Source organism: Rhinolophus ferrumequinum, chromosome 2 (assembly GCF_004115265.2).
Source record: "Rhinolophus ferrumequinum isolate MPI-CBG mRhiFer1 chromosome 2, mRhiFer1_v1.p, whole genome shotgun sequence".
NCBI classification, from domain to species: domain Eukaryota; kingdom Metazoa; phylum Chordata; class Mammalia; order Chiroptera; family Rhinolophidae; genus Rhinolophus; species Rhinolophus ferrumequinum.
Genome location: NC_046285.1, coordinates 7,932,768 through 8,004,856, shown reverse-complemented (window position 1 = coordinate 8,004,856; position 72,089 = coordinate 7,932,768). Strand labels below are relative to the sequence as shown.

General features: G+C 39.5%; 1 protein-coding gene and 1 pseudogene across 1 annotated transcript; both read right to left on the bottom strand.

The window, feature by feature from the left end:
* Window positions 1-21,476: 21,476 nt before the first annotated feature.
* LOC117037823 (methionine aminopeptidase 1D, mitochondrial-like) lies at window positions 21,477-22,504 on the bottom strand (annotated as a pseudogene).
* Window positions 22,505-43,078: 20,574 nt separating this feature from the next.
* CPA3 (carboxypeptidase A3) lies at window positions 43,079-70,143 on the bottom strand. The gene is made up of 11 exons (XM_033132281.1): window positions 70,042-70,143; window positions 69,875-69,950; window positions 67,133-67,257; window positions 58,412-58,514; window positions 58,179-58,280; window positions 57,073-57,174; window positions 55,635-55,745; window positions 54,633-54,723; window positions 53,412-53,614; window positions 51,476-51,560; window positions 43,079-43,634 (listed from the first exon to the last, which is right to left on the bottom strand). The coding sequence occupies exons 1-11, from the start codon at window positions 70,107-70,109 to the stop codon at window positions 43,447-43,449; spliced, it is 1,254 nt and encodes a 417-aa protein (XP_032988172.1). The 5' UTR covers window positions 70,110-70,143; the 3' UTR covers window positions 43,079-43,446.
* Between the last annotated feature and the right edge of the window lie 1,946 nt (window positions 70,144-72,089).

Below are 72,089 nucleotides of genomic sequence, written 5' to 3'. Positions count from 1 at the left end.
ATTCTGGGATCCTGAAAGTCTAAGTTTCCTATGGAGAAAGGTGACAGAAATGATTGTCTTCTTCCCAGCACCGGGGCAGAGCCAAGAGAAGAAGGAAAGGTGGGACACGGAAAGGTAAGGTTCTGCCTCTTGCACCTGCGCTCTCCAAGGGTGGCCCTTTCTGTCCTTTCCATGGGGTCCCTGGTCCATGACCTCTGAGGACATTTGTTGCTAGACACAGTCCCTGTCTGAAAACAGAACCATCAGAGGAGAGGCTCCTGGGAAGGCAGTGAGACCTAGTCACTTCTCTGATCTCCTGTTCTGCCCTCTCTGGGCATGAGCAGTGATGGACCTGAGAAGGGGACATTGTGCAATAGATGTGGAGACTCAGAACTTCAGTTTCTGGACTTTAAGTACTTTGACCTCTGGAGTGATGAGATTCCTCCCTGACGTAACTAACCACTGACCACTCTGCTTCACAGACTGGTTTTGAGCATCAAATGAGATAATGTTTTTGAATGTAATTTACAAATGAAGCAACAGTAACATGGGAACCTTGTTCGTATCGACATGGACCATTTCACTTCATGGGCTGATTCTTGGGGCATCACAGTCTAGTATCACAATGGTTTCCGATAGAGGGACTCCTGTATACTACCTGTGCTTCTACCTTCATCCCACATAACTCACTCTCCTGGCTTCCCAGGTTGGAGACATTACCAGAGGGCAGAAGAGGAGAAAACACGACTGATTTCTGTCCACAAAAGGTGAGTAGTCTTCCCTCCCCTTAGGTGATCCCTCTTTAGCATGTTCTGTGCAATTCCAGGGGCTCGGTGCAGCCTTCCATAGTCTTTGGATGGAGTAGCCATAGGAACAGGGGTGGGCATGAAGGCCGGGGTGAGCGCTATCGGGTGTATTGTGAAGTCAGGCATGTGGAGCAATGTGAAGGGCAGCGGGCTTCTTTCAGGTGGCCCCACCCCCACAGGGCCATTAGGGCCTCCTCTCTGCTCTTGTCCTGGCTGTAGCTCTCTACCTCCTGTCTCTTGCAGCCCCATGTACCAGCGTCATGATACCACCTGGTTTCGTCAGCGGTTATGTCCAGACCCCTTCTGTCAGGTGAGCAATAATGCAACCACTGAGGTCAATTGTCCACCGTTCCCTGAGGCCCTGGAAGATGCTACTGCCTCAGTGCCCACTTTGGCTTCCGCAGATTCTGTGATTGAGTCATCCTTCCCTTTGTCTGCCGCCTTCTCAGGAGTACCGCCAGGAAAATCAATACCGGCCCCTCTGTCTGAGCCTTTCCCCATTGTCACCTCCAGTTCTGTCTCCTAATCCAATGACCCCCTTGTCTGACTTTCCTTCACTCACAACAGCGGATCACTCTTTGCCACCAGAGCCTTTTCCTCCCTTGGAAGCTGCATTCCCAGTGGGCCATTCCCCACCCCAACCCTTTGTCGCCCCACCACATGGCACTTCAAGAGCTGATCCTCTTCTCCAACCAGAGGCCCTTCTGACTCTGAACACCATCTTTCTGAACGCCCCCCGCCCCACCAAGATATCAAACCCTTACGAGATTTGTCCAGACAAGGAATCCCACTGGTTCATTGGCTTGACATCAGGTACCACCAGTGCTGTGTACCTCACCACCAACAGGCTCCAATTTCACTGTGACTCACTCTAAATAAATTTCCATCCCATGGAAGCCTGATGCAGAGATGGCATCTCCAGATAGCCCTGATGCATTGTCCACTTCTGTCCCAATGGTCACAGGCATTGACCACTCCAGCCTGTCACATGCAAACCTTTCCTGGTGTAGACTAGTTCATGCCAGGGACCCATTCCCTTCCCGCTTGGCACAATGTGATTGCAAGCAGGAGTTTCTTGCCTCTGTTCTTTACAGGCCTCTTTTGCAGGAGATCCTGCAGCCAACCTTATAGGATGTGGTCAACTGATGTGTCTCAGCCCAGAAACCATGGTATTATCCGAGAGACATGTCCAAAAGAGGAGTCCTTCCCTGAGGTGGAAGGGAAAGGGGAAGAAAAATGGATCGTTCCTCAAACAACATAGGCCAGACTATCACCTAAATTCTTCACGCAAAATGTTACACTTAGTTTCCACTAAGCATGACTCATTAGTCGCCCTTCCTTTTTGGAGAAACAAAGGCACAGCTATGGAACGGCATGTCCATCAGCAGCCCTCACATCCTAGGACCTGGCGGGATTATTGGGTGGAAAACCACATCCATCTTTTCTGGGTTTTTCCATCTTTGCCCAGGGAGATCTTGCATTTTTCTGTCCATGTCTTGGGTGACCATTCATCAGTCTTTACTTTCTGTAGAATCACAAATGTCCCCACAGGCCAGCTATACCCAGTACTTCCCAATGCCTTACTTCCATCCTCGCCTGGGATGCAGCCTCATCCCTTCCCGCAATCCCTGCCCCAATCCCAGCTCCTACGTCTCAGTGAGATCCGACTTCTAGTCCATCTTCAATGCACAATGCCAAATGTACCATCTGGTCCTATAGCCCAGATTGGCATCTGTGGAGGGTACTTCCATCACCTCCACAACCAATCAGATGATCCCACGTCATCTATAATGCAACACCTGCGATGGCGTCTGTTGTGCCACCAACTTGAACATCTGTGGGGTTTACCCTCTGTGGCCCAAAGTTCTCAGGAGGACTTTTGTTCTTCCAGTCCCAACTCTGCTTACCACCGGCCCTCCCAGGCCCAGGTTTCAATCTCCATCCTTCCTGGAGCGTTTCCTCTGAGCAATGAGCTTTCCAACAATGTAGAACATCACCATGGAAAGGAGCTCATCCAACACCAGTGGGGCCTGGCCCGCAGAATCCATGAGTCTCGGGTGCTCATGAGGCCTCTGAGCGATTTGTCAGAGATATCTGAGCCGGAGAGCAATTATAGATTGTTATACATCTCTGTCTATAAAGGTCAGAGCAGGAAAACCCTACATGTAGGATCGAGCCCACCCAGAAGCTTTTGTGAGAGGGGCTCAGAAATACAACATCTAGAGGAAGATATGGAGAAGGATAAGGGAAACAGCCCAGAGAATGGCCCCGAAGGTCCTCTTCTGGGTGACTCAGACAGCTCTACAGATGAAGATCTCATGGATGGCTCTGAGGAAGAACTAGATGGTCCCGGGGTGAGTCCATCAGACAGCTTGACAGACGAAGCCCTCCTGACTCATACTGAGGGTGTCTCCAGTGTGGACGTGGGAGCTTCCCAGGGGCTGCCTGTCCATGTGAAGGACCGAGGAGTCAGGATGGAGCAGCGGCAGGAGCCTCGGGGCCCTAGGCGGGTCTTCAGGTGGTGTAGGAAGAAGATTCTACCAGCTCGGAAGAGACTGAGTCCTCAAGGCCCCACCTCAGAAGGGCTTGGTGGAGGCGACCCAGGGTGGGGAACGTCCCAAACTCGATGTTTGGGATGTCGTAAGAATCAGGACTTGGTATTAGAGGAGGCGGTGGGGGACAAATCTTCCCAGACCACGTCACAAAAGGGGCCGTCTGCTCCTGAAAGACCATTCAGGAAGCAAATGAGATGCTTGTTTCCTTGTCTACACCCTGACAGAGAAGGCACAAAGCAAGAGAATCCCCAGGAAGCGGGCAGCCCCGTATCACGTGCACAGAGCAGAGGCCCAGATCCAGGCAGAGATGCCTTGCCTGGGACGACCAGAGATAAGAGTCAGGAGAGGCCTTGGACGGTACCTCCGGGAGAAGCTGGGGCATTGGCCGGCAGCAGACATCCCCTGCCCCCAAGAGCCCCTGTCCTCCCCAGTGAAATTTGGGAAAGCTCAGCAGGAGGCAGAAGTAGGGGCCCAGGCAGAGTCCCCCCAGGGGCCTCCTTTCAACTCCAGGGCTCCCTGCTGTAAAGTGGCAAATAAGAATGCATGCCAGGAAGAAGCTCTCTATTCGGGCAAGACTTGTCCCATTATTCCACCAAAACGAGAGAAGAACAGTCAACCCCAGAAATTTGCAGCATTTATGCAGCGGCTGTTCCATCAGAAGCATCCCCAATCTAGGCCCCACACGGAGACTGCGGCCCATCCAAACCCCACCTGCAGGCATCAAGCTGGCCTGGAGCCTCCGGCTTCTCTCCTTCTCACCACAGCTGAAGGCACAGCTTCCGGAGATATGTCTATTATTTCTCACCAAAGCAGTTCCTGAATTTCCAGGGAAAGCATTTTCCCACCCCCAAGTAATTCCTCCCTTGGGATGAGTGTTGATTCTTCGTAATAAATGTCTCTCTAATAATAGTGATGTTTTTGTTGTGTGCTGTGTGGAGGACGTGGGTTTTGGGTCACTCAGGGCTTGTCCTTAGGGAAAGGAAGGACTTAGTTCAGCCCTTATCGTGTGCTTCCTTTGGCTTCTGAAAGGTGATCAGTCCCCTGCAGCTCTAGCCTAGAAATAGATAGCATGTCCCAAAGCCCCTTTCGTCCCTGGTGAAGTGTGAGGAGATGGGCTGTGTCTCCTGCCTCATAGCTTAGTCTCAGTGACCATGGATAACAGCCCACACCTTCCCCCTCCTGGAATGCTTTAAATCCTTTAGGGCGGTGGGGAAGACAGGTCTTCTATATCTGAAGAAGGTCAAGGACAGGTACATTTTCAGAAAGTATCAGTGAAGAAGAAACAATGGCTTCATCGTTGTGGAGAAGTCAGTGGTGAGGATCCCAAGGAGGGTGAAATCTCAGTGGGTGTGTTTGGGGTGGACGTTGTCCAGTGGTTCCTGGGCTGGTTGGGGTCGGGTCTAGGAACAGCAACGATGCTGCTTACACGTCTGTCCCGTGGCTCATGTTAATGTGTTGGTGAAGCTTCCTTTAAATTCAACACTGAAGTTTCCCTCCTGGAGAGTCACGTTGGCAATGTGGTTTCCGTCTTAAGTGTTTCTCTGGGCTGTCAGATTGATGACATTTTGTTGTCCTACCTTTATTTCTTTTTGCAAACAATAGCATCACTTAACTCTCAGTGGTAGGAATGTTGACCAGGGAGCCACCTACTTTCCAGGGTAAAATAAAGCAGAAAGTACGGAAAAGCTGCCCTCGAGTGAGTGGGAAAATAAGAGAGAGGGGAAGGAGTGACCTTGCGGTGGAACAAAGGTTTATGCCCCGTCATCCCCGCACCGTGACCCTGCCTTGCTCCCAGCTTCCTCAGTCTGCTTCAGGGAAATATACAAGATCTTGTCCTTAGCAAGTGCCATTGGGCTCTCAGGGTGGACGTGTCCCCTTTGATCCTCATGGCCCTGGAGGAGCCCTCATCCATCTCCCCCAGAACACCTGTAGCTCGTGAACCAGAGGTGAGATCCAGGGTTACAGATATTTGGGGGCTGGCCATGGACCTCCATGGAATGCTTTCATTAGCCAAGACTGCACAGTACACACCCTTACAACAGGGTCTGAAGGGAAGGCAGCTCCACTGTACAGACTATAACTCCAAATGGAGTGAATGTTTCAGAGCACACTTGAGGTCATTTTCCCAGCATTACGTATGAATCCTGTAAGGACAAAAGCAAACAAAACTGCTGTCCTCCAAAGCCCTCTCTCACTACCATTCTTAAAACTTCATGTCCCAAGTCATGCCATTGACCCTACAGTGTCTGAAGTTTGGGGAGACAGAAAAAAGTGCAGATTTTGTGGAGGCCCTGGGAAGGACCAAGGGTGGGTTGGGGCCCATGGCAGGAACTTGAAGGGGTGAAAAGGCAGTGGAGGCTCTAACATCCATGTGGGTGGAGCAGGCAATAACTCAGCCTCCCAGATCTTAGATCATCCCATCTTAGGGTCCTTTACTTCCATTCCAGTGCAGTTGCTCCCACACAATAGAGCTCGTTACCAGGAAGACCTCTGCCATCTGGAATCGTACAGAATACATTCCCAGCTTTGGGCTCATCCCCCTCTCCTTCCAGCTTATCTGGCCCTTGTTAATTTTTAAACTCCACTTCTTTCATTTTCCCTCTTATGCCCTGTGAATACCTGTCAATCCAAGCTCTTGTTTTCCTCCCTGTCTCAGGTAGATTTGATAGTCTCTTGGATAACCAACACTTAACAAACGACACTACAAATGGACCCCTTCCATTCCCACATAATTGTCCTGTTTGGCAATATTTCAGCTCTTTTTGTCCCGAAATGCCTTCCTAAAAGTAACTGATCAATACTGGATAAAATCCCACATTCGATTCTAATTGCAGCTAAATCAGTTCAGCTTAGAACTATCTGGAGATCATTCATTCCAGAAATAATCATCCCATGCTTACTAGAATGTGAAGAAAACAAATGGAGCTTACATCACATTTTCCTGAGTCCATTCTCTCTCCAAGCTACTCAAACTTATTTCAAATCTCATTCACTTTACTAAAACTTAGGCCATCTCCACTTGCTCAACAGATGTGCTGGACCACTGTTCACAAATGAGCTAGAAGCCATGAAATATGAAATTTTCATCAAAACACTTCAAAAAAAAAGCACCTTCACATTCTTTCTTCCATTTTTCCTTCTTTTTATGTGGAAAGAGATTTCCTTCCTAACCTTAAAAAAAAAAAAAAAAGGAGGAGGAGGAGGAGGAGGAGGAGGAGGGGAAGGGGAAGGGGAAGGGGAAGGGGAAGGGGAAGGGGAAGGGGAAGGAGAAGGAGAAGGAGAAGGAGAAGGAGAAGGAGAAGAAGAAGAAGAAGAAGAAGAAGAAGAAGAAGAAGAAGAAGAAGAAGAAGAAGAAGATTACCCTTCCTGAAATCACCTTCCTGAGAAATAGATAAACTCTAGTCTTGATAGATTTCATGTACCTGCACAGGAATCCTTTTGCACCCCAGTCCTTATGAGGCACCCAACATCATTTCTTTTTAATATCTTGTTATTACAGAAATGTTTAAACATGCACAAGAGCAGAGAGATCAATCTATCATCCCATGTACCGTCACCCAACTTTCCTAATTATCATCTGCATGTGTGATACCTCCCCTTTTTCACACTACAACAAAGGGAAAAAAGTCCATCGAAGCATCTTGCCATTCACTCAATCATATGCTCGGTGCCCATGTCAAAGTTCTTACATTTCTTTGATATTTGTCACCTGTGGAATACACTATACACCACAGATGTAAACATCACTGGTGACGAAAAAGCATGGAGCTCATAGATGCTTTGGCAGTCGGTCCTGTTCTGCCTTTTGTTGAACCCCAAGTGGTCATTTGAGTGAATTTTCCCTCAAGGTCCCCTAATAAGTAGTCTTATGGAGCCACCCCAGTGCACAATATTGTTGTTCGTTAATCGCACAGTAATTACACTAACATGGAAAAATATAGAAGACGAAATCTATACAAGTGGATAGGACTTGCTATTTCTATATGTGTTTCCAAATATTTAGAAGAAAAGTTTTTCATGTCACACATTAAAACGAACTATTGTATTAAACAAAGTAGATCAGACACACTTATCTCCTCTACTTCCAAAAATGCCACAAGGTAATAGATTAGATGAGAGATGCTCAACATCATTAGCCATCAGGGAAATGCAAGTCAAAATCACTATGAGATAAGATAGCACTAACACACACACATACACGCAAATGGCTAGAATCAAAAAGTCCAATAATAAGTGTCACTGAGAAAGTGGAACGCTCATACACTGCTGGTGGAATGACAAGTGGTGCAGCCAATTGGCAAAAACGTCTGGTGCTTCCTCACAATGTTCGACATGGACTTATTATATGACCCAGCAATTGCACTTCTAAGTGTATATTCAAGAGAAATGAAAAGATGTCCACATAAAGCTTACACACCGATATTCTGAGCAGTGCTATTCCTAGAGTCAAAAGGTGGAAATGGCCCAAATGTGCATGGACTCATGAATGGGTAAATAAACATGGTATATCCACACGATGTAACATGTTTTGGCAATAAAAAAGTACTAACACATGCTACACGATGGATGAAACTTGAAAACATTATACTAAGGGAATGAAGCCAGTCACACATGAGCACACATGATCCCATTCATACGAAATGTCCACATAAGGAAATCTACAGAGACAAAGTAGGTTAGTGATTGCTTAGGCCTGGGGAGAGGAGGGGAGAGGTGGATGGGAGCTAAAGGTCATGAGGTTTCTTTTTGAAGCCACGGATATTTTAACATGGACTGTGATGATTCTCATGTCTGTGAATGTAAAACAAACATGGAATTATACACTTTAGGTGGGTGAATTGTGTTGTATGTGTAGTATAATTTCAATCAAGCTGTTAAAACAAGTGAAGGATTTAAAAAGAGTAAGGGCCTGAGAATGATAAGAAAGGGTGAGGATAGGAGAAGAGACGTCAACACGTTTTGGGAAGATGGAAATCCCTGGAAGAGTGGTAAGTGACTGGCAGAGCAGAAGAAGTGCTGACAAAGCAATTCACACCGCAGAACCCCAGAAGATGGACAACCTGGTTGCACAGGTAAGAAAGAAATCAGGGGTTCCATGCTATAAACATCTTCAATTTAGTGTTTGTTTTATATTGCATATAATTAAAAACATTTTTTTTTGGAGGTGAGGACTGCTCTCCAGCATTTTGTAAACTCCTGTGGCAATGTCAGAATGCTTCAGTGTGCAGAGGTCCTAGGTTTCGTGCTGGGACAGAAGCCGAGACAACTGTTTTCAAGTTGCATTGCACACTTCTGGGGTCTGTGTGTGGTGGCGAGAGAAGCTGTGAATTTCAAAGGTAGATATCTTTAAGGTCAGGTAAAATTAAACAAAACAAAACAAAAAACAATGAATGGCATATTTAAAAATGTATTTATTTCACAATAAGTAAACTTGTGGAAAAGTTGTATGAGTGGTAAAACCATAAACCATTTATCTAGATTTATCTACTAATATTTTGACTCATCTCTCATCTCTCTCCTGTCTCTTTCTGTTTCTGCCTCCTGCCCTCCCTCTGATGACTCTTTGTATATAAACACACAAAAATATGTATGAAAACTATGCATACAATCCTGAATATTTGAGAATATATTTCACGCATCATGTACTTTCTCCTTGAATATTTCTTTGTATATTTCTAAGGACAAGGCCCAGTGTCCTGTACACAGTACACTTATTTCCTTTAGTGAATTTAACATTTGGCATAAGACTTTTAACTAATCTCCCATTCATATACTATTTTTGGCAATTTATTGAGTAATGTCCGCTGTAACCTTTTCATAAACCTCCATTATAAGAGCCCGTCTAGAATCACAGATTGCATTTAGTGGTCCTGGGTTTTTTAATCTCCTTCAAACAAGATCAGTTTCTCAGCCTTTCCTTTTCATAACAAGGCCATTTTTGGAGAATACATTCAATGTGCCATTTTTACACCCCATCTCACTAGAAATTTCTTTGTAGAGGTTATCATACTTAAATTTTAAATGATGTTTTCACCGTTGTGAGTCCTAGGGACCTTAGCGACAGTCAGGACCAGACTTGGCTGAAAAAAGACCAGAGATGCAGACCTATGTGGAGGGATTGTTCTGAACAGACACACCTCCGGCTGTCCCAGAAGGGTATGGGGAGGGGCTGGCCTTGAGGTGCACCTTCCTACTGAGGGGACAACGGTGAAGCTGGGGAGGCTGGAGGAGAAGGCAAAGGAGGAGCTGTCATTATGGAAAACCTTCCTCATAGGGGAGGGGAAAGAGTGGGTGTCTGGGGCCAAGACTGAGTCATCAGCCTCAGGGAGGGAATGCAGGCAACGAAAGGGAGAAAATGAGAAAGGGAGAAAATGACCCAGGGCTTCCCTTCGGCAGTTTCTAATCTAAACAATGAAGCTGCAGGGGTTATAAGTGTTAAGTGACCAGCTGGCACCGGGAGATGAAACAAATACATACACAATCCACAAATTACTTTATTCTTTCAAAAGGTATGCAGGTGACAATAGAAATTATGGTGAAATGTTACAAAGTAAATGGGAAAAATATAAAACTTTTCATGCAGAGTAAACAAAAGTATAACCAAAAAACCAAAAGGTATTGCTAAATATAATTACAATTGTGCTCATTAGAATTTATGCTAAAGAGAAGCCCCTGCATAAAACACCAGGATGAGTTTGGTCCTGTGGGGTGTGGGCCAGCACAGCTACAATGTAAGTATTTTCATGGAATGACAGGATTTGGGGGAGACAAGAAAGAATGAACAGCAGGGTGGGACACTAAATGTATGGAAGGGGATGAAGAGCATGAAATAATTGTTGGGAGAAAAGATAATGAAAGATTTTAGTTATTCGTCATGGGACCATGGGGTTGCCAGGTCCCCACCTCCCTCCTTGTCATGCTTTCTGTTCCTCACTACAGGCCACTCTGCTCTCTCCTGCTCTTTGGTGAATGTGGATTCTTTGGGGTGGTGGGGTGTGGGGTGGGGGCTGTTGCTGAGTATATTCCCGGGTTCATACAGGTAAACACACATCATGGAAAAGTGGAAGCTATAGGTGAGGACAGAGTAAAATTTGGGAGTACAAATCCATGGGCACAGCAAGCTTTCAGAGTATGTGTGGTCCACACAGAGATCAGCAGGCAGTAAGAGGATCTCAGGTATTATCTGGGTAACAGGCTGAATAAATAGAAAATTTCACTGAGGTAAATAAAATATGTGGCATGGTGAATGGGTGGAGATGGACTTTGGCTGGAGGGATCTAAAGAGACCTGGAGGGATGGACCCAGCTGCTGGCCTGGAGGATGGACGGAAGGGATTGGGGTTCATATCCGTTGAGGCGTCCCCTTCCCAACCCTCAAGAACCTTTGGTGTCTGAGCCTCAGGTCTGTGTTGTGGGCCTGGGACTCTAGCCTAGAATGTGCACTCACTGTACAGCTGCCTGAGGCAGCAATCTCTTCCCATGATGCACCCCGCGTCCTCTGTCTGAGGAGCCTCACTGCACCGTGGCCGAGCTCTAGCTCACTTCCCAGGTGTTCCCATCCTTGTCTTCCTGTGGGGGTGGGGCTCCTCCTTCTGTCACTGAGCTACCTCAACGGGAATCCATGTTTGCCAGGACTTTGGAAACACAGACATCAATCAGCTAAGTAAACCGGAGTCCCTCAGAGATCTTAAATCTTTCTTTCCAAATAAATGAATTCTGTGCTATCAATTTTTCTTTAACACTGCTTTAACTACATGTCAGAAGTTTTAAGTTGTATTTTTGTTGTCATTTAGTTTAAAATTCTTTCTTCTTTTGAGACTTCTTCCTTGACCCTTGTGTTCGTGGTATGTTGTTTCATCTTTATACATTTTGGGATTTTTCAGTTATCTATCTGAAATTGATTTCTTGTGTAATTCCATTGTAGTCTGAAAACATGCTTTGTATGACTTCTTTTATATTTGTTATGGTGTGTTTTGTGGCCTAGAGTAGTCTTTCTGAGTGTTCCATGTGAGCTAGAAAAGAATGTGAATTCTGTTGTTGGATTAAGTATTCTATCAAAGTGAATGAGATCAAGGTGAATGATGGTGCTGTTTGGGTCAACTATATCCTTACTGATTATCTGCCTGTGGAATCGGCCCCTTTCTGATAAAGGGATGTTGAAATCTCCAATCACAGTTGATTCGGCTATTTCTTCTTACAGTTTTAACAGAATTTACCTCACATATTTTGACATACTTTTGTTAGATGTGAAGGACTGCTGTGTCTTCTTGGAGAATTGAGCCCTTTGTTGCCTCTGTAATGCTGCTGTTTGTCGCTGATACTTTCCATTGTTCTGAAGTCTGCATTGTCTAAAATTATTATAGTTACTCATATATATATATATATATATATATATATATATATATATATATACACATATATATACACACATACATATATATATATATATATGGCATGGTACGTTTGTCTTTGTCCCTTTACTCTAATCAATCTGTATCTTTATATTTAGAGTGGGTGTTGTGTAGACAACATATAACTGATTCTTTTTTTTTTTAATCCACTCTGACAGTCTGTTATTGTTAATTGGTGAATTTAGCCCATTCACATTTACTAATTTTTTTCATCTATTTGGATTGACATCTACCATACTCATAACTGTTTATTTTTCATCATATTGATTTCTTTTCTTTCCCTCTTTTTCTGCGTTTTCTGGTTTTAAACAAGCATTTCGTATGATTCAATTTCCTTTCTTTTTAGCATAGCAATTATTCTTCTTTAACAACTATTTTCATAGTTATCCCACAGTTTTTAATATACATGTACAGCTAATGTGTATCTTTCAGATAACTATACCACTTGCCTGTTAATGCAGATACTGAATGAAAGAGGTCCTTACTCCTCCTTCCTTTGTCTGTAACATTGCTGTCATTTACTTCACTTATCCACATAGTATTATACCCCAATACATTGTCATTATTATTAGGTGAATTGGGAATGAGAAAAATGAAACTTTTATCTTCATTTCTTCCTTCTGTTTCTTTTCTATCTAGATCCAGGTTATCATTCTCCTCTGTGAAGAACTTCTTATGACATTTATTGCAGATGTGGTGTGTTGCTGGTTAATTACCTCAGTTTTTGTTTGTCTGAGAAAGTGTTCATTCCTCCTTCACTTTGGAAGTATAATCCCACTAGGTATAAAATTCTAGGTTGGGGTTGTTGTTCTCTTTCAACACTAAATACTTCACTCCACTCTCTTCTGGCTTGCATGGCTTATGATGAGAAGCCCATCACCCTTGTGTTTTCTTCCCTAGAGGGATGGCACTTATTTCCTTTGGATTCTTTCAAGATTTTCTGTTCCATTTTCCTAGAGTTCAAAAAAGATATGTCCAGGTATAGACTTTGGTAGTATTTACCATGCATGGTGTTCTGTGAGCCTCTACAGAGGCTCTGTCATCAATCTTGTAAAATTCCTGGCCATTATGACTTCAAATATTTCCTCCATTCTGTTTTCTCACTCTTTACCAAAATGCCTGATCCAGAAAAGGAGCCAGACTTTTCCCTTCTTTCTCCACCCAATAAGCCTCTTTTCAACACCAAGCTCCTTGAGGCAACGCCAGGTCTTCACCAGGGAGAAGAGACAAGATGAGATTTAAATTGTAAATGAAATAGGGATTTTCAACAAATAAAATGAAATTTAATTGGAAGTGGCAAGAAAGTTATAGGACCTGTCTATGAAATCATGTAGGAGGAAAAGGAGATTCTTCAGAACTCAGTTGAATTATGATGCTTGAACAAAAAGATATCTGGATTTAAACTCTACTGAGTTGATATTTCTCAGTAAACTGGATGTCTATCTCTCTACATAAAGAAAGGAGCTTATTTGGGAAAACACAGTAAGCTGTTTTCAGTAGTTGTCTCTGGGGAAGGAGAATTTGAGATGGGGATTTGTGTGGGGAGAAAATGTACTTTTCACTCAGTGCCCTTTTGAGCTTAAAAAAAAATAGCATGTGCATATATTATTTACTAAAACAACTAAAATAATTTAAAACCAAAGTAATTAAAATCATATGATACTAACAGAGTTAAGTAACAGCCCTGAAAGATACATGTCAATTCTATATATTAAAGGAGTTTCTTGCTAATGGGAAAAATAACTGTTGTAGGATAAACCAGGAAACTTGTAATGGAAAGAAGGGAAGTTTGCTGGGTGTGAGAGGAAAGCTATTCTATGCATTTGGAGGAAGACCTGTAGAAGACGGAGTAGGAGACACTCGGAATAGAGTGTGAATATTAGAAACCAATATGAACTGCTGATGCTGTTGCTTGAAGGGAGACAAAAGTTGTGACGGGTGCCTGCAAAGCTTTTGGCAAGAAATGGGGTTCCATTTGGTATGATGCATTTCAAGGTTAAGCTCTTTTGTGTCATGTAGATGTGGCATGTTTTTGGCTCAGTGCTGAGCCCTGGGGTTTGGGATTTACATAATTGTGGAAGGCATTAAGTCAAGAAGCAATGCACAATGATTTGGCCAGTGACATTAGATATAATTCCTTACACTTATGTTCAAGCAATAGAAATCACCCCCAAAATACCAGGAATGGATTCTGCCAAAAAGGAAGAAAAGAGAGAAGGGCCATTGAAGTTAACATGTGTTAAGTTTATGCATATATCATTCATTTCCCCATACATGATTAATTCTATTCTCGGTGTATGGAGTAAACAAAAATTGTGGAATCATACACATTCTGTGTGTATAGAGAGTGGGATGATAACCCTATCATGTTTCTGGAACTGAGTTAGGCCTGGACAGAAGGAGTTCTGATGAAATGAGGTGCAAAACTTGGTGTACGACTGGATGCAATAAATGTGGCAGTCTACACGAATGCCTGCCACAGTTTTTCCCCCCTGATATTTAAAGAGATGAAAGGGAAAAAACTATAAAATGGTAATTGAAGTAGTCAAAAATGCCGGTCTTTGCCTTGTTTTAGGAGGAGTCTTTGCCATTGAGGAGCACAGTCCAAGGAGTCTACTGGATCTTACAAAAAGGCAGCTACTGGCTTTATCTTAATGTTTGTTACTCATTGAAACCACTGGATCTGGTGAGGTCAGGCCAGAATGTTACATAGGGAGTGTTTTCTCAACGAAGGGCTCATAAACCAGTCCTCTTGGTTCATACACACGCTATTTCCATTGGATTTAAAAATAGAAGTGAGATAGAAAATTATAGGCAGTTAGGAAAATGGCCACGGTGGAGGGGAATTAAGGCGGAGACCATAACAAAACCAGAGGAAGTAACTTTAAGGCCTGAATAATAGATTCAGGATGTTGGACTCCCAAGAATAAGCCAGAGTAACGGTCTCAGATGGGGGGTGGGGGGCGGGGAAGGGCATCCCGCTTGTAACAAAACCAATCAGCTTGCCGAGCCCACCAAGTTTAACTGTCCTGGTACAGGAAAGCGAACCAATCAGCTTGCTAAGCCCTCCAAGATTGACTGCCCAGGTATAGAAGACCAATCAGCTGACTCAGAGCTATAGTTTCCAGCACAGACCAACCCACTGGGCATTTTGCTGAATACCCCCTCTCAGCAGATCTCCGCGGAGAGCTGTTTTTCGTCTGTGCTTTTTGTCTTATGCTTTTGCAATGAAAACTGCTTCTGCTTAAACCTCACTTGCCTCTCCGGATTCTCCATTCCCGTTCTTCGGTAATGGCGGGACCCTATTCCCCGGAAAATACATCGGGATCCTAATTCAGAAGCTTTACAGTAATAGGAATTCTTCTATCGCATGTGACTGAAGACTTCACTCAAAATGGCTGGAGCGAAATAAAGATTTGTTGGAGAGGAATGGATAAAAATTATGGTATATTGAATATATATGTATACATGTATACATATATGTAGCAGTTAATGTGGATAAATTATTATAAGTATCAATGTTAATAAATACAGAAAATATATTAAATGAAAAAATAAGTTGGAGAAGGATTCATAGTATTTAGGTAAATCTTTTAAAACACCCTACACTGTTATATATTACTTTGGGACAAATACACATGTAGTAAACAATATAGAAACAATAGACACCATATTCAGAACAGGGGAATAAAGTAGAATGAAAGATTTGAGAAGGTTACAAAGGGAGTTTCAAATATATCTATTAATGTTCTTTTACTTAAAACAAATCTAGTGAGGATGGGCCAGAAGTGGAAGAAGAGGGAACAGCACTTGTTGAAAGCATCACTGTGGGAGAAGACTGGCTGCTCCATTTTTTTTAGCTGCCAGTGCCTTTGCACTTCTGAGCCAGGGCAGACAGTGGGGAGGGGCACAGCATCTTTCTACCTTCTTTTCATCCATCGGGTTTTCTGCAACCCAGGCCGACACATTCATGGGTCACCAATTATATTTCTCAATGCACTTCTAAGGGATTTACAAATAGTGGCTATGTTTCCCAGATTTTGAAAATTATTTGCCAATTTCAGTTTTTCACTACTATAAGTTTCCATCTTTTTTTTTGAGGGGTGTGTCTTATTAAGCATCTGTATTAGTCATAGTAGGCTAGACTATGCTGTTGTAATACACAAACAGCAAAGTTGCAGTGGCATAATGCAGTGAAGGTTTTTTTCTAGCTCCTGCAGTGTCAGATGCATATATTCCTGGTCAGTAGGCTTTCCTGAGCAGTTCTCCTCTAAGCAGTGTACTCATGTATGAGTATATAGGCTTCTCACATTGTGCAGTTCTGCCATACGGAGGGAGAAGAAAGACAGTGGCAGATTGTGAAGGATGCTTAATGGCCAGTTCTGAAAGTGGTGTACTTCATTTTGGCCAATACCATCAGCCAGAATTCAGTCCCATGGTCTCACTTAGATGCTAGGGGGTCCAGGGAATGTAGCCTTTCTCTGTGCCTGAGAGGATAATAGAGTAGTTTGCTGAATCCATAGCATTGTCCAGTCACCAGGTTTTATTGAGAATATAAGACCATCAGACAGAATTTAAAACCGCCATGTTTTGTTTTTGAACTTTTGCTTTTAATTATTTACTTAGTTATTATTAATCTTATGATGAGTACCTGCAAACTCACCACCCGAAAGAAGATCAAGGACCTTGACAATATCCTACAACTAGATAGTCTTCTCTTCCTACATCCCTGGTTCTCTACACAAGATAATCATCATCCTGAAACTGCACTGATCATTTCCTTTTTTGCCTTTTTTTGTTTTTGTTTTAACGAATTAACCTTTTATAATGAGATAATTTTAGATTCACATGCAGTTGTAAGAAATAACATAGAGAGGTCCTGTGTGCTTTTTACCCAGATTTCTCCAGTGGCAACGTCTTGAAAAACTACACTACAATATCATAAATATGATATTAACGTTGATAGTCAACATATAGAACTTTTCCATCATCACAAGGATCAGTTATATTGCTCTTTTATAACCACGCCAACTTCCCTCTGGCCCTCAAACCCTTATTGGCCTTTGGCAACCATGAGATTGTTCCCTACTTTTATAATTTTGTAATTTCAAAAATGTTATATAAATGAAACCACTTCCCTTTGGGACTGGAATTTTTTTTTTCCACACAGCATAATTCTTTGGAGATTTATCCAGATTGTTGCAGGTACCAATAGTCCATTCCTTTTTGTTGCTCAGTAGTATTCCATGGTATGGGTGTACCATAGTTTGTTTAACCATTCACCCATTGAATGACATCTGGATTGTTTTCAGTTTTGAACTATTACAAGTAAAACTGCTATAGATATTCATGTATAGTTTCATTTTTGGTGAACATACATCTTCATTTCTCTGAGAGAAATGCCCAGGAATGCAATTGGTTTTAGCTATTCTATTTCCTTTGCCTTTCCATGTACTGTAAACTTTAGAATACTCTTGTGTATATCTACAAGAAATATTGCTGGGATTGATAGAAATTGTGTTAAATCTGTGTATCAATTTGGGGGAGCATCAAGAACTTTACTATGTTGTCTTCCAATTCATGGTGTGACTCTCCTTTTATATAGATCATCTATGATTTATTTCATTATTGTTTTGTAGTTTTTAGCATACATGTCCAGTTCACGTTTTGTCAGATTTACACTTAATTATTTTATTTTTTGTTCATTTGTTAATAATATATTTTAAATTTCAGTGTCCACAGGTATTCATAGCTAGTATATAGAAATATAATTGATCTTTCTATATTTATCTTGTATCCTGCAAACTTATTGAATTCAGTTATTAGTTCTAGAAGGTTTTTAGGAAATTCTTTTGGGAACTTCTGTGTAGACAATCATGTCCTCTGCAATAGGGACACTTTTATATCTTCCTTTCTGATCTGTATGTTTTTGCTTCAATTTCTTACATTATTTCACTGGGTCGACCTTCCAGTACTGTGAGGATTAAGAGTGGTGAGAGAGGATATCCTTGTTTTGTTCCTAATCTTAAGGGCAAAGCATCAATCCTTCACCATTAATTACATTAGCTGCTGGGTTGCTTTTTTTTCCCGTTTGTTTGTGGGTTTTTTTCCTGTTGCTTGTTTGCTTTAGTAGATGCTCTTTATCAGGTTGAGGAAACTCTCTATTCCTATTTTTCTGAGATTTTGTAATGAATGAGTGTTGAATTTTGTCAAACTTTTTTTTTTTTTTTTTTTTTTTTTTTTTTTTTTTTTTTTGCATCTATTGCTATAATCCTGGGATTTTTCTTCTGGGAGTTTGTTAAGCTCCACTTGGTCATGGTATATAATTCTTTTTATATATTGTTACATTTTATTTGCTAATATTTTATTAGAGATTTTTGCATCTATATTAACGAGGGATAATGGTCTATAAATTTCTTTTTTTGGACTGTCTTTGGTTTTGTTATCAGGACAAAACTGGCTTCATAAATGACTTGGGAAATATCCTCTCATCTTCTGTTTTATGCCTTATTTTTGGAAGAGATTTTGTATAATTGGTATCTAAGATTCTGTTATTTTTTCAGTCATTCCAACCCCCTTCTTTCCTCCTCCAGTTGTTTAGATTGGATAATTTCTATTTATTACATTCTATTTTATATTTGTCCATCCATTCTGCTGTTGATCCCATCCATTGAGAGCTTTATTTACTTAAAATATTTTTCTATGTGTTCTAAAATGTCCATTGGTTCTTCTTTTCATCTTATTTTTCTTTGTTGGTATTTTCTAAGGATTTTTTATTTTTGTTTATTTTTTGCTGAGACTTTCTAATTTTTCACTTGTTTCAAGTGTGCTCATAGTTGCTAATTCAAACATGTTTTTTCTCATGGCTGCTTTGCAATCTTTATCAGATAATACAGACATTTTCATCTCTTTTTTGTTTTAAATATTGTCTGTTTTCATTCAGTTTTAGATCTTCTTGGTTTTTGGTTTAATGAGTAATTTTCAAATGAAACTTGGACATTTGGGGTATTATGTTATGGAATTCTAGATCTTATTTAAACCTTCTGTTTTATTTGGACTCCTCTGACACCTCTCTGGAAGGGTAAGGTAGAGGTGCTTCCTCATTATTGCCAGGTGGGTGTAGAAGTCGAGGTTCCCTATTTTGCCTTTGTTAACACATGAAGGTGGGGTTCCTACTTACTGCCCGGCAGGACTGGGAGTTTTGGCTCCTCACTATGCCTCCACCAATACTTCCATGATATAGAGGGGTGTACCTCATTACTGCTCTTCACCTAGCCTCCACTGACACCATGGTGGCAATGGTAGCCTTGTTACTCCGGGGTGGTGGTGTTAGTCTTGAATCTCCCCAAGGCTTCCTTCCTCTCACAGTACCATAGTGGAGAGAGGAAGGAACTTCCCGTTACAGCCAGGTTGGAGGGGAAATCCAGGCTTCCCATGTTGTCTCTTCTGAACCTACTGGGGGACCTCAGTACCACACTGTGGAGATGAAAGCTGTGGCTTCCTACTCCCCTTTGACACCACCCCTGTGGGTGGTTTAGAGTTCCTTGTTACAGCCTGACTAGGGTGTGGGGTGGGAATGAAGTCTAGACTCCCCCCTCAATGTTTGCTGGCGGGTTGGTCCAGTTTTTCTGTGGTGTTTTGCTAGAATAGAGTAATTACTGTCTACAGGTTTTCTGTCTTGCTAGGCTGTCCCTTTCCTGGTTCTTTGGTCAGAAGAACAGGTTTTGGTTGGGGCTTCCCCCCACCCCCACCCCATCCATTGGTGTTTCTGTGTTGCTGGCTTCTTCAGCTTTAAGTCCGGTATGTACATAAGACAAAAAGAAAATCCAGGGAACTCACCAGTATAGCCTTCTTTGGGTCCCAACATCCCTAGAGAGTCTGTTTTCTTTTCTCCACCTTTCAGGTCTTCTGATGTTTGTCTTAAACAAATGTTTCTAAAAAGAAATTTAAAAAAATGTATTAGTTTCTCTTAATAAAATTTTAAAATATAAATTTAAAAATGAGGTAAAATTGACATATAACATTATAGTAGTTTCAGGTATACAATATAATGATGCGATATTTATATATAGTATTGCAAAATGATCACCTCAATAAGTCTTCCTTTACCATACATAGTTACAATTTTTTTTCTTATGATGCAGACTTCTATGATTCATTCTCAGCGATTTTCAAATGTGCAGTACAGTATTGTTAACTATAGTCACCACGCTGCACAAGCCCACCTCTGCAAACAGCACTGGAAGCGCCATGGTGAGATCTATAAAAAGTAAGGTCAGAGCTCTGAGATTCCACTATCTTCCCTGAGAAGGAAGTAGAGGAGTTGCAGCATGGGGGCGGTGAAGCTGCGGCACAAGATGGCAGGGTCTTTCCTCTCAGAGAGAACAACAGTGAGAGAAAGTGAGCAGGCACAGTATGAGCAGGTGAGATGCACTTTCAAGGCAGATGAAGCGCTGTGGGGGCTGCAGTGGAACGGGAAGGTGACCGCAGCTGCGTTTCATGATTGGAGTGAGGAGGGGGGCACAGGACTTTGACAGCAGCTTCCCAGTGCACCAGAAGGGCTTCCCTGATCCAGGCCGACAAGGAGTGCACAGGCCAGTGGGCGGGTGTGTGGAGCCCCACGACTTGTGGCAGAAGTTGCTGCAATCCGAATGCTTCTTCCAGTAGATGCTGCTGGGCTGGACGCTGGGCTGGAGGAAGTAGGCTGGTGAGGAACCATGGACGCGGACCACGGTCTGGGCTGCGGTGCCCAGAAGCTCCACCCCCTCCATGCCTCACTGCCCAGCTCCTGTCAAGGACAATCTGGGCCTCAAGTGGGAGCGCCTGGCATGGATGTTGTGGGGATAGAGCCCCAGAGAGCAGTTTCCAGGCTCTCGGCCTCATGGGGAAAGGTGCTGGCTCGGGTAGTAGATGGCCATGAGCTGTGACTAGTTGGCCATCAGCTGTAACCAGTGAGCCATTAGCCACTAATATAACTGCCGTGTCTATGCTAGGGAGTTGGTTGGTTGGCAGAGAAGCAGACGGCAGATTGTGCATCTGTGGCTCCTGCTTCCTGTGTCTCCAACCCAGCCGCCAGTGAGACTATAGTGGTATGACTCCCCTATCTACGGCCCCGTTGTTGTTCCTTTTTGGCCTCACCATATCCTGTGTTCTTACGTGGGGGCAGACCGGAGACACTGAGTGAGAGATGTGCACCAGGCCGCTAAGCCAGGGTGGCACGACTGGTGGTGATCCCTGAGATGGTGCTGGCAGCCTCCTCTCCTTGGAGCTAGTGCTCTATCCATTCCAGCACCTGGATGCGCCTCCCGGCTGTGCCCCTACCCCGGCGGCTCCCAGCCCTGGCCCAGCAGGCTTTCTACCCCTAGCCACAGCAGCTCTGGAGCCCGTCTCCAGTCCCAGACTGGCACTGGACTTGGTCTTGCCCAGGACCCGCTCCAAGGAGCTGCCTCATCTTCAGCCACATATATATGAATGGAGAGCTAGAGAAGGCTGTGGCCCTGCCCAGGTGGCCTTGTAGGTCACTGAGTTTGCACTCATTGCCACTGGGGACATGAATCTCTTCCTGGCCGCCCATCCAGTGCCTGGTCCCTCGGCAGCACTTAGAGCCCCTGTCACCCTGTGACATGATGACCTGTTGATTGCTGGCCACAGGCGGGCGTGTGGGGCCTGCCTCTGTCAGTGTTCTCGACCCTTCACCTCGTAGGCCTCGGTAACGCCTTCTCTACTTCAGAACATTTCAAGGACTGGGGTGAGATGTGACGGGGCTTGGTGTCCTGCCCCTACCGACAAGCATCCCATGCTGTCAGCACCTGGCACCTCTGCCCTGCTCCAGGCTGCCGCCCCACAGTTGCACAGCTGGATATGGAGGGCCATCTGGGTCCAGCCAGCAGACGCCAGCAAAGGCGTCCCTGCCCCGCCTCCCACCAAATGTGGACAGACTTGCAAACTATTCTGATGAGTTATGTTACTGGATGCATTTCCAATTACAGAGAAGGGCACCCCCCACCACCCCACAAGCTGCAATTCATCTCTACACACCTGGCAACCTCCATTAACTTTTTACCACATTCATGGTGGACATTGTCCACCAAAAATGCCATTGTAATAGACCGTAGCAATGATGTTGATAATATCTCTATCCTGAAGAGGTCAACTGTCAGAAATACCATGACATAGCACATTGTTTACAGAGATACCGATTTTGTAAACCTTTATAAGCTAGAATGAGGGATAGGCATCATGACTGATGAATTTCTGCTGAACAAGAATATCCATCTCTTCAATTGTCATGTCATCCTTTAAACTCTTCCCAGCCAGGAGGAGGTCATGATAAGCCCAACAAAGTCCTTGAATCTAATCTTTATTCTTCTAAACTGTCTCCCCAGGTGGGTACAATGCCTGTGGTCACATCGTTTGGCTTATTTATGTGCTTAGGGACTGGATGAGCTGAAGAAACTGCAGCTGGCAAAACTGTTATGTAAAGTATCTCTTTGTCTCCGGAAAAAGAAATTTCTTCTTTGTTGACTGATTGACTACTTATGTAAGTAGATATGATTGAGTAATAAAAAGAAAAGTCTATGACAACCTCTGCATGTGAGCAGGTGGTCACTGCTGGGTGCCACGTGTAGGCATGAGTCACCACTATACCAGATATATCCAGGGCGGGGTTGGGCGAAATAGGTGAAGGGAGTCAAAAAAAAGGTACAAGCCTTCCAGTTATAAAATAAGTAAGTTGTGGGGATGTAATGTACCATTTAATGTCTTACATACCATATCCAGGGTTTTTAGTTTTACTTAGAGGGAAGAATAAAGAAAAATACGTCTATCTTTTTCTGAAGTAGCAGCTGCTTTCCTTTTTATATAGATTAATTGTATCTCAACTTATTCCTACGTAGCTTTTATTTTACTTATTTTAACTTATAAAAGGTATCATTTTCAACCTATTCTTTAGGGACTTTCTTTTTTCACACTAATATATTGTTAGGAGTCATCCTTAAGGCAGCAAATTCCTTTGTACTTCATTAGTTCTGACTGCTATGTATACGCGTATATATCATGGTTTATTCGTTCAGTTTTCTGTGGATGGATATTTGTGATAGTCCCAGGTTTTTGCTATTGTGAATAATGCTGGTGTGAACAATCTTTTACATGTGTCTTGTTGTAGAGTTTCTCTTGACATATACCGAGGAGTGGAATTGCTAGGCTGCAGGCTATGTAAATCTCCAACCATAGAAGACAATTCTAAATTCTTTAACAAAGTAGGTGCACTAATGTACATTCCATACTAGCAATGGTTAGGGATACTACAGATGCTTACTGAACTACAGCCTGAAAACTTTCTCCAAGCAGTAAGCTGAGGTAATTATGGGACTCCCCTCAAATTGTTCCTCTCTCAGGCATCACTCACTGTCAGTTGTCATCTAATGCCCAATATCTAAAAATTACTGTTGCATGTATTTTGGATTTTTTTTTTTTAAGTTTCTGGCAAGTGAGTTAATCTGGTCCCTGATTCTCAATCTTGTTTGAAAGTAGTAGTCTTTTTAAATCAATGTAACCTTTTTTTTTTTCTGTAGTAATTGCCTCTGTTTTTATTTATAAAATTCTTTTGTCATCTCTCTACTAATCATGATTAATTCTGCCAAAATTTAATTATTTTGTTAGTTTTTCCAAATAGTAACATTTTGGGCTAATTTTATTTTTGTTTTCTTTGATCCCTTATCTTGTATTTTCTTTAGTTATATACTGTTGTCTTTTTGTTGTTGTAAGACAGGCAATTAATTCATTAATCTTTAGGCTTTCATTTTTTTCCCTTTAATGTTCATGTTTAAGGCTATAAATTTCCCTCAGATCACTGCTTTTGCTGCATCACATAAAATTTGATATATATTTAAAAAATTTTTAAACCCATTATAGATATTTAAAAATTTCTATTATGACCTCCTTTTACCCCATGAATTATTTATCAGGTTTTAAAAATAATTCAAGTAAGTGAGAATTAACAAATTATATTTGTATTAATGTCTGACTTAATTGCATGCATATTTTTGTAATATTGTTTGAATTTTCTTTATGGCCTAATTCGTGATACATTTTTATAAATAATTATATGCATATGTACTTGAGAACAATATTTTTATTACAATTGTCAGATTCAGAATTCAATGGTTTTTTTAGTTGTGTCATTTAGCTCTCATATAGCCTCACCTTTTTTGTCTATTTGACTTTCATTAATTGTGTTGAAGTATGTTGACATCTCTCACTATTATGGTAGATATATTACTCTGTCCCTGCAGTTCCAATAAAATTTACTTCATACACTTTAAGACAATTTTATTAGTCACCACCTATTTAAAATCACTTCATCTTCTTGGAGAATTGAATTAAGTAATGAATTGAATTATCTGTTCCTAATAATACATTTTACTTTAACATTTATTTTATCTGTTATTAGTATACCTACAACAACTTTCTTTTGGTTATATTTGCTTCATGTTTCATTTTCTATTCTTTTAATTTTAACCTTTGTTTTTTCTTTCTTATACTTTAGGTATGTCTTTTATAAACAGCATATTTTAGATTTTATAAAATCCAAACTGTGACTTTTATCTTTTAAAGTTCAATTCATATTTTTTCATGCTAATTATTAATATATTTGGACCCATTTAAAGATCTCAACTTATTATTTCTGTTTATTTTTTTCTCTGTTTCTATTTCTTTTCATCCTCTTCATCTCCCTTCTTCCTTCAAATTGATAGCTGTATCCACTCAAAATGCTGATTTGGGAATTATTTTATTGCTGATCTACAGTGAGATAAAGAGCTTCTGCTAGAATGCAAATTAAAGCTCTACTCCCTTCATTCAGAAAGTCCTTATGTAAAAAATCATGTCGGCTGAACTGAGCAGTATGGTTAGTGATTTCGATGATATACACTCTGGTGCAAGATCCTTCTCTTGTCAAGAACTGAAAACAGTTCAGCTTGGTGAACTTCACTTCGAGAAATACCGTTTTAGCGTTTTCTTACATCCCTTGTGAGAACTCGATTTTCAACATACTGATAGTATTTAAGCTTTTAAATAGGGATTATTATGAATATGTTTCCTCTTTTACTTTGATAATAGATTTCTTACCATCTCTTTAAGATAACAACCATCTCTAAGATACCAACCAAGATATTTAATCTCTTTTATTCATATATCACTTACAGCATCTCTTGTATTTGTTCTCTTATTTAAAAATATCTCTGTTTTCAACCTGGAACTTTGCATGGTAAAACTTCCGAGGTCTTTTATACCTGGGAATATATTTCTCAAGACTTTAGATTTGACTAATATTTAGGCTGGATATAAAATCTTTAATTTGAAGTTCTTGTCCTTCAGTACTTTGGAAATTCTACTTCCGTAGTTTTCTTGCAGTTAGTGTTGATTTTGAACTCTATGATTTTATTCCTTTGATGTGATATGCTTTTACTTTTTGTTAGCTTTTAGAATATTCCCTTTACCTTCCAGTTCTTAAATTCTAGTATAGTGTAGTGTGGATTTTTCTTTGTTTCTCCTTTTTGGTACTCTATAGTTTCTTTCAGTCTTAGGTCTGTTATCTTTTTAAAAATCTGGGACATTTATCTACATTATTTCTTCAAACATTTACTACTTTTTAAAAAAGTTTCTTCTCTTTCTGTGGTTTGGATTTTAGCACGTCTGTTTCTATTCCTTATTCCTATTGACTTTTCTTTTATGTTTCTCATTTTTTTGCCCTTCTTCTTTTCTCAGTGGTTTCCTTTTTAAAATGTATCTTATTTTTGTGTTCTTTATTTCAAGTATTATAATCTTCAAAGTACCTGAAGTATTGACCCTTCTTAAAGTATTTTTTATTTTATCTTGTTGATACATTCTTCCATTTAAAAAAAAAGTTTCATTAAGCTGGTTTAAAATTATTCATTTAAATATTTTTGCTTCTAATGGAATATAAAATCCAGATAGTTGTATTACTCAAATATCTTTTCCTTTTAGTTTGCGGGGTGTTTCTGGAAGTGTTTTTGAATCTGTCAAGCAGCGCGTACAGGGCAAGGCCAGAGCCCTGTGTCCATCACCTCAGGTAGTCCAGGGGTGAGAGTGGGTTGTATGCAGGAGCCCTAATGTAGACAGGCCCATGCCGTGAGTCAATCATTTCTCCCCCGAAAAATAGACCTCAAGGCAGGGCTTTGCTCTTTGCCCCTCAGGAAAGAGCAGCTTTAGGTGGAGCTCTTCTTTAAGCACAGCAACTTTCCAGAGTCATTACCTCAATTTCACACCACCTGCCAGTGGCTTCTGCCATTGATTTTCCTTTAGTTTTGAGATCACTTGCACCAAATCTGAGTTGTTATAGGCATGGGTGGGTATTCTTTGTCCCAATAGTACCTGTTCTATTTTATCCTCTCTATAATCTCTACTGGGCCACTTCTTGTCCCTGCTGAAGAACAGGGACTTTGCATACCTTTTTTGGTGTCTTTGGTAGACGTTGGGATGAAAGCCAATAACAATGCCTGGTCACCTTCCTTGTAGAATCTGGAAATGGATCCACCCATTCTTTGCTACTGTTTGGGGGACCAAATATTTTTTTTTTCCAGCACAAAGTAACATGCAATTTTATCTCATGGTTTTATTTTTACAAAAGGTGTAAATAGAAATACAATGTAGAATACAAAATGCCACACCCAAGCTCTTTGTTTGTGTCCCATTTCTAATCTTTAGCCACATACCATCTTAATATTTTTTTTATGCTACACGTTTTTTCCACCTTACATTATTTTGTGTACACTTCTTTTGGTTTGTTCTTTTTGTTTATGGTTCTATTTTTAATACATCGCATAATATTCTAAAAAATTACACACCAAAATTTACCAAACCTCTCTTAGATTATTTTTACTCTTCACTACTGAATATAACATCTTTATAAATCTATCTATCTATCATCTATCTATCTATCTATGTAGATTCATTGGTTTACATTTATTTTAATAATATTAAAAAGTCCATGGATGTAAAAACTTTATGGCTCTTGAGAAGTACTGCCAAATTGCCCTTCAAAGAATGATACTGTTTTTTGAATGATTTTCTATACACTTATTCTGACGTATACTTCATTGCATATGCACAGACTTGTTGTATATCACTTAAGACAAATCCTCTTCTGTCTTTTTACACTATTCTGATTACATTTTTAAGGATACATTCAATTAAAATGGTGATAGACCACTTTAAAGAAAAAACAAAAAAACACAACACTATTACTTCCAAATAGCCCTGTAATATCCTCTTAATTCTAATTCTAATTTAAGTAATTAGGAATATAAATATAAATTAAGACAAACGGGTGACATTTACTCCCTCAGATTCTAGCAATATAGCAATATAGACAGCATGTATCACTTATATAGTTTGAGGTCTTAGGTGTCCCAGAAAGGTACAAAATATTTATTGAAATCAGTGTTACTTCTGCAAGTTGTGTGAAAGTCTGGCCCTCCCCCTCTGTTTGGAACTATGTAAGTCCTGAGGTTTTCTATCATGCAAGAAAGGGATGGAGATGTAAAAAGTACAGATATTAGACTTTTTGCCAACTCTGAGGCCTGGTACTCAACCTAGGTTTAATTTGATATAGAAAAATCAAGAACTGTAACATTTTTTACATATTGAAGGTCTGCTACTGCTTCCATTTTTATTGTGCAATATAATTTACAAGTTCCTGAAATAATTATGGTTAGTATGTGCCAAGCACTGTACTTGCATTAATTTTTGCTGTAAAACAAACAATGTCAAAATTGTGGCTGTTTACAATAATAAATGTTCATTTTCTTCCTCACAGGTCTGTGGGTTGTCTGTGGCTCAGCTGGGTTCCAGGAGGCTGGCCTTGGCTCCAGGCTGTGGATTGGGTTCCCTTCTGCTTCACCAGTGCCAACAGCTACCTGGGGCATGCTCTTCTATTGTGCACCACAGACATGTAAGTGAGAAGGCCAAACCACACAAACATATTTTCACATGCACTAAATTTCCATTGTCACATGCGAGTCTCATGGCTAAGCCCCACTGCAGTGGGCTGGGATATATACTCTGCTGACAGTGAGAGGCAAAGTCACATGGGAAAAAGTGTGGCTGTGTAACTTTTTAAAGGAGTGCGTGAAGAATTGAGAACAATAATCCTATGTATCATAATCCTCAAAGCAACTGTGCAGACAGTCTATTGTTAACTCACCATCCTCCCATCCCTTACCTTACATTAAATGTGCTGATTGTATTGCAGTTTAGTGGAGAAGCTGAGTGTGCTAGTCAGCCCGAGCCACCATAACAAAATACCACAGACTGGGTGGTTTAAACAACAGACATTTATTTTTCAGTTTTGGAGGCTGGGAGCCTGGAGATAAGGGTACCAGAATGGTCAGGTTTTGGTGCGAGCTCTCTTCCTGGCTTGCTGCCTTTTCACTATGCCCTCACGTGGCAGACAGAGACGGGAAACAAGCTCTGTGCTGTCTTCCTCTAAGAGCACTAATCCCATCCTGGAGGCCCACCTTATTGACCTCATTTAAACCTAGTTATTTCCCAAAGGCCTCCAAATACCATCACATTGTGTGTTAAGACTTCCACATGTGAATTTGAGAGGGGGACACAATTCTGTCCATAATTTCTAGGAACAACATTTCCTAGAATTCCTAGCTAACAGGTCTGGGTCAGGTTATGTTAGTGAGAAACACTGACTTGAGATAGCAAATGTGGAAAGTTAGGAGGAAGAGTTATTCTCTGCCAGCAGGTGGGCAGGTAAAGAGCAAAGGGCAGTGTGAGGTTTGCCTTGAGTTCTGGACATTCTTTTGCAAATTACTTGCTTTGTTGTTGCCTGCAGTTGAGAGCATCAGCAGAGGTCTCCTTAGATTCCTTAAGCCTTCTGACCTCTGGCAGCTGGTGGTGGTTTCCCTGACTTCTGCTCTCCCAGACCTTCCCCTGATTTTGTGTTTGTCGTATTTCATTGAATTTTAGATGCCCTCAATTGTGTCGCTAAGAAAGAAAAGAAAAATGTTACTAATGAAATTAAAAATTTTTTATCCCTAAGAATTTTATTCCATACTTTTCAAAAAGGCAGTTTTATAGTTATTTAGACAAGTTTGAGAAAACATGTATCACAACCATACATACATAAAAATGCAAATATGAGCACAATAAATTTGCTGTTATTTCTGAAATAACTTCACATTCAGATTTTTTCTCTTGTGAGTCATTCTTCCACTCAGAGACCTCAGTTTGTGTGATTTCCCACTCATCAGGCATCAGGGGCGTTAGGGTTGGATCGTTTCTTAAAAGAGTGTGCCATCATTATCCCCTGTCTTTTCTTCCAAGCTGCTAACAACTATTTTGCCAGTTTGGCTGGTGCTATCTAGATTTTATGTCAACTCAGTCTGTTCTTAAAGAGTCCTTAAATGGTTTGTGGATTCAGAGTGTGAGGATTTGCAATGGTTCAGTCTGCCACCCAGAGTGGCCATAAGGTTCTGCATTTCCCAATGAGCTAATTCTTTATCCATCTTGCAATGGATCAAGAACTAACCTAATGGGTGGATTGTGTAGGGTTGTCTATCTATCCAGAAGACCTTCGGCTCGCTCAATGGTAATCCATCTACGTATGTTTGGCATGTACTGTAACATCTTGTGGGGAAGAGCTCATTTTTGTATACTGTTTTGGAATTTAAATTTAAATAGAAATTCACAACAGCAAATGTGAATGTACAACAGCAAAAGTGAGCCTTACTCTAAATATGGACTTTGAGTGATACAGATGTGTCAGTGTTGGTTCATTGATTGTAATGAATGTACCGCCTGGCGCAAGCTGTTGGTGGGGACACTGTGTATGGGACGGTAGGGGCTATATGGCAACTTTACTTTCTGCTCAATTTTGCTATGAACTTAAAATCGTTCTAAAAAATATACCTTTAAAAAATTACATACGACAACTATACTTTTATTGCCAATTATGCATAGCTTTACGAGCTTAGGCTACTTTTATAATCTGTATCATGATCTCGAGCTCTTTGGCACCTTTAGCAGTGATAGCATAATATCAGCATTGGAGTTTCTTTAGCACTATTTGATTAAACAAATAGTTTTATTAATTTCCTCAATTGAATCACATGTTGCTGGAAATGAAGTAACTCTGTTCACAGTCAGCAAATAGTTTTTGACAAATTGATACTTAGGGTCTGACGGATAATCCTGGATGGTGTATGAATTATTCACATTAGCCTCTCTTTTATCTCTTTTGGATGATTTGGCAATTTCTCCTGCTTTCATTTCCCTCTGATTTTGGCTTCGCCTGAACGCCGAGCCTGAGATAAGGATGTGGGTGCAGAGAGAGCATATTTAGAAAGTGAGCTCTGGCAGTAAGTGACCCTCTGGGGCAGTAATTTGACCCCTGAGGGCACTGACTGCCTCCCACACCCTGATATCCAAGCTTCTCTGAGGTAGGAAAGCAGAGACACTCTTACTGTTTTCAATAAAGGGAAATAACAGTGATGGAGACAGAGAGATGACTACTGGTAAGCACTCTGCTGGTTTTGTTTTTCTCGTGTTTCTTGCTAGGCCAAAATGCAAAAAGTTAAGACAGCATGAGCCTGTGACATTTATTCTCCCAACCTGTTTGCGTTTCTGCCTCTTTAACAACTGCTTGCATGGATGCTGTCTGTCTGTCCTCAGTGCATCTCCACTTTCTCTCATTCACTCCTAACTGCTGTCAGCCCACAGTAAGTCACTAATTTGGCAAGCTCATGTAGAAGCCACAAACTAGTGTGTCTGGTCCACCTGTGCTCACTGAGCAGACCCTGCTCACTTCTCACATTGGATTCTGGCCATGAGCACGACACCTAGGCATTGCCTTCCCAGGAGGACCTGCTGAAGCAGCCTGCCAGGATTTGTCTTGTCCTTTACTGTGTCATAGAGGTGGTAAGGACTTTTTGGAATAAAAATGAGGTCTGTGCAGTAGCAGCTGACTTTCAGGAGTATAGATGCATGCTCAAGAGTCACCCTACATACGAAGGGGCCATTTGCCGAAGTCAGCAACTCAAACTCTGGGAGCAGCTGAGAGAAGAGAACATGCATGGACTGGGGCATTTGGCAAGAGTCACGAAGGAGCCAGGTCTGAACGATATTGATAATGGCCCCTACTAAACATTTTTTTGGAGCCTGGGCCTCCCGAGCAAATGCCATTTGAAAATGTGATGCTATTTCTCTTTAGTCACCAAATTGTATGGTCAGTTTGTTGAGGTCTGTAGACCTTAAGAGCAGGCAACTTGATTGGGGATAGAGGTTTGAATGTAGGTCCAAATGCTATGCTTGCCGAGGAGGTGGGTGACTGACATTTAGCAGTATCCCTGGAGAGGCTTGGTGGCTTACTTGTGTATGGGAAGCTCATTTTCTGAATTCCTGGCAGCTCTGGATAAGAGCCAGAGATCTACCGTGTTTCCCCGAAAATAAGATCTAGCAGGACAATCAGCTCTAATCCGTCTTTTGGAGCAAAAATTATTATAAGACCTGGTCTTATTTTACTATAATATAACACCGAGTCTCATATAACACCGGGTATAATATAATGTAAGGTAATATAATTAATATAATATAATATAATATAATACAATACCAGGTCTTACATAATATAATATATAATATAACATAACATAACATAATATAATATGTAATACCTGGTCTTATTTTACATAAGACTGGGTCTTATTTTAATTTTTCTCCAAAAGACGCCTTAGAGCTGATGGTCTGGCTAGGTCTTATTTTCAGGGAAACATGGTACCCAGTCTTATTTTACTATAATATAAGACTGGGTCTTTATAATGTAATATAATATAATATAATATAATAGCGAGTCTTATATTAAGTTTTGCTCCAAAAGACGCATTAGAGCTGATTGTCTAGCTAGCTCTTATTCTTGGGAAAACATGTTAGTAGGACTTGTAAATGGGAAAACATATAGGCTTGCTCTCTGGGGCAGCCAGACATATTATGGCGCACACACTGGCATCCAATCCATTGTGGCACCTGTGCTGGAACTGGAGAGGGGAGTTATTGTTCCTGGCCCATTGGGTGATGCTGACGGACTCCTGGGTAGACCTGCACACTGTGGAGCTATGCTCCCACTCGTCTTATCACTAGGGAAGAGCTGTAACCATTTGGTCTCCTTTGGGCTATGGTGGGGTGGAGGTAGGGGTCTAAGGCCTCTGAGAGGAGCATTAAACCTTCCTCCTGTTTACTCATTCTTTGTGAGTCTATATTGCCTGTAAACTGTCACTTGTTAGACAGGAAACAGTTCACTTTCAGCTTTGGAGGCCTTGAATGGTATACCACAAGGATTTATGGTTGCTATTGGAAAGCATCATGCTTGGGTCTCAGACCTGGGTTCAAATCCTACCACTGTCCCTCTAGTGAAAACCATGGGTGATGATTCTCTTAGGTTCTTTGAGTCTTGGTGTCATGCAGGGTCTCTGGCCCTGCTCTTGGCAGGTGTACACAGGAGATGTGGAGGCTGAAAAGGAGCAATCAGCATATCCTGTTCGCGACACCATGTGTAACGCTGGGACTCTGGTGCTTCTCCCTGCACAAGAACGCAGGATATGGTGAGGTCAAAAAGGAACATCCACGGTGCCATAGATAGGGGAATCATACCACTATATTCTCAATGGCGGCTGGTCGAGACACAAAAGCAAACATCCGCCAGTACCCCAAACGAGGGGTCTTCCTGCACCCGAGTCTCGCTGGCAGCCGGGCGAGAAACAGGAAGTAGGATCAACACAATCCACAATCTGCCATCCACACTTGCTAACCGCACTTGCTCGCGGCAATCCATGGTCTGCTTCTGGGCCAACCAACGCCACTTGCTCGGTGCAATCCGCACTTGCTAACCACGCTTGCTAACCATGTCATCTGCAATCCGTGCTTGCTAGCGTAGTCACGGCAGTTATATTAGTGGCCAATGGCTAACTGGTTACAGCTGATGGGCAGCCAGTCACAGCGGATGGCCATCTACTACCCAAGCCAGCACCTTTCCACGTGAGGCCGAGAGCCTGGAAACTGCTCTCTGGGACTCGATCTCTACACTTGGTTTCCTCCTTTATATGGTAGTTAAATATACATGTCTCATAGCATCATCGGGAGATTAAGTAAAATAAAAATGCAAAGTGTCTGTAATGGAGTTTCAGAAGTGTCACTTTCCTTCTAATACAGCCTCATATGTCAGTTGTGATATATGAAGCTAAAGCCTTAACAAGTTAAATTTAAATTTAGGGATAAAATAAGATATTTATACATTATTTTAAAAAAGAAACACTATGAGAAAAATCTTTAGATTTAAGCTGAAGAATTTGGAAGTTGGAAATATAGTTTTATTTTCTAAATGCAGTTGTTTCCAGTGACTGTTTTATTCACTATAGATGGAAAAAATATGTCACATAGAAGAGAGCCGCGGTGTAAAGGCGTCCGATGAAATGTCGCTAATTAAACACATAATTTGTTACAGACTGTGTACTCAACATATTTTGGCACGTAAAATATTTACTCTGATAGACTGAAGCTGTTACTCTGAACTGGGTCGGAGTTGTTATTGAAACTGAGTGTTTTTAATCTAGCAAACGATAATGACTTCATCACTTTTGACTGTGTGTCTGGTTTCAGCCTGGAATGAAATTTTATTGCCTTTCAGCTTTCGATGAGAGTGCTTGATGGACTGTCTCGGCTAAGATCCTGGTTTTGGAAAGAACATTAAATACTTGTTAATTTATATTTATATTCAAAACTCTAAATTGGTGCTAAACATAAGCAGGTCTCCGAATTATGAATTTTCCCCCAAATTCAGTTTTGTGTGAAAGCCAAGAACTTGAACAGCACAAAAAACAGATCAGATCAAAGTTTCTTTTCAAAATGCTTTGATATTTTAGTTTCTGCCCTTCCCATTTCCTGATGCATTTGTATTAGAAAAAAGGTATAGTTTTGGTCATGTTCTAAGTAAGTATATTTTGAGGGGGAAAAAAAAAACAACAACCCTCAAACATTCCGTGCTTTAAGAATGCACTGTTTGGGTTTATTTCAGTTTTAAATTGACTTATTGTATTTACGATTACTTCTAGAGAGGCAAGTTCTACTTTACTTCAAGTTCAGTTTCCTTCACTAAGTCTCTGTATGGCTTTTAGAGATTTGGGGCTTCAGATGTGTGACCTCTTAAATTAGGGGCATGGAATGAGAATTTGCTAACATTAATGAAAGCTCAAGATTCTGTTTTCTTTTTTTTTTTTTTCCCCAGCTGTACACGTCTCAGGCACTGTAGCACAGCGTTACAGCACACACAGTGGTTTGCTTAGTCTGGGGTGGGTGTGGATGAGAGTCTGCCTTCCCAACAGGTTCCCAGCTGAGGCCCAGGCTGCTGTTCTGAGGACCACACTGAGTAGAAAGAGTTCCACACGCAGTTTAAAATTTGACTGCTTGGGTGTGAATGCCTGTCCCACCATTTCTTAGCTTTATGACCTTGTGTAGGGCATTTAGCTGCTCCATTTGGCATCTGTCAAAATGGGAGTGATTAAAAATGGCATTCAGCTCTCAGGGTTCATTTAAAGGCGAACTGATATGATTTATGTAAAGTATTGAACATTTTATAGCAAAGTGATATGTACCAAATAATATTAATATTTATTTTACCTGGTGAAAGCAGTTTCTAGGAAATTGGAATAAGTCCTAATATTTATTTAGTTTTGCTTGAGAAACATTCCAATGCAACTTGGTGACTAACCGGTTCAGTTTTCCCAGGACTGTCTTGATTTTAGCACTGAAAGTCTTACATCCTAGGAAACCTCTTGCTTCTGAGCAAGTCAGAACAGTTGGTTACCCTTATGTTTTATACAGGTAGTGAGACAGGTTAGTTAGCATGTTGTTAGGCAGACAGTAATACAGGAGAGTTAGCATGTCCCTAGGTAGACAGGGAGGTCCCTGGTGGAATAAACAAAAGACAGCCATATCCTAAAACTCCAGGTTTTGAAATCACTCCTTCGCTCCAGGACATAGTGTAACCAGGCCCTGAGATTAATCATAAAATTTCTTTTGGCCTGACAAACGGAGCAGATCTGATAGATAAAGAGTGGGTACTTTGCTAATTCCTTTAGGATGTGCAAGCAGAACAAACCTGGTAGACGAATTTCATTAGAAGGCGCCAGTTCCCTTCTTCAAACAGCTTCCCTTCCCCAAGCAGGCCAGGGAACATATGACAGTAAGAGCTTTTGCCTCAGTCAGGGGGCACCCCCATTTGAGACCCCCTGCCGCTAGGGAGCTGCAACCTCTTCTCCTGCCTCTAATAAACTGTCCTCTTTTTAAAACTTTTTGCCTCTCACTGGTCCGTGTTTCCATTCTTCGGCTTCACGAGACACGGTCCTGGCCCACACTCAGAAACCGCCGGCAGATCCAGCATCACCTGCATCAACAGGGAGGTCCCTGGTAAAATAAACAAAAGACAGCCATATCCTAAAACTCCAAGTTCTGAAGTAACTCATTCACTCCAGGACAAAATGTAACATCGCTTTGAGGTTAATAAATTACTATCTTGTAAAATTCCTTTTGCCGGACAAATGGAACAGATCTGATAGACAGGACTGGGTTATTTTGCTAATCCCTCAGGATGGGCAAACTGAACAAACCTGGTAGACGAATGCCATTAAAAGTCACCAGCTCCCCTTCCCCAAACAGGCAAGGGAAGGTCTAAAAGTAAGAACTTTTGCCTCAGTCAGGGGCATCCCATTCAGGAACCCCCTCCTGCTGGGGAGCTGCATTTCTTTGCTTTTTAATAAACTATCCTCTTTTGCAACTCCTCACCCCTCCTTGGTCTGTGCTTCCATTCTTTGGTTTCCCAAGACATGATCTCGGCACTCACTCACTCACAGGAAAAATCTCCTACATCTGTAGTTCTTTTTCAATCATCACAATTGTCTTGTGACATAAGTCCATTATCTGAATCCTGCAGATGGGCCATGGCTGGTAAGTGGTGAAGCCTCTATGTAAACCTGCCTTTGAGTGACCTCAGAACCCGCGTGTGCTCTATCGTATCTGTTGTATATTCAAATGTTATTCCCGTATTCTTATTTAGCCTTTCAGATTGTGTATCAGAAGCATATTTGGCTTAGAATAAAATAAAGGAATAAAAGATCTTTAACCTCCATAAGGTTGTTTTAAGAAAAACTCAGTAGGTAAATAGGAGTGTGCTGGACACACCAGAATCATGAGGTTGCCCTGGTCCGAGATCTGAGGAAAGGCATCTCATCTCCAAGACGTGCTTTCTCATTTCAAATACTTGCTTTTTTTTTTTTTTAATTTATTGGGGTGACAATTGTTAGTAAAAGTACATAGATTTCAGGTGTACAATTCTGTAATACATCATCTATAAATCCCCTTGTGTGCTCACCACCCAGAGTCAGTTCTCCTTCCATCACCATATATTTGATCCCCCTTACCCTCATCTCCCACCCCTACCCCCTTACCCTGTGGTAACCACTAAACTATTCAAAGACTTGCTTTTTGTAGACCAAATGAATGGACAGTTGGGTTAAAATGAGGCAGAATATTTAAATAATTATGGGAGGGAGTGGGAGTGTGGGGAAGGGACAAAGAAAAGCCAATTTTATTACATTTTTCTTCCTGACCCTTTGCTTTCTAGTCTTCTGCCAAAAGTACCATTTTTCTCCCTTTGTAAAAAATTAATTGGAGCAGATACAATTGAGCTCTGTCAAGTGGCAACATCAAGGGATGCCTGAACACAAGTCTTCAGATTATTCCATTACCCTGTCTGAGCTTTTTCTGTGACAGCCGGAAACCACATCAGCTGGTCAGCTGGAATGTTCCCCTCGGTATTCATGCAATAAATGCTGTTGAGTCCAAAAATATTTCTGCAAGTGCTTCTCACAGAATTTGTTTAGTTGTACTACTAAGAAAGCTACTGCTTGTTGTCAAAGGAATTTTTACAATGGATTCCAGACCAGAGTTTCCTCAGTAGCCATAGTGAACTTGGGCTGTAGCAGAGGTCATATTTTTTATGTTCTAAAAATGGATTTGAATATGATATTTAACATAAAAACTTAGAACATTAAAAAATTCAATGTATTGATAAATAAAAATACAAATAATAAGAAATAAGTTAATGCTGGTTATTTTACAATTTGTAGAATCAACAACATTTCAAAGCAGGGACCCTTATGATATTTATTTATGTATATTTAAAAACTGTTTTAATGTGTAATGGATTTGTAATATGTGAATCTGTATTCAAACACTTGGTTTTCTTATTTACAAATGTTTTTTATAGAAGATGGGAGTTGAAATGTAAATACCTCCCTATTTTATCTACAATTTTAATTGAAGATAAAACCCGTGGGTAAATTACTTTTACAAGTAAACTGCACAGTTCAATAAAGATCACTAAAATAATTGAAAAGTAGAAGGAAACTTTAGAATTATTTCATATCAGTGGTTCTCAAAGTGTGGTTCCTGGACCAGCAGCCTCAGCATTACCTGAGAACTTGTTAAACATGAAAATACTGTGCTCCATCCCAAACCTACTGTTTCAGGAACCCTAGGGGAGAGGCCCAGCAATCTGCACTCTCATAAACTTCCCAGGTGATTCCAATATGTGTTCAAGCTTGAGAACCCCTGATCTAGATCATCCAGAAGAGTGTCCCATGGGATGTTAGCATGGTTCGAATTAGAACCTAAACTGATGATTCACAAATTAGATAACCTCTTTCTCTGCCTTCTAGAGAAGTAGTAATGACCATTGGGCAGCGTGGTGTAATGCAAATGATTTGAATTTTGAAGTGTGAGACCTAGTTTCTATTTGCAACTTTATATATGCAAGTCATTTAACTACTTTGAGCCATAGTTACTTTCTAATACATAAACGGGGGATAATAAATAGCCTCCCTCCCCCAGCTCAGTTTCATAGGGTTGTGATCAAATGCAGACATGCACATGAGGGCAATTTTTAAGTTACCCAGTGTTATGCAAATGTTACTTTTGATGTGATTATTACTGCCAGTATGAATACAATTCTCAAAACTTCCCCTTCTCACCTTCCCTCTTCTCCCCATTAACATTTAATTACCTCTTTGAAATTTAAGTTTTGCAAAACAGAGATTTTTAACAACAACAAAACAACAACAACAAAAAATTGGAGAATTTAAAATAAGAAAAGAAACCAGAGTTCTTGTAATTTGTTTTGCAAGAAATGAGAGATGTGGATTTTTGCTTTGTTTCCTTGTCTTTTAAGCCTCTAATCCACAGTGTAAAATGAGTCAATAGCACACTTCAGTGATACCACGACAGCAATAATGCATTTGGAATGTCAAGTGTCAAATTTCCCTCACATATTTCAAAGACTGTTTTACATTTTTCTGGTTTAACCTTTCTTGACACCAGTGAACTTAAGGCTTGTAATTGAAGGATAAGTGAGCAAAAAAGCAGTTCAAGTGATAATATATCCAATTCAATTCCTGTTTTTGGACGGAGACCTTTTATGCTAAGTTCATGTGAGAGTAAATTTTTATGACAAAATTATAACCCTCATGTAGATGTTACTCAGGCAGGCTGAGATCTGTCCTGGTATAATGGATTTTGTGACAATGAAATGCAAGAGAGTCTCTCAAAAGCTTTGCCTAAGGAATTTCTGACAGTAGCCTATATGCTACTGAGATTTTCAAGATGCTATTATGATTCATTTCTACTCATTATAGAAAAATGGTTTTGTATTTTAATCATGAAATACAATTGTGTTGAAAAGGAGTAAGAAGTGTAAAGGCATAATCTTTGAAATACTGCCATGTGTTCATAGTAGCTGCACTATTTAGTAAATGTTGTTGCTTTGAATGTGGTTTTACGTAATAAAACCTTCTAATTTAGAAGGTTGCATATATTTGTTACTCCTGATTTGAGTTCTACTCGTAATTTTCTGCATGTCAATTGCTGAATGAAAAAAAGGCATACTCTGTAACAAGCGGTAATCTGAACTTCATATAATTCTCTATAAATTCTTTTCTAAATGGTAGAATAGTGCTTCTTTTCCCATTTCAATGGGTTAATTTTTTTGAGGGGAACATATGTAAAGTTGCCTCAAAATATTATAACATGTGTGTAGGGACGGAGTCCCAGAGAGTAGTTTCCAGGCTCTCGATCTCATGGGGAAAGGTGCTGGCTCGGGTAGTAGATGGCCATCAGCTGTGATCAGATGGCCATCAGCTGTGACCAGTTAGCCATTAGCCACTAATATAACTGCTGTGGCTATGCTAGCAAGTGTGGATTGCAGCTAGCAAGAGGGGTGGTTGGTGGGTTGGCAGAGAAGTGTACTGCGGATTATGGATCATGTTGATCCTACTTCCTGTAGCTCCAACCCAGCCGCCAGCGAGACTATAGTGGTATGATATAGTGGTATCTATGGCTCCGTGGGTGTTCCTTTTTGGCCTCCCCATATCCTGTGTTCTTATGTGGGGAGCAGAACCAGAAACCCTGAATGACACATGGCGCAGCAAGCAGGGTATGGTGCCAGCCAGGGCTCTTTGAGGAGCAGTTTGTGCGTGTGGGCACTTGGTTTCGGGAAGCCCGTGGGGAGTGGCATCAGGGGCGGGAGGTGTGATCTGCCTGGGAGAAATGTGGCCCCTAGGTGGATTGGTGGTCCTCTCAAGCCTCCGGGTGGTGTGCCGCCCTGTTGACCGTGGTGGGCGTCACCTGCTTTTTGGTGGTCCGCTGCTGCCTTAGGCTCCTAGAGTTGTGGACATCTTATACCAGAGCCACCACCCACTTGGATACCTGGCATGTCAAGCAAGATTCCGGCCAGGTAAGAATGATGTCTGACTCTGGTCAGGAGGACATGTGGCCCCCACAGTGTGTGGTGCCTGGTGGCCACTGTTCTCAGGAGCTGGACCCCCATGGAGGGGTGGGAAGACGTGGACGGTTCTCCAGCCAGCATAGGCCAGAGAAAGCGAAGGTGGTTGCAACTGTGTGGGCTGGGAAGTACTTGCTGAGGCAGCCCAGGCGTGGGACTTGTAGTCCCAGGAGGAAACGCTTGCTGAGTCCTCGGTGGAAGATGCAGGTCCGGTCAAGGTTGTCCCTCACCCCCTGGTTGGGGAGGACTTGGAGCCCTTGCCCTGAGGAGAGGGTACACATTGTGGGGCCAGTGCACAGCCCTGGTGAATGACTGTGGACTATGGGGAATTGCCTTCCATCCCTGATTTGATGGACCACTTAACTGTTTGCTTGGGAACATACCACCATGTAGTGGAACTGGCGGATGTTTGCTTCCTGTGTCTCTACTGGCCACTGTTGAGAATATGTAAGCACCTTGGCTGTGAGCCACTATTGTTCCAGCACATACCCTGAGAACCCTGTCTGTGCCCAGGAAGTCTGGCTGTGCCCAGAAAGACTGGCGGTACCCTGAGAAATCTGGCTGTGCCCAGAAAGTCTGGCTGTGCCCAGAAAGACTGGTGGTACTCTGAGAACCCTGGCTGTGCCCAGAAAGTAGGTGGACATTGAGGGACACCCCCTGGGACGTTACTTGAACTGGACTGAAACTTTTTCTTGTGAGTTGGCTTCCTGGCACAGGGCCCCTCATGAGAGACGCTAGTTGTATAAGGTGTGAGGTGAGACCCTGGAGGGATGGAGTGTAGGGAGGGAGTCCCAGAGAGTAGTTTCCAGGCTCTTAATCTCATGTGGAAAGGTGCTGGCTCGGGTAGTAGATGGCCATCAGCTGTGACCAGTTAGCCATTTGCCACTAATATAACTGCCGTGGCTATGCTAGCAAGTGCGGATTGCAATTAGCAAGAGGGGTGGTTGGTGGGTTGGCAGAGAAGTAGACAGCGGATTGTGCATCGTGTGGAGCCTGCTTCCTGTATCTCCAACCGAGCCGCCAGCGAGAATGTTGTGGTATGAACCCCCCATTCATGTCTTCTTTGGTGTTCCTTTTTGGCCTCGCCATATCCTGTGTTCTTATGTGGGGAGCGAGACCAGAGACCCTGATATCCCAGCATCTATAAGAGCCACATATATTTTTTACCCCCCAGCTTTACTGAGATGTAATTGACATAAACATAGTGTAATTTAAGGTGTACAACCTGATGATTGGATACATGTACATGTTGTGAAATGATTTTCACAATATGGTTACTTAATACCTTCATCACTTCACATAATTACGTGTGTGTGTGTGTGTGTGTGTGTGTTGAGAACATTTAAGATTTACTCTCAGAAACTTTCAAGTATATGTTACCCAATGTACATCCATTTGGAATGACCAAAATAATTTAAACACTTTTTTTAAGAACAAGTCACTAGGGGAGAACCTGAGAACAGAGAGAACTTGTGTATTCTCAGTGATTTTTTATTAAGTTTCTCTAGGAATTACTTGTTTATTTTTTTATCTAAAGAAAATCAGGCATAGATGTTTGTCTTAAACGAGAAACAGACTCTATTCAATATACCTAATGTTTACTTAGCGAGTGAGCGTTTATGTAGTTTATAGAATGTATCCAATGTGTAGGATATGGGGAGGGTACTTCTGATAAGGTATTTTAAAATCAGTTTGGAGTCATAATGCCCATTCGAAACTCAAATTTATTTGCATTAGTAAAAATAATCATTAAGATGTTTTATTTTCTCATATGATGGAGATGTATGTTTCAGCCAAAAGACAATTGCCAGAAACAATTTCAAATATAAAACAGTGTCCTTTGTGTGAATTTGGTAGTAAGAAAACTAGGAGAGGAATGATGATTTAGAAGAATATTGTAAGAGACAGCATAACTTGTAACTTGAGCACAAAGTCCTTTTACTGATAAATGAGAAATGACAAGGGAAGAATCACAGCACTGAGTACTAAAAACTTCCCAATAAGTAAAATTAAGTTTTAGTTTTTAATTTTAATATAGATATTATTCTTCATGTATTTATTTTCACAATTCATTTGAAGTCAAAGAAGCAAAATACCCTGAGATAACATGCCAAAGCTATTCAATTAAGATAAGGAATGGTCTTGTTAGGATTTTTTACTTTTACTCACTCAAACAAGTTTTTTCTCATTGAGAAAAGAAATATTAAACTACATAATAGTTTAATAAAATGCTACGTAAAACTAGTCTTTTATAAACTGAATAATGGATGAACACAGGACAATATTGACCAATTTGGATTATCCTCTCACCTCCTCCATCTATACACCCAATGGAATTAGAAATATGTATGTAAATTCAAAGGTTAGAATTTTTTTCAGTCCTTTCTCAGTTAAGTAAGTAGGTGTGAAGGAGTGTATAATTCCCATGTGGCATGTTTAATGGGACAAATTTGCATTCCCATGTTCTGAGCTAGTTTTGGATGCTAAATATTTAGGTATAGATATTATATTTTTTATAAGGGACAATTTAATCTCATAACTAAAGTTTCGTCTTTTACTTTCTTGACTCTGTCATTTTCCCCTCCTCCACTTATAAAGCAAATTTTTTTAGTTCATCGTGGTTTTCCCTTGTAAATTTGATGGCAGTCTTTCTTTTATGGGCCCCTAAAGGATTCATGAGGAATGTCCCATATTATTTGTTGACTTGGTTTCTCAGGATCCTCAGAAATTTTATCCAGAGTGTTTTGAAAAGTAAGTTTTTAGGAAGTTAGGAAACTTTCTACTTGTCCTTCAAATTCTGGTCAGGCATCTGTGTTCTGGATTTCTAGAATGTAGATACCATTATTGTCACATGATGAAGTATTGAAGAATTAAGGTTGGGGAAAAGGTATTTTATGACAGTCTCTTAAACAATAGGATTACAGACAGTATAAAGGTATTGAGTTACTCTGATTGACCTTGGTCAGTTCGACTTTCTCTTTCCAACTCGCACCATAATGTTTCCAGGCTTCCTTTCTATCCATTATCAGGGTAGGGCTCACAGCTGACACAAATCTTTTGGCTGTGTCTGTAACTACCAAGAGATGTTTGGTGGGTAGTTCCCTCTGCTTATGGCAGGTTAAATTAAACTCTTTTGAATTTAATGTACACTGTGTTGATGGGAGCTGGTTGTTTAAAACCCTGAGATTCGTTTTTATATGAACCCCTTTACTTCCTGCTAGGACATTCTTTTGCTATTGTGAAGATAGAAACAATATCTACTTGTATTTAAAAATATACATATGCAGGCAAAATATGGTTTTGAAAATTGAAGTTATCGTTGCTTATTAACAGAATTCACAAGAAACTTAATTCTTAATTATAAATGTTAATAGAGGAATGTAGTGAATATAGTTTATAAAACACAGAAGATGCATTTTGGAATACATTTTATTTTTATTATATTAGCACATGAAATGATGAAGCCACATGGTGAAAATCTGATTCTGGAGAAACTGAAGGTTCTCATGTCTTTCCTGGGACCCGCTGTATATCACCTTTCAAAATATTCAAAATACTACTTTGTGCTGGGTTCAAACTTTACTTGGAGCAAAGAAAAGTAGTTAAAAGCTTTTGTTAAGTTGCTACTGTTAAGTAAATAAAAGCAAAAAGAAATAACAGGATTGAAATGAGTAGGAGTCAGGTGATGTGGAAGCTTTATTTAGGATAATTGAAGATTGACTTTCTGGTGAAAGGCACAAAGAAGGATTATCTGGCTTATTCCATTCCAAGGGCACTTCTTTAGGAAGTATGCTTGAGGATATACTTGGCAATAAATTTGACAGCTAACATGGTCTCTTTACAGGTTGGCTTTATCTGAGATTCTGGAAGGAGAAAACCAAATTTGCCTTTATCTCGGAGCTCAAAGGCAAACGTATGTTTGATGCCTAGGTTGTAAGCCCAGTCTAAAGAAGAACCTGATGTCAGGTCTGTAAAACATAAGCAGTAAATATTTAATTAGAAACAGACACTAATGTTTTTCTTGAAAGGGAAATTCACTGGTGTAAAATTAGCAATAAAAAATAATTATGTGTACAGTTAATTGCAATAATGAATGGGAGTAGTTAGTGGTCTGCATAGGACAGAGTAAAATATAATCATGGGTTTGGAACCCACCACGCATTTAAAATATATGCTGCGTTTTCAATTACATTTTGCTTAAGTCAGTATCTAAATTGCGTTTGTTTCCTGGCACACACTGTCACAGATGGAGGTTGTCTGAGCAAGTGCTAGTAGCTGAGGAAATCAACTGAGGAGGAGTCACTGGTCATTGAAAACCCAAGGAAAACTATACAGAGGAACTATGCAAAATTACACTCTTTCTAATAGTTCAGGTCTATTTCTACTTACATTGTTAGGGTAAACGCTCTTAGAGTTAAAAGACCAAGAAAGCATGAGTCAGTTATCTCAAGGATGTATTTAATCCCCTAATTCAACTTTTCCGTGTCAATTTTTATGAAATTTTACTAAGAATGTTATTATTTGGTAAAAAAGATTGAAAATGTAAGCACATCTATAGGTTATATCCATAGAAAGTTTATATAAGTGCATATAAATGCATTTATGTATATTTTGCTTTACGTAATACAAAAACTATTTTTTTGTACATAAAATCACTTATGTTTGAGGACAAGTATTGAGTTTAACTGACATTAATGTTTTAGGTTTGAAAGATAAGAATTCAAAGCTGTGATGAAGAAAGAGAGAGGAATATTTTGGTAGAAAGACAGAAGGTTGGATCTTAAATTATTCAACAAATAGTTTTTAAACCTTTTATACGTGCAGTGCACTTTACTTGGCTCTGTGGAGGGTGGGTGCAGGGGGCAAAGATGGAGAAGATGCTGCTGGTGTCTTTGGGAACTTACATTTAGGCGAGAGAAGTCAAAGCTGCGAACCCATAGAGACAGGACGGAATACGTGTATGTAAGTACTGTAGGAAAGGTACAATACCTTATGGAGCTTTTCAGGACAAAAGGGATTATGCCTGTGGGGAGGCTGGCATTTCATGCTCAGTGCCTGCTCACATACCACCTTCACTATGGAGGTGGTTTTTGAGGAGAGACTTGAAGAGGGCTAGTACTTTTCCAGATGGAGATGGGAGGAAGGCATTCTGGCCAGTGAACTATCTACGAGGATGGAAAAGTACAGAGGTGTTTTTAGGGACCAGTGAGATCCAGTAGGACTGGAATAAATGGGGCAGTGAGCGTTTGTAGGTAAAACTCAGAAAACGTCCGGACTATAGTGTGTTTTTGTTTTGTTTTATTTTGTTTTGTTTTTTCCCAAGAGGCACTAATAAGCCATTTCAGTGCTGCACTTAGGATGATTAATCTGGATTGAAAGGAGTAGGGACAAGGTAGGAGGTATTGTGAAATAAAAGCCTAAACTAGCGGTAGACTCATCACACTGGGAATAGAATCGGGGGCTCTAGGTAAGAAACACTGAAATAGAAAAGTCACAGAATTTGAAAAAAATGATTGAGATTTCAATCAGGGTGGCTGAAAAAAATCCACATTATTAATAGAAACTCAGAGAGGGTAGTGATGGGGAAAAGAAAGGGTAAAGGAAGAAAGCACAAGGATATGTTTAGTATCAATCAGATATTCAGAAAGGAGCTTGGGAAAACAAAGTTTGAAATTAGTGGCAGAAGCATCTAGGTGAAATTGGTTACACAGGATCATTATGTCTTCTTGGTGGATTGATCCTGTTTTTATTATTAATATCCCTCTTTGTTTCTAGAACACGACTTTGCTCTGAAATTTACTTCACCTGATATTTTAATACGGCCACTGCTTCTTTGATGAATGTTTGCATGGTATATCTTTTTCTAGCCTTACGATTTCAACCTACCTATGTTTTATTTGAATTGGGTTTCTTATAGTGTATTTCTGAATCATGTATGGTTTTAATCTACTTGCCAATCTCTGTCTTTTAATTAATATATTTAGGTAAATTATTGTTATGACTTAAATCTGCCATCTTATTATTTGATTTTTATTTGTTCCCTCTATTTCTCATTACACTGAAATAGGAATTCATTTTATATTTTATGTATTTAATTTGTTTATTTTTCTTTTATTTATTGCCTTTTGCTTGGTTAAATGAACATTTTTAGGATTCTAGTTTGATATATTTATAATAATGTTTTTTAGTATATCACTTTATATAGTTTCTTAGTGGTTTCTCCAGGTATTATAATATACATAGATAACTTATCACAATCTATTAGTATCAGTATTTTACCATGTCAAGTTTTCAGAGCCTTTGCATTTCTGTCTTAGTTTGGTTGGTTCACCTAGTGTGGTAGGGCTCCCACTGATTCCCGCAGGTAACTGCTGCCTGGGGAAGGATGATTTCCTACGTGGGCTACCTGGTGCCTTAGGTGGCAAATGCAGGCTCAGCCTGTGAGGACAGAGAGCACTTGTGTGATGAGGAAAGTAGTACAAGAAAAAGAGGGACCTGAGGAGAGAACCTGGAGAGATATCTGCATATTTTACCTATTTTTTTTGGGAAAATGTACTTTTACAAGCAGTCAGCAGAGAGAGAGTGGAAAAGAAGGAAGAGGAGGCAAACCAGGATTGTTCAGTGTCAAGGAAGCCAAAGGAATGGCAAGAAGAAGGGATATCAATAGGGTCCAGAGTTGCAGGGAGTTTGTGAACATGGAAGGTGAGATGACTATACTGGCTTCAGTGATCAAGAAGGCTGCCATTTTCAGCTAGAGTTGGTTTTTCAGTTCATTAGGGAAAAAAGCCCAAAAGTGTTACGAGTTCGGTAGCAATGGGACTCTGGTAAATAGGAATTGTGTCATGCACGGTGATTTAGAGTGTGTTAGACATTTTAATAAAGTTGGCTAGTTTCTAGCTGTACCAGCTCTCCACTTGCAGGTAAATAAACTGTTGTGATTTCAAAGACTTAAAGAGCATGGCTATTTCATTTTGATAAATTTACTTTATGTGAAATTTCTCAATAAGATTAATAGTGGTGATTGAGAATATATATAATTTGTGATTTTTTATAATTGTTATTCAGTGTAATATATTTTCTTTCATGATACTCCCTTTTTATCTTCAAAACCTTAAATTTATAAACCAAAACTATATTAAGGCATAAAAGTAAATGCAACATTGAAAGCTTTTTACTTGTAAGAACACATTCTTATAGGACTTAATTTGTTGGATATGCTACTTAGCCTGTTATCACTTCCATATGTACCCACTAAAATATGTTTATATATTTATAAAATGTAATAACAATCACTTGCTAAATACCAGGTGCCCTTATAAGCGCTTTATGTGCATTACTATTTTCATTAATTCCTATCACAAGCTTATGATTTAAGTCCCAACTGCTGTTTTATGGAAGAGGAAACCTAGACACAGAGAGAGTAAATAATTTGTTCAAAGACACACAACGAGTAAGTGGTTGAGTCGGGAACCAGACCCAGGTGGCTTGTCTTCAGAATCTGTGCTATTAACCATTGTACTGTACCATCTACTATATGTTAATCTATAGTTCTCCCAATAGAGAGTCTTCAGTGAGGTCTACAAGATAATATTTTTGTTGTTGACAATATTTTATTAATATATCAACATTAAAAGAAAAATCCTACTCCTGTCAAGTCACATTAGGTGCAAGGAACTTACTGTAATACAATCAAAACAAGTCAAAATAAAACTGAACTGAACTAGGAATCTGGTTTCAGCCCAAAGGAATTCACATAGAGTGATGCTGGTGAATGAATGTGTGCTTGTTTAAAAAAAGTATTATTGACATGCATTAAACATAATAACCTGCACTTTCATATTGACACTAAGTGAAAATTCTATTTCAAGCAAGAGCTGAAACTAGAGATACATGGTCATAAAGTGAAATATTTTCTCTGCACTTCTATTGTTCCTTAATATAATCTCAGCTTGAATATCTCTTAGTATATAGATATTGGGTGTTGTGAGCTACAAATTCGAGGTCTTGATTTTCTCCTTTTCAAAATGTAGAGTGGAAAACAGTATGGGGTTGAGAAATAGGAGCAGATCTAGCAATTTCGGTGATGGGGAAGGCAGTAAGAAAAGCACTTTGAACTTAACTTCTTAATTCATGATGTGACTCACAGATAAATGATATTAACGGTATAAGTGACCTGGTTCCTACTAATTCAGTGAACTATTCTTGCTAACCAGGTACTATGTTCAGTTCTTTCTAAGATGGTAAAAGATTGAGTAGGCTATCAATAGGCAAATGCGAGCATTTCACAATCTTTTAACATCAATATTTGTGCCATCTAAATATTGCTGCTTTGTGGCAAAGTGCTTGGTATGCCATTTGATTGTGGTCTGGAATGATGAATTTGGTTCTTATTCTGCCCCTAAGTGATGAAATCTTTGCGTATCTCAATTTTAAACTAACAAATGAGGGAGTTAGCTAAAATCAGTGGTTCTCAACCCTAGTTTCATCACTTTGCACACTAAAAAAAATTGCAAGTGCCTGGACCGCACCGTAGACTAATGAAATCAGAATCTGTGTGAGTCAGGCCTGATCATCTGTGTATTTTAAAAACTCGGATGACTCTAATGGGGTGTTGGGCTTGAGAACCATGAATTAGATCGTCTTCTGTTTTTCATCCTGGTTTAAAATTTTATGGTTTTAACTTATTTGTTGTATTTACTTCTTAGGTTCAAATTGGAAATGTTTATTTTTTTCTGGAGGTCAGAGATCTCTCCACAATTTGGGTTTTTAAAATGCTCCCTCAGACCTTTTCTTCCGCCTCTGTCACCTCAAACGGAGAAAAATACTGGCTAGTGCTGGATGCTTTCTTCAAATCTTGGGACTTGTTAAGGAATTAGCAGGATATTGGGATAACTAAATATTAATCGTGGGGTGTCCTTATTTGCTATTCTCACCAAGTCATCCACTTTGCTACCCCTTACTTCTTATGAATGTTTAACATTCAATCAGATGTTTTATGAAAGCAATCACTCCTAAAATTTTTTGAACATCTATCAAGCTGCTGCAGCCCTATATGGAAGAGGCAATTCGTTCTAAATCTGAGTTCCTTTAAAAAAGTCATAATATAATATAATATAATATAATATAATATAATATAATATAATATAGTATAATATGAAAGTATAAAATACTGGTACGCAGTTGTACAGCTTAGTATCTGCTCTTCACTGTATCCTCTCATTTCCGAAGTGACGCAATGGCATGGAGCTATGGTACCTTTGGCTATCTGCTCCTCCCAGTTAGAATGTAACTCCTTGAGAGCAGATATTGTGTCTAAAATCTTCTCACCTGCCTCTCAAAGCTCCTAAGTGCTGGGATATTAGGTAGGCCTTCCATAAATTTCTTGCTCATTGAATGATTGTGATGCGATGCATGTATACTCTACTACACTCATAATTTGCATATATGTATGCAAATATGCATTGCATATGTAGACATGGAAAGTGTCTGAGTAACAATTCTTTGATTCTCTAGTTCCCGTTTGCAAAAGTTATTCCTTTTTAGAATACTTTGTTCTTTATTTTATTTTATTTTTTTGACACTCAATATTGTATTAGTTTCAGGTGTACCACATAGTGGTTAGACATTTATATAATTTATGCAGTGATCCCCCAATTAGTCTAGTACCTACCTGGCACTTTACATACTTATTATAATGTTGACTATATTCTCTACGCTATACTTTACATCCCTATGACTATTTTGTAACTACAAGTTTTAGAAACCTTTATTCTTTAGTGCCAAGAATGTCTGTGTGTTTTTCCTGCTATGATGTAAGAGTTGCTCTTACATTATAATATCTGGTGGCTTATCTGGCCCTGCTATTTTTCAGTATCCACTAAGTAGGCTGTCATTTTAAACTGGTATTCTAGTCTGTTCTCTTGTTCTTTACTTTGCTTACTTTTTTTGTTCACTCACGTAGCTAGGTATATTATCTGTTTTGAAATCTTGTTGTCACCTGCGTGTATGTATAATGAACTCCTGGCATAGCTGTGTTACAGCAAGATCTGTTTGGATGCTGGAGGTTGGCTATGTCATTGTACTTTCTCTTTGGCTCTTTGGCAATGACTGGTTGATAGGCGATTGCTGATGAATGTTCTCTAGGAATGGGACTTGTCTTTTTTTTCAGTCATCTTTTCAGTTCCACCAAAGGAGCCTCCAATAAGTAGGCTCTAGGAGTTGTTTGTGATGACTCCAGCATTTTCAAATTTCATGGCAATTATTGAGGGAGTAGACTCTTAGGTCCAAGTTTATACTTTTAGTTGAGGTTAGGGAAGTGGTTTATAAGGTGTGGCAGGGTAGAGTTATTATAAGGAATCCATAGATTCACATGCACATATTTATTTTCTCAATCCACAAATTCTAAAAGTATAGTAGAAATTAGTGTGTGAGTGTGTGTGTGTGTGTTTGGTGGTGGGGGGTTATCCATGAAATGCAGTCTTCAAATATCCAAAAATATTGGATGTCATGGCTTTAGAGAGTAATGCAGGCTAAGTCAAGTCTCGTCTTGTGGTATCAATCCACGATCACTCGTTTTGGAAAGTCAGAACACCATTTTCATTGAGCAAGTTTATGGGAATTCTGCTGTTGTCCCATGCCCTGAACAGTGCTAGATGATATGTGGTCTGAGAGGATAACTGAAGTATTATCCTTGCTTTTGAGGAGTTAAATTTTGTTAGAAAGTTAAGGTTCTGGAAGTAGTTTCATTGAGAATTTTCTGTAAAGTTTGGGGCTAAGAACTGAAGCTTGGAAATGGTTTGGAGAAAAGGTAATTTTTACTAAAATATTTACAAACTAACATCAGTGGGATTTAATTACAAAAGCAGAAATGATCTCACTTCCCAAGGTCTGAATTAATGGTTTTTGGTGAAAACCAAATTAATTTATTTTCATTCCTTAAAAGTAGAAAAGCCTGATTATTTTAGCTACAAACCCTAAGTGGGAGAGCAGTGTGCACAGCGGTCCAGACCACGGGCTTTGGTTTTTGTTAGAACCTGGGCTTGAATCCCAGGTGAGTTTGTTATGAGTACTAGCCCCGTCACAGGGTGTTCTGAGGATTAATTGAGACTGAAAATCAAGGGCTAAGCACAGTGCCTCACTTGTAAGAAATCAAAGTCAATAATTCAAGAATGTACAAAGACAAAGGAAGTCTAAAAATAGTGAGAGTAAAAAGTGGTGTGGAGACACTAAAAACAACAGAACTAGAACCCTCTGACCTTTCTTAATCCACCATATAGATTTCAGTTGAACACATAGGAAGGGGCTGGTGAGAGAACAGGAAAGGGGTTTTATATGATCAAAGTGGCTGAAACTGTCAGCCTACCCCTTCTCCCGCCAGGAGCTAGGGAAAAGTCAGTGCTTTCACGGGGGACAGAACCAAGGAAGAAAAAGTCCAATTAAAGTTGATTGGTTTAAAAAAATTGTCAGCTCTGCCCCAACTAATTCTTAATAATTCCTGTGAGGATAAAATGCTATTGTTGGTGGTGGGGAACAGGATGGTGGATGAATCAAACTAAATTTGTCTTGATTTAATAATTTCTGTTGACCTTGTAACCTTGTAAAAAGTTCAGTATAACTTGTTTCTAGAAAAATCTACCCCCCCAAAAGGGCAGAATCTATCCCCTAGGTTCACATATAATTCAAAGTTGCCTGAAGTTTAAATTGGCAATTCCAGATGTTCTAATCCTAATTTACAAATTCTATAATTTTTGTTAATATTTATAAAAACGAATTAGGGAAAACGACACAGTAAATAATAGGAAAAACTTACAGATTGTTGATGCTATTGGGCCGTAGATGTAGCGGGTTTCATACCGAGTTGATAAAACATCAGTGCTGATTTTTGCAATTTTGGCCTGGAGAGAAAAGGAGGTTAGCAATAATAGGATGCTATGTAAATGCCATGAATTTACTACGGATTTTGAAAGGTCAATTATACTTGTTATTTGGCATGAGAAAATCAAAATAAAATAACTGGTTAAATGAGAAATTTATTTTCAGTTGGATAGATTGTCCTTGTGAGGATCAGTTATCTACAGTAATGTCTTACCTCAGTCTGTGTTTCTACACTTTTTCTGTTTCTCCTTTTTTCTCTCCCTCCTTCTCCTTTTATCCTCCTCCTCCTCTCCCTTTCATCCTTCCTTTTATAAAACATATCTTTCTTCCTCTGAGATTTTTTTCTGGCTTCAGATTTTTGTCTCTTCCAAGCCAGTTCCTCCCTTCTTCGTCCTTCCTTTGTCTTTATAGGTTCTACAGCTCGCTAGACTTTCTTTACATTTGGTTTTAGCATACCAAGGCAAGAAGGTGGTTGACTCCTCTTTAAAATAGTGCTACTAGAGTTTTTCTTCCAGAGTGGCATTTCATGACATTTAATACGCTTTAGTGTTTTGTGCTCGAGTAATTTATTGGAATGAACTTTAGTGGAATATAGTCACTAACGTATTTGTACTCTAAGTAACGATTTTTTTTTAGTCTATATGTATAATGTATGTAACGAAGAAATAATTTTTTTTCTCAATTTAGTTGCTGTGTCAGAACTCTTACTGTAGTACTCAAAGTGGTTTGTTGTGTATATTTGTATTTTTTTAATCCATAATACCATTTTCCTAAGGGCAGACTGAAATTGCATTGCTGTATCTTTGCATAAGTTACTCAAACTCATGGGTTCAGATTCACAACTAGATTGGTTACATAAATGACTCTATGGGCCATATATTGCTTGTAAATTTTCTTTGTTGTGTATACAAAGATGGTTTTAATGAATGGTTTTAAATCCAAAGATGGATTCAATGGTTTTAATGATTTTAATTTGATTAATGATCCAAATCTTTGCTCCAACTCAAAATTAAATGCTGTTGTAGAGAAACAATTGACTAATGTCAGAATGACAATTGTGATCTCTTAAATTATTATGATTATTTTTTAAAATTTTATGAGGCAGTATTTGAACCACAATTTTTACTGAATGTATTACATTTGCCAACCATCATGGGATGTGGGACACTGAATTTCATCTATCTGCTTTATTTCTTTTCTTCTATATCAATTTAAAATATTTACCCCTTTTTATGGATATTCATTTATCCACACTGCCAATTCTTGTGATTCATTGAAACTCATATGTAGATTTTTTTTTTTTTTTTAAAGCTAACATAAATTAGTTTTCTTAGAAAGGAAAAGGATGCTTAGTGGATCATAGTTCTGGAAAGACTATGTTCTTAGTGAGAGGAAGATTTGCTAATGTTCTTTGGTTAGTAAAAGAATTAATATCATTTCCAAATTGATCAGGAAGATAAAATACAGTGGGTCTCCTTAAATCTAGTGTTTTGGGGACAGGAATACGCAGCAGATGTATTTGCTCTTCTATTAGGCTTTTGCTATGTGTGGTTTTACAGTATGAAGCATTGTAAACATTTAAGTACACAACTATCTGTGTAGTAATGGAATTCTACTCTGGCTGGCTTAGACAGTTCTTCCTGCTGGCTTTATCTTAGAATCACATTGAAAGATTTTATTATCTCTATACTTTTATCACATGAAAAATTAATCTAAGGATTATGATTTTAACTCCAAGGTAAGCTTCCTTAGTTCTATTCTTTGGTATTAAAGCATGGAATTCTTTTAACATAAACCAAATTACAAACGAAGAACAGACTAAAAGTCAATGGTAGTGTCAATGCGTAAACCACAGGCTTTTCTCTACATACCAGTTCCTTGTGATTCGGTGGCAGTTCTGTTGTATACCCGTAGGGAACCAGCAGTATCTGGGAGTAGGAGTGGATGGTGATGTAGGCCGTGATTGAGTTCAGGTGGTTTCGGATGAAGTCAGTGACGGCTTTGGTCTCTTTCTCGGACTCCGGTGCGGGGCCCCGATATATCTCCGTACATGGGCTCTCGGTGTTAGGAAAAGCTGCGAGGACATGGACGAGATCACCGTCTGCTCCCCATCAGTACGGCCCCCCTTCTGATGTGGGCTCACAAAATGTTTTCCACATTTTAGTCTCCCAGGCTTACAGGGCGGCGTCAATGCCTCTGGTGCCGCAGTCACTGCAGACTCACTTTGTGCACACAATTCAGTGTAATGGACAGTCCCCTGGAATATTCTTAGCCTTGTTTAGTTTTCCTCCTTTTTGCAGGGTCACAAGAATAATACATCAGAAGCGCCCAGCATCTGGGGCCATCTAGATCCCAATTCCAATTCAGCCCCAGCTCTAACTTGCCGGGGTCTAGTGTAAATTACCTTTTTCGAGCCCAGGTTTCTTCAACCTGTTTCAGCCGGCAGCTAAGTCTCACTTAGGGATAGCTGCTATTGTCACATTCATTTCGGTAGACTAGAATTTTGAAGCTGAAGTGATATTTTCAACAAAGTTCGGTAAAGTACAAATTTATGAATTGGGGTACTGGTCATTTTTCCTTGAATATATGTCATGAAAAATTTCTATTTGTGTAGCAACTACAGTGTCTCTGATGTAGCAGGTTCTGCTATTCATTGCATTTCCATTAAGCCTTTCACTCTCTTTGCCTCAGATATTTATTGCCACTAAACATCTGAAGACCTTCCTGTGTGTTGGTTTTAACAACTGGTATTTCTCAACTTTTATCAGACCAGGAAAAGGAGAGGGACCTGAGACCTCTCTTCAGATTATCTGAAATTTTGTGCATCTGGATAGTTCTTGATTTTTGGCAAGCTGATATATATATATTAAGTAAGAGATGGTTTGATAAACAACCCTACTATCCACTTCCGCTCATACAACAAAACTTTCATAATACTTCTATGGTAGTGATGATTCTCTTTCACTTTTTTAGATTAGAAAACTAACTCACTCAGGGAAAACATATCTTTACTGAAATAAGTAGGTGGTTTAACTAAATTTGGTGTCTAAACACTATTTATAGTTATTTTCCTTAAGACCAGGTCAACTCACAGTTCCAGGAGACATTAAAGTTCCTGTTGAGGTCAGTGCCAAAGCATTTGGAGTTTTGGTTCTTGGAACGATTTTTCCTCCACATGCGGTTCTGCAGGATGGAATGATGGAAGTGTTCACAACAGATCAGGTTGCGTTTCTCAGTTTGATTATTTCAGATCCTCTCTGCAAGTGTCTACAGCTTTATTTGAAATCTATCTAGTTAAGCTGAAGCCCTTTATTATAAAGAAAAATACATTTTCTTATAACTTGTAATATTTTTAGAAACATTGCTGTTTATATTAATATTCTGAGGACTTGATCAAATCATTCAGTTTTAAAAACTGTTGATTAGTTCTCAGTATTAGAAAGTGATCAACAATGTTCTGAAATTACCTATAATTTAAATTATAACTTCATTACATCTTTCACCATTTATAGATTCAGATATAATAAAGGTCACATTGTAACCGTTGGAGCATAATTTTCAGAAAAGAACTTGATGTGATGGTATCTGTCTGATAGTTCATTGTTGATCTTGTTTAGCAATAGCAGGGCAATAAAAGGATCCTGTTAAAAGACAGATGGATATCTGTGGTACTCTTTTACTTATTTTTTGATACAATTATTCCTCCTCAAATTCTGTCCCAATTTGGATCCAAGTGGCTGGATTACAGTGACTTTTGCTTTGAAGTTAATGTGTTCATAATACCTTTAAGTGACTTGTCTTCTTAGCTAGAATATGCCTTTGCCATATCATACAACATACATTTCCTTTATCATTACTGCTTTATTTCATTTTTCCATATTACCAGTTTCAGCAGCAAAAATTTCATGCTATTTCAAGGACACCTGCGCAACTAGGAAATGGTGCTTGCCTTAGTCTGAAATTGAGACTTTTAAAAATATACTTTTCTGAATTGGAATTAACTAGTTTCCCAAATCTTAAATTTAATGCATAACATTCGGTGTGCATTAAAGCCAGTAAATAATATGTTATTTAAAGAAATTACAGAAGAGTACCTGTGTCCATGACCAAATATACCCATCAACATTGAACACAGGAAGAACGTAAAAATTCATATGGTCCAGGAGCTTGGTCATGATTTTGTTTTTTCCATAAGTTTTGGTTGCCTGTAGGGATAGGAGAAAATTAAGCGATTGGTGTAAAGTTTAGCAACCATGTGGAAAGCTGTGGTGATAATAGTAATAACTACCATTCCTTAGGTCATTTGCCCAAGGTCACATGATTTCAAACACATCTCCCCTACACTGCACAAAGATAAATGACCCATATAGATGACAGAAAAACATGACACTTATTCAGACCAGTGAAATTAATTGAACTGAACATTCTTTAAAGGATCATTTAATATTGAGACTTGCAGCATTCCAAATGTAGCATGCAAGATAATTTCATAGGAAGAATAGAGTCCATATGAAAAATTAACAGTGCAACATGTTTTAAATGGATTCTTCCCCTCACATCCTTTAAGTAAATATGGATTGATCTGTAAGCATCAGAATATGAAAATATTGGAGAGGATTCATAAATTAAAGGATTAAAGAAAAATGCTGTATTAATAAAAAACTCAAGTGTTTAGAAATTGACCAATCAACTGTTTTCCTCCCAGCTGACTGAAATTTCTCTAATTATCTGGACTTCCTATGGCTACCTAAAATCTCTCCTTTCTTGGAAAATCTCTTCCAGCTACATCTACATAGGAGCCAAGAGATGTCTTGTGGTCCTGTGACATGGGTTCCTTTATGGGTTGAGTATGGGGAGCTCTGGGCCCTCAGCTAGAAGAGGTAAAACAACCACAGGGATAAACTGGTTCTACTACATAGAAAATTCATTCCTAGTGAAATTCTCCGTGCTCAGAAAGCCATTGTCATGCACATTCCATCAGTATGTTGTGTGCAAAAACTGTGGAAAGAGCAAGTTAAAAGATAGCAGGAGTCAGAATACAATAGATAATGGAGTGAGAGGAGAAGCAAACATAAACTTTAAAAAAAGTGAGTTATTTTTACCTTGGAAAGGAAATTTAAGTATGAAAATTCCAAGGGCATGTGTGGCCAGTAAGATACCTAAGCAGGAACTAAAGGTCTGTGCGTGGAGCTTACTGAAGAAAGGCCACATTTGTAGGTTGTAACATTAAGATAGTTTCAGATTTTCCATACTTAACTCTAGGAAAAACTCTCGTATTGTAACCAAAAAAAATTTCTTTTAGTTTTAAAAACTGTCAGCTGGATTTTAAGAAGTTGGAAGGAAGGTGTCAATTTTATAAAAACTGAGTGCTGAGTGAAATCCAGAGCGTTTATTTATTTCCTGACAGCTCCAAACGTGGCCTCTTCTAGTTAAGTGGAACTGCTCTCCTTGGGCGAGAGGCGCTGCCACTCAGTGAAGTGCGAGAGACCTGACAATCAAAGCAGAACTGGATGAGTGTTCCAACTCACTTACCTGATAGACAAACCACTGGCAGAATGCTGGGGAGATCCATTCTCGTGCATGAATGCCACAGTCCATAAAAATAGCCTTTCTTCTTTCATCCTTTTTCCCAATCTATTTAAAAATGAAGTTGAGAAATTATTTGCATGAATTCCCACATTGATCCCTTTTTGTCCAATAACTCATTCATATTCTCAAAGCAATTCTTTCCCCTGTCTTCTGTTGAATGAATGTATAAGCACATACTGTTCTCAGGGAAGACCGTGTCTTATATTCTTAATGTCTATTCATAATTCATAATCGATTACATAGTATATTTTTCAAAAGTTTTCCCTAGTGTCAGAGTTGCTGTTAGGATTTTGGGTTTTTGTTTTTGTTTTTGTTTTTTTGATCACAATCTATTGTTTTTCTTATTTCACTGCTAACATTCTTTGGTCTGAGAAATAGATTACAAAGTTGCTTCTGTTTCTGCCATTTTCTTTTGTTTTTCTGTTTGCAGTGGGGAATAGGAATAGTGGCTGGATGTTGGAAGGGCTGTCATTTCGAAGAGAAGTTAGATTTCTTTTGGGTGGTTGGAGAGAATGAATGAATGGGAGTTCAGGGTTAGGAAGGGCTTCCCATTTATGAAGGGGATGCTTCAGAGAGCAGTGTCTTTGGACGTACAGAAATCCAGCAGCAGCTGAATGACAATTGTCAGCATGGTTAGAGAAGGGAATCTCCCATCAACATGGGGTTGAAATGCCTCACTAACTGGGATCCTATGATTTTAAAATTCTTAAATTTCTCTTTTCTTCATGATAGTTTAGTCATCAGCTTCACTGAATTTTAACGGATGGAAAACTGTTTTATACACCAGAGACATCATAAACTCATAATAAAGATACAGGATAAGGTATTTGTCTGGGTTTGTCTGACAAATGGTTTAATCAGTGACTTTCTTAGTTCCACTTAAAACAACTTGTGACTTCTCTTAGCTGAATGGATGTCTAGAGCATAAATGTTCTCTCTTTCTTTTTTTTAAAGATTTTTTTATTGCATCAAAATTATTTCAAAAAGTAACTTTTAAATTTATATTTTTCAACAATATTAAAAATCAGTAGTTCTTGTATTATTTTTACCTTGAGAACATATAGTGGATTATCTTCAACAGTAGTTCCAATTTTAATACGTGAGACCATTTCAGGATGCTTGTGCACCATTTTTTCAGTCCAAGCAACAATCTTAAGAGCAAAACCAATTTGATGAGTTAGTAAAAAAAGAAAACTAAATGACAGCTGGCAGCAAATGTTGAGGATAACCCGTTTTTTCTTTTTTTCTTTTGTTTTGGAAGCACAGGCATTATACACTGTACCTTGTCCCAGTTATTGTATTTTGCGTAGCTGTGCCTGCCTGGGGTATCTTCTTTAACATCAAACTGTTTCTCAATTTCTTCTTGTAGATTATGAATCAAGATTCTGTTTGACGGGAGAATGATAAAATACACATTTACTGGAGAAGAAAAACAAAATTATCTTTCATTTGCAGACATTTTCTCTTCCTTTTTCTTTATCTTAGATCGGGTTTTCTCTGCTTCTTGATTATTCACTAACGATTTTCTTTAGACATGTCATGTGTCTGGCTTCATATCTTCCCATTTATCTAGAGCTGTGCTGTCCAATATAATAGTCTACAGTGACACATGGTTATAAAGCACTTAAAATAGGGCTTGTCCAAAACTAGAGATTGCTGTACATGTAAAATATGTCACTAGTAAGTTACATTCATTACATGTTGAAGTGATATTTTGCATATGTTGGATTACATACAATATTTTGTTAAAATTAGTTTTGCCTGTTGCTTTTCACTTTTTTACTGTGTCTACTAGAAAATTTAAAATTACACACATGGCTTGCATAACACTGCTATTGGTCAGTGCTGATCTATAGTCACTCCCAATATTTCTTCAAAGCACACGTACATTCACAAACATGCAACACAGGCAACAAAGGATATTCTTATGCACAAATCTAATTACTGTCTCTTATCATTTCACACTTTGAGAGCTGGGAGAAACTTGAGTAATAACGATAGTAAGTACTTACTTAGCACTCATCACGTGCCAGTCATTGCTCTAACTAACTTATGCACATTAAATCATTTAATCTTCACTTGAGATTATTATCTTCATTTTACAGAGGAGAAAACTGAGGCATAAAGTGTTTAAATAACTCGCCCATGGTTACAGTCCCAGAAGTTGGCTAGGCTAGTTTGGAGAGGATGAAATAAGATGCAGGAAGAATCACTGGCAGGCTGGTTTTGGGATCCAGAAGCCTTACGTCTCTACCCCTATTTTCATCTCTTGCTGAGTTATGTCACCTCATCATCTTATCACTTCATGAATCCCATGGCTCTAATGGCGACCTAATAGTTGTGCATATTTGTATCCCCAGTTCTGGCCTCTCCTCTGAACTGCCAACCCTAACCTCCTCCCCTACCTCTCTGTGGCTTGCACATCCAACTATCTAACTGACATTTTCACCTGCGCACCCATTTATTTAATATGGTCCAGGTACTGCTTTAGACATACTGTTTTATTTTACCTCATCAATGTTATCACCGTTTTATAGATGGGGACATTGTTGTTTAGAAAGTTTAAATACATATAAGTAAATGTGTAACTATTATATTGTTTTGTACACCTGAAACTAAAAAAAAAAACAACCACAAAATAAACAAAACAAAAACTTCTGGAATACAAAAAAAGAGAAAGTTTAAATACAATTTGTGCATTCAATGCCAACTTGTCTGACTTCAAGATTTATGTTTCAAAAATACCATTGTCATCATACACACAAATATTTTAGTATAGTTTGTCTGTTTAGGGATTTTCTATTATTCTCTATTGATCTGTTTTCCTACTCTTATATAAGCACTAAATCATATTTAATTATGGTTTTAATATTGAATTTTAATATTTCATTAAGTGTTTCCTTACATTGTTTTCCAAATTTTTGAGTGATTTCACCTGTTTTTAATGAATGTCAGGATTGTTTTAAAATTATTAGGAAAATTGGTTTTTATTAGAGTTGTATTAAATTATAATACGTTTGAGAAGAATCTTATTAATAATAAACCGTGCTATAGCTTTATTGATTTTTCAGTAAAATTTTGTATATTCATATATTTTGTTAGTCTTGTGAGTGACTTTCCCCCCCCCCCCCCAAACACATGGACTGGTTGTTATTGATATATTAAAAAAACTTATTGCTTTGCTTATATATATATATATATCTATTAGCCACTGTATTAGTTTAAAAGTTGTCCTTTTAATTCTAAGACTTTTTAGAGTTTAAAAAGTTTAACATGTTTTAGAGTTTAAACGCTAAGTCTTTAGAGTTTTCTGTGTAGCTATTTCTTTTGCAAAAATTATACTTTCTATTTTTTCCCCATAACTCTTTGTTTTTCTATATTGCATTGGCTAAGCTCTCTAAACAATGGAAATAGTAGTGGTGGAAAAGGGTGTCCTATTTTTTTTTTCTGGTTTTAATAAGAAAATCTTTCTTTCTTCATTAAGTGTAATGTTGATTGCCATTTTGAGATTAATATGGCAGTGTCTATTTATATGATCCAATTATTGTCCATTGATATATGGTTGCATTAAAATTTATTATGAGATTCTTCAATATGTTAAATATTAAGTTGCAGCCACAGGAGATTTACAAACACTCTCACAAAAAAGCCTTGTTCATCTTATTTTAGATACAGTTATAAAAAGCTTGTTTAACTTAGGAATGCGTCCGATACAGGGAAAATGACTTGCAGGAAGTAAGCATACTATCAGTAGGTGATAGCCGACAGCAAGAAAGAAACAACAACAAAAAACAAAACAAAACAAAAACAATGTAAAACTCCATAGACAGAAGAACTTAGGAAACACAGGGGTCAGATATAAGTCAAATGACCCAAGGTATTTTGGGAACTTAAGGACATCATTTCCTTGAGGATATCATTCTCTTATGGCACAGTGTGAAAATCTGTGTTGATAATCGCTCATCCAAAGGTAAACTGTATTCAGTATACTCTATTTTGCAGAGTAGAGAACTGTGGTTTATAATGGAAATATTTCTGTCAAATATGTAAAACAAAGGATTTTTTGATTTGTATTTATCTGAACAACTTCTTTATTTGGATTGTCTCACTCCCCATTGACTTCATATAAGAAAAGGCATTACCTTACTTTTGTTCATGAAACACGTATGCATTTTCCTTCTATTAGCAATGAGTCCTATGTAGAAAGATGCTGTCTATTTTTAAACATTTTTTTTTCTAGTCATTTAGGACAGTATCATGTACTCTTTTCTTTCACTTCCATAAATCCTATCAAATAAGGAAGCAGGAATCTAGTGGGAAGAGGCTCTGTGGTCAGACATTCCTGGATTCCAACCCGTTTGTCTGCTTACTACTTAATGCAATATTGGACAGGTTAACTATCTCTCTGATTCTCAGTGTACTCACTTTTACAATGGTACCAAACATACCAGCCGGGACTGCGCTGAGGATGAAACTGAGTGAAATCTGAAAGAAAGGTCCTTGGCCACAGGCATCCAGTGAACTTCAGTATAATAGTGTAGATGAGTCACAAAACTGACAACCACTTCACAGTTCTAACATGTCTTTAAGCCAGGCTTTGATGGTATGTACTTGTTTGACTCTGATTTCCTCAATTTCTTATGATACTGAACTGTGACACAGCAGCACCCACTCTTCTGGTCTGTTTCATCTTGCTGATTGACTGACTGACCTGAGTTTGGAAGCAGAGCGTGAATGAGGTCTCCTCCTAATTGGAGTTGATTTAGCACATGCGACCAAGTATTGCTCACGAATATTGACTGCCATCAAAGGGCTGACCAGCACATTATTATGCACATTATATGTGCCTCACTGTTTGCTTGTCTTTTGACTTAACGGTGAATCTGGGATTTTTGAGAAAAAGAAACGGTGATAACAATTTTGGAATCGGTGGGACATGTTGCACTAAAACTCATAGGAAGCCAGAGAAGGTTGGAAATTATATTTTGGGTGGTCATTGCAGGCCTAATTAATTGTTTTAAGCTCTAAAGAGGGCATGTGGTTTTTGCTCCACCTGCATTAATAGAAATAGAGGAACCAGGCAAAGAAGAAATTTTGTGGTCCCAAAGGTTGATTTGTAACATAAGGCAGTATTAATTAGTCACAGGAAGCTTGTATCTAAGAATTATTTTTAGACATACATCAATTTTGCTCTTGTGATAACAGCAGCAAAAGAAAACTGTGTGAGCTGAAATACGACCTTTCCACAAATACAGCTGAATGAGGACATCAGGATGGTGCCAGATTGTTGCTGATAGGACTAAAAATTAAGCCTAAGGTTGAAAATTAAGAACTAGGGCCAGATGTTATTTTCATGAGCCTTCCACTAACCAGTAACCAGGTTTAGGCAGATATAACCAAATTATTTTCTCTCAACTATTATTTTAGCACACCAAGATTTGCTTAATTTATTAAAAATATGTTAAATGTAGGTGAAAGAATAAATATTTATTACTGAGGATTTAATGATATAAACGGCTAATGCTTATCCAGTCTTTCTTATGTGCCAGTTGCTCTGCTTAGCATGGTATTTACATTTTATCTTTTAATCTTCACTTCTACACTATTAATTGGGTACCATTATCATCCTCATTTTTATTGAGGTTACATAGATTTTCCAAGTTCTCACAACTGGTAAATTACAGAAGTTGGGATTTGAACGTAGAGATGTCTGACCTCTGGCTGTGAACCATTATGTAACAATGCCTCCAGCACAAGGGATGGAATCTCTGGGTATTGCCATCAGACCTGTCTTTTTCTTAGTTTGCCAAGGCTTGTGCAAAGTTTGCCTGGTTGACCAGCTCTCCTGGAAACCTGTGTCTCAATATCAGGGAGCAGGTAAGAAGTTCAGAGAAGAGGCAAGATGAATCCTAGTTTGACAATTTCAAGGTGCCCTCCTTCTGCTGCTTTCAGAGGGGAAAAAAGAAGGAATGGAGAACTGTGGGCCAGTGAACGGTCATCCCCCCTTATCTGCAGTTTCTCTTTCGGTGCTTTCAGTTTCCCGTAGTCAACTGCGTTCCAAAAATATTAAATGGAAAATTCCAGAAATAAACAATTCGTAAGTTTTAAATTGCGTGCCATCCTGAGTACCTCATTTCATCTTATTTCGTAGGCATTGTATCATTTCATATCATCACAGGAAGAAGGGTGAATATAGTTCAACAAGATATTTTCAGGGAGAGAGAAACCACATTCACATAACTTTTATTATAATATATTGTTATAATTGTTTTATTCTATTATTAGTTATTGTTAATCTCTTATGGTGCTTATTTTATAAATTAAACTTTATCATAGGTATATATGTATGGGGAAAAACATTGTGTGTGTGTATGTGGGCCCATGTACACACGCGTACCTGTGCATACGCACGCGGGGAGTCACAGCCGTTGTTATGGCATCTGATAAACTGGTCTGGACAGCTGCCCCTCCCCCATGCCCACATCCCAGCAGGTTAGGGGCTACTCAAAAAGCATGATTTCAGGTTTCCACAAGTTGCCATTTGCCCCCAGTAACTCCCTAACTGAGTTATCATATGCGCATATCAAACTCAGCTCTTCACTGACATGGAATTCCCACCATTTGAGGCATACCTCTGTGTTGGATAATGAATTTTAAGGCATCAATTTATTCACTAGGAAGGAAAGGGAGCATCTAGTGATAGCCTCTTGTTATCCCCTGTTGCACAGTGTGTGTGTGTGTGTGTGTGTGTGTGTGTTCTCACGTGCACGCATACACAATTGTGTAAACACATGTATAAGTGGTCTTTCCGCTACTTCATTTAATAGAAGTAAAGGAACCAGGCAAAGAGTGATGTTATGTTCCCAGTCAATCCTCATGGAACATCATTTTAAAGATGAAGAAAATGAGGTGGAGAGAAGTTAAATTGTGAATGTTTAATGCGTGATTTAAATGGGACTGGACAGCCTTGCTCCAGAATCCACGTTCAGACCTTCCACACTCTTTCACTTTCCACCATGACCAACATCTCTTCAACATCTGTAGCAGGTAGCAACATACTTGTTTTACTCTTGGGCAAGTGATATATAAAAACGTAAAGCAGAAGGAAAATGAATAGGATGAGATGTGAGAATGATTTATTTGATGAAATACTTATTTTATAGGACCATGTATATACTTGGAATATGAATTTGTGTCCAACTGAATATTGTTAGTATTAATGGGTGTTGAGATGGCTGTGTCAGTTTGGTATATATCTCTTTTGCATTCCCCCATAATCTTATGTGGATCTTAATGAGATTCTACTGAATTGTATCATTTGAGTTTTACTATTAAAAGTGTTTTTCTGAATTGCCTTTCATTTATTTTCTAATTTTAACTTTGTATCAAAGTAAAGATAATCTAAAACGTATCTAAAATACTAAAATACAAATATCAAAAATATAAAAAAAAAATCATCCAAAACTCTAGGGTTTTTAACTGCTGAATCTAAATATGGTGTCTGCCCCTTTAGGCTCAGTTCGATGGATGTGCTTTCTTTTAGACATTTATTCTACAGTCTGTTCAGGTTATATACATATTTTATTTGTTTTTTGGATTTGGACTTTTATGATTTTATAGAAGTGTAAATAAAAAAGCAGCAAACATGCTACTTTAAAATCAAATCTCTTAGTAATTTAATTTTCTGAAAATTAAAAAAACATCATACACAGATGCTTTAAACTAAATAGTGGTTTATATGCACTGTCTAATGAAGGGTGTCTAAGTAAATCATTGTGTCAAATCAGCCTCTTAGTGTGGTTTTATTCAGACTGGTGCTTGGGTCCAACCAGATGTTTCTGTACTTAGAACCCTCTTCTATTACTGACTGACACCAAGTAATACATGTAATTAATATGCAAATAAAATTATCTATATAATTAGTACTTGGAGATGAAATTTTAAATAGTTCTTGTCGGCACAGATCACTTTACCTATTTATATTTCTGAGGAAGGTAACTAATTATGTGGCTTTCCCACAACGGTGGCTAATTTGGACCAATTTCTAGAAAGTATGTCCTAATTAGATAAACCAATTTTTATAGGTAGTTTAACACTTTGGTTCTTGATGTAGCAAGGAAGTATCTTGGCCTAAGACAAAGTGAAAAACATACTATTTTTGAGGATCTGAATTTAGACCTCTGTTTGAGTCAGAATCGTTTCAGGGTGGGAGAGGCCTTATAGAGGACCAAAGAGGAGGGAGGGCTGATATGAGCTGTTTGATAAAATGGGAGGATGTGAGCCATCTGCCTAGGTGTCTTCTGTCACAGTGATTTATCCCACTATCCACACTCATGTCAAGCAATTAGCTTTTTGTTGACATTACCAGAGTATTAAGGAAAACAATGCTTCATTTTCACCCTGCTGTTCAAACCAAATTCTACAAAACTGATCAGCTAAAATCTATTTTAGCTTGGGTTGGCTACTTTGCAAGGATCAGCTGATTATAGGAATCCCGGTCAGGTCTATGTTAATAAAGTGAAGAGTGTAATAAGGCACACCTTTGAGAAGCTGGATGTGGAGTGAAAAAAGAGACGCAGTCACCAGGAGGTATATAGAGTAGAGGTGTGGTGTCTTTTAGATGAAAGAATCAAGATGTCCTCTGAACCTTGGCATAAGCAAAGAGTCCATAATGCAGTGCTTATTTCTGTGATCTTAGAGGAATATTTATAAAGTGTCTATTCTAATTTAATGATGCAATTTATAGAAACATAGAAAAGCCCATGTCAATGTAGTACTTAAAAAGAGTTAAATGCTGGCATAAATTTATTTTGAATATGTTCTCCCCATTTATTAACTTACGTTTGTTTCACATCTCTCTTGATAAAACAGCAAAAACGAAGACAGAGGTCAACAGCAACCTGCTACTTTTTAAGCCATTAAAATGCTTTTTGTTTACTTGTCTTGCATATGTCTTTTCTCAATTTTAGTAGAGTTTATATTTACTAAGCATATTGTTGCCATGTCGCAAATACAGCCAAGTTGTGATGAGCAGCAGCACATCCAACTCTGCAACATGTTATAGGGCCGTTGTCTCAGCTGGAAGAAGGGCCTTTGGAGTTACAGCACTAAGTGGGGTCAGGAATAGCAAGTCAGGAAGAAAGAACTAGTTCTTACATAGTGTTTGGAAGGGTGAGGGTCTCAGTAGAGGGGACCCCTGGATAACAAGGGCTGGGGGAGTTAAAACTGGACCCCTTAGTACATCAAATCGCTTAATCTTTGACATTATAAAATCACATTTTGTTTTCTATATTGTGTTGACTTGTAATGTTCATCGCTGGGTCCCTTGTTCACTGCCCGGGGCCCAGACTGCACATGACCCATGGCTGCTGCTCAAGACATTCTAATTTCCCCTTATTTTTACTCTGGGGAACAACACTGACTCACTTTGGCATCTTTGGCCATTCAAAAATTCTCTCCTCTGGGATTTAAGTCTTATTCTATTGCATTGCTTTTGCTTTCTCTGAGGGAGAATTTCTTTCACAAAGAATTATGTATTTGCTATATATTTTACATTCCCTCATCTGTGACTTAAAGATGAACACTTATTATTTGGATCTCCTTTAACGTGTCAGGAGAATTCAAATACAAAAACATGGTACTCGTCCGTCACCAGTAGCGCCTGAACTCTGGGTTGATTACCTGTCAGGGTGTCAAGTGTGGCTAAACCATCCCTGCCTGTACACGGGCACTCCGTCCTCACAGGGGCTGGCGTTTGGAGATGGCACATGTAGATAATTGTTATTCTTGCAGATCAGAGCAAACATAAGATGGAAATGGAGCGGCCAAGTTTGATTTCGTCCCTCTATAAGCAGGCCTCAACAGTCTGTTTGGAAGTACCTGTAACTTTTATCTCATAGATAGAGTTTTCGTTTTCTTTCCCAATTTAAAAATAGTACTTCCTTTCAATTTCAAGACTCCCCAAACTTGGATACGCCTTTGTATACTGCATAAGAGGACTTACTCATAGTGCATTTGATTTTGATCCAAGGCAGACTGGATGGACTGGGATTCCCCTTCGCTAACTCGGAAATCCACCGTCATATTCGGAGCTACGTGGTGGGTGGCGTCAGGATACCAGAAGTCAAGCTGTGCAGACAGGTGCAGTGTTAGTTACAGCTGTTTATTAGCTCACCCAGAACATATTCATTAAGAAGTGACTGTGCGTCATACACAATGAAAGGAATTTAGGTTCAACGTGACTAAGGTATGGACCCTTCTCTTAATCAGCTTATGAGATACTTAACAACTGTTCAATATTAGGGACTGGGAAAGAAACCATTTGTACTGATCACTTTTGCAGGACATACTGTCTGTAAATACAAAAAGAATGAGCAGCCTTTAGTTAATCTGTTTGCTTTCACCACCTTGGGGTTGATTGGGGTTGTTGCACAATTGATTTAGCCACAGCATCTGTCTCTAATTGGGAATATAAGTTAAATATATGGCTCCCCACCCCACTTCCCAACTCAGGCCTCAAGACCAGATGTCCCTGTAAACTCTGGAATTCCTGGAAGGTTTGTGTCTAACAGAAGGCATAATTTTTCTAGCCGTATGTCCTTGGGCAACTTATTAAAACTCTGAGTTTCAGTTTGCTCCCCTGAAAAACGAGGTAATAGGGCTCCGTAGGGAGTGTTGTGAAGACTGTGAAATAGCTGTGCGGCCTGGGGCTTGCAGGCACTTAACAACTGTGACTCCCTTCTCCTGCTCTTCCTCTGGCTAAAAAGTTCAGAAGTTTGGTGAATGGGCTCAGAAAGATAGCATTCAGATTAAGATAACTTCGAGAAGATTCCAATTCTTGATGTTCTTTAAAATCATTCTCAGTTATGAAAGCAAGTGACGGTCCACTCTTTAACCAATTGTGAAGGAAATGCTCAATGTCCAGCCATTACACCAAGCTGCGGCCATGTCTACCGGGCCGTTTCAGAGTCGAATCCCACTCTACCCCAGGTCAATCATTATGAGACTGCTACGAATTAATTAATATTAACTGGTTTATTTTGTTCAAAAAGCTATAGATGAGTTGGACATGTGATGTAGTATGATTTAAAGGTGAGTGAGGCAGCCATCTAATCGTCAGAGCAGTTTCTCTGTTCTGACAGTAAAGTAAATGCAGCCAGAATCCAGGGCTCAGTGACCTTTTCTGAGCATTAATTAAGCACTGGGTCCAGAGCCGGTGCCACCACTGTAGAGGCCAACAAAGGGTCTATGAGAAGCAGGAGGCACAGTGAGAGGCAGCCGCAGTCACATGTGCACTGCCACCATGCTGACCGATGCCAGGGAGAAGCACACGTGCTCCAGAAGCCATCCAGACTAGGTCGTGAGAGGTGATAGCCAGAGAAGGCTGCCTATAGGAGACAACACCTGAGTGGGTCTTAAAGAATAGACTTAGCCAAGGAAAGAAGGAGACATTCCCCATGAGAAATGGTGTGCAGGGCCCAGTGGGTGAGTCTTTGGTGTTCATGGAGTTTGAGTGGTGAGAAAGAGGGCAGGGGAGGAGGACGCTCCAGCGGCTGGCTTCTGGCAGACCCTGAAGACTTTCATGCTACACCAGCAACAACAGAAAATGCTTCTCCAGTGCTTATTATGGCCAGGCCCACTTCTGAGCACTCCCCAAATATTAGCTCACTGAGTGTGTATAACAACCTTGGTTAGGAAGTAGGTATGAGAATTATCCCACTTGATGCAGAAGGAAATTGAGACCCAAGAGGTTAAGTAACCTACCTGCCTAAAGCCACAGAGCTGGGATTCGAACCTCTGAAAACCATTTCTGTTTCCATACTCGGCTGCCTCTCATGAAAAAGCTTTAAATGGAGGAATGCAACCATCAAGTTTTAGAAAGAGCGGTCAGGTTGCAGTGTGGCCTGGCTTTTGGGAGGGATGACTAGAACCCTGCATACTAGTTAAGGGACTATTAAAATGGTCCCAGTAAGAGAGAGAAGCAATAGGAACTTGGCAGTGGCAGGGGAATGGAGAGAAAAATACGGATTTGAATGAGAGTTAGAGTAGGTGGAACTTTTGATTGATTTGATGTGGAGATACGGGTGTGTGTGACTAAAATAAATCCCAGGTTTTGTTCTGGGTTTACATCTATTGTGTAATCGCGATCATTTCATTACTGTCTTTGAATTTCAATTCTTCTGTTTTAAGCAGGTTAAATTATGACATTGCCATTGAAGATCTGTTGGAGAATTTGAAATGCTGTGTGTAAGGTAGCTGGCACAATGTGCCTTTTGTGTAGGAGCTGCCGAATCAGTGAGGCAATGATTACGTTAGCCAGTTGGATTTTAAAAGACTGATCTAACGTTACAAGTGTCCTGCTCATGGAAAGGGTCACATCTTGATATTACCAGCCAGGTCCTTAATGTTATCAGCTAATAGTTTAACAGAAATTAAGCCTCCGGTGAAGGTCAGGGTGGGAGTGAGGCGCACAGACTGCAGGGAGGGAAAAGAGGCCCTGGGAAAGGCATCAGGAATATGCCCTGATGTCACGGGTCTCATTGGCAAAGCTTTGGGGGAGGGAAGTGCAAGCAGTAAGCTGGGAAAAACCACAACAAAAACAAGGAGGTTTGGCAATGGGCAGGATCCTCCAAGAAGCTCCTGCCTCTTGCCCTTGTCTTTGTCTTCAGACATTAGACATAAAATAAAGAAGGAGCAGCTTTTACAGAACAGATGAAACGAGAAACTCACTCTCTAACTGCTTTACCTGGTTGGTTTGGGCCAAGTCCTTTATGAGGTTTGCTTGTTTTTCATCCCGGGGCTTCACACGGAGCACCTTCTCCCTTTAATGCAAACGGTGACAAACGTGAGCTGTAAAGAGGCACTCCATAATGGTCTCACGCGGAGACGGGAACACGCAGTGGTGACACTTACCTGTCAAAGCGGACGGGAGCAATCGCAAGGGTGGTAGCGATCAAACCTACGGGCAGGATGAACCGCATGGTCCTTCTCTGCCTGTCCCCAGACCCTCTGCCAGCTTTATGCCTCAGCTCTTATCTGAGGGAGCAGCTGACTTCCTGATAGGGTTCTGGTGGATGAAATGATGAAATGTTCTGGTTGGGGAGTGAGGGTTAGGGTGGCAACAGTGACGCTAAAAGCTGTGCTATTCATATATCTCTTAGAATAGGAAATACCCATTTTACAGATGGGATGGGAGGCAAATTCTTTTTTTAGCAAATAACTTGCCCAAGTTAGCAGAACTAGTATGTTCACAGAGCTGGAATTTGAACCTGGTTCTTGGTTCTAAAATACTACTCTACCATCTGCTGAATTGAATGATGGGAGGAACCAGTTTACATGTGCAGTTGGAACTGGAGATGAATTTGGGTATCTGGCCAAAGAACCATGGTGGTTAGTCCTTAATGAAAAAATATGTTTTTGACGCTATATTGTAAATTGCCAAATTAAAAACATTTACATTATAAAATATTTTGACTATACTAAAATATTTTAAGTCATCTGGAAAACACTGATGTATTCACCATCTAGATTTTATAATGGTTATACTTTTGCCATTTTTGCTCTGTACCTCTCTTTGTAAAGGAGTAAGCATTGCAGAAAGAGCTAAAGCACCCACATCCCCACTCCTTTCCTCTTCTCCTCCCTCTGTCCTCAGAGGTAGCCCCTATGCCTCAGGCAGCTTGGGGACTCCTAGAGGGTATAGTTGCTCAAATGTTTGTACATTGCCTGCTATCTTCAGGGTCTTCATGCTGTAGGTGCCAAATAAATGCTTTTTGAAAGTTGAATTAATGAAAGTCATTTATAGGTCATTTTAAACAGTCTCTTGTGGGGTGTGTCTTTAGTCTTGAACACAACTCCGTTAATTGTGGATTATTTGGGAGAAGGCAACACCTTTACCCAGAATCACAGGAAATCTGACAGAGTGAGTTAATTTAGTGAATCAGATAACTTGTTAGAATTTCCTTTTAAAAACTACCTCTTCACATTGACAAATGTATAGGTGGCCATATATGAAACTTCTCAGAGTCATGATTGCATATTTTTATTATCAAAATAATATTTTGGCACGATTATAAGTTATAAATAGCAGCAATAGCTTCATTTCTCTCCATTGGATAGGTGTGCGATATAATGCAGGACTTTTTTTATTCCCCCAAAGGTCTCCTTGCCCCAACCCTTCAGGTAAGGAAGAAGAGGGTTTTACAAATGGCTTCATGTTCTTGACATTGGACTAGCTCATCAGCCGTGGAAACTCCCAAAGCAAATGCTAGTTCCATTGCATCTAAGGGTGTATTTGGCAGGGGTACAGAGGAAAAAAAAGAGCTTGACTTTGGACTTAGATGTAACCTCAGAGTGGCTCCCAAACACTGGCTGCTTCACTTTGAGCAGGCTGCTTAGTCATTGTGGTCCTCGGTTTTCTCATCTGTAAAATGGGAATGCAAATGCGACTGTAAAAAGTGGCTGTGGGGGCTGAACGAGACAGCAAATATAAGGCACTTGGTGGGTGGTAAGTACTAACAGTACACATGCCCATGCCCTCTAGGGAGTTGATAAAATCGCCAGGTTCTGTAAACAGACTTACACTGACCACTGTCAGGCTGTGGCACTGAAGAGTCTCAGCCTGTATCACGTGGTAAATTAAAGTGGTGGTGACCTGTAGGGGTCAAGTATCTCACTGTATTCATTTTAGGGTGGACTACTTCAAGGACATTTCATGTAATTGCTTTGCTTTTTGGAGTTTTATTGATTCTAAAAGTAATAAATGCTCATTGAAAATAATTTAGCACAACACAGAAATGTTGGAAGAAGATAGAAATCAGCCTTAATTACTGGTTTTAAAACCGTGTAGAGAAGGCTTCTCTCTCTCTCTCTCTCTCAAGTCAAGAAGGAAGGACAGTTCTATTTTGTTTTGGGATCTAAATAAGTGTTTGAAGGATCCTCTCAGGTATAATCCTCTGATA

Coding starts and splice junctions, on each gene's coding strand:
- CPA3 (XM_033132281.1), bottom strand. CDS start 70,109: ATGCGGTTCATCCTGCCCGTAGGTTTGATCGCTACCACCCTTGCGATT. Junction 58,515..67,132: donor CAAAATCAAATGCACTATGA/GTAAGTCCTCTT, acceptor CCCGTCAAACAG/AATCTTGATTCATAATCTAC. Junction 53,615..54,632: donor CTTTAATGTCTCCTGGAACT/GTGAGTTGACCT, acceptor ATGTCCTCGCAG/CTTTTCCTAACACCGAGAGC.